This window comes from Macaca mulatta, chromosome 8 (genome assembly GCF_049350105.2).
Source record: "Macaca mulatta isolate MMU2019108-1 chromosome 8, T2T-MMU8v2.0, whole genome shotgun sequence".
In the NCBI taxonomy this organism is placed as follows: Eukaryota; Metazoa; Chordata; class Mammalia; order Primates; family Cercopithecidae; genus Macaca; species Macaca mulatta.
In genome coordinates, this window is record NC_133413.1 from 153,372,395 (window position 1) to 153,442,287 (window position 69,893).

Here is a 69,893-nt window from a genome sequence, read left to right on the forward strand (position 1 = left end):
GTCTGTCGTGCGACACACGTCAGGCTGGAAAGGGAGCCGTGTTACATAGGGTTAAATAAAACCCATTTGAGAGACTCTACGGTTTGTAGGGCACACTCCCCAGGCCTCTTAGGTAGGAATTTGGGCAAAAGAAGAAAAAAGGGCCAGAGTGTAGTCCTCAGAATGTTGACGTGGGACCCCCTGCCCTCAGCCAGCCAGCCTACCCTGCCCTGTGTGAGCACCACGGCCAGTAGTGCCTGAGGGTGGAGGCAGCTGGAGGCGGGCCCTGGAGTGGTGGGCAGCCGTCCCAGCCTCCTAACCCACGCTCAGACAGGTGACCACTAGCAGGCCCAGCTCCAGGGTAGCCCCAGGGACAGGGAGACCAGCCCCACTCAGTAGGAGTATGTAAAGAATATCACTTTCTGACAGGCTCAGGAGCCCAAAATTATCTTGGGACCTTGAGGAAGGAACATTCCACTTCCTAGATCTAGTTGAGAAAACATGTTCCCCACCTGGGGTTCTCAGGCAGGAGTATAGTAAATGACTCATTTAACAACAGACTCCTTTTTGAAAGTTGCCTTTTCTCTTCACCTTTCAGTAGATCCAGTATTTGATGAAACTCATGAAAGTGGGTGGAGCCTGTCTTGCTCCTCCTCTTTTCTAGGACACACCATATGTGACTGTGACTTTCAAGGACATTTGTTTGCCATTTGCTGATTTTTGGGGGGAGTTAATTTCTAACTTCTCTCACCAATAAATGAAGAAAAGTATTGCACCTTTGAAGTACACCAAATGAATTGAGTTTGTAATTAACATTTTTTTCCCCCATCAGCCATTGTCTTATATGCTTAGCATAGATTTGCAATTCAGTGGTATATGGTGTTCCTAGAACGCAGCTGAAGACCTGGTATGTAGAGGTAATACCAGGGGTGGCGCCAGCAGATAGACATCTATGGAATGATTGATTCACATCCTCTCATTAGGGGGGGATCCCACTTCATTAAGAAGCTGGGGGTCTTGTGGGGGTGGGGAGAACACTTAACAACATGGGGACCAGTCAGGGGAATCCCCTTATTTCTGTTTTGCATATGAGGAACCCTAAAGCAGCCAGGTGAGGCTGTCTAGTTTAATAAAAATCATGGAAAGAGTCTTTTTTTTTTTTGAGATGGAGTCTTGCTCTGTCACCCAGGCTGGAGTACAGTGGCGCAATCTTAGCTCATTGCAACCTCCACCTCCTGGGTTCATGTCATTCTCCTGCCTCAGCCTCCTGAGTAGCTGGGACTACAGGCACCTGCCACCACGCCCAGCTAATTTTTTTGGATTTTTAGTAGAGACGGGGTTTCACTGTGTTAGCTAGGATGGTTTCGATCTCCTGACCTTGTGATCCACCCACCTCGGCCTCCCAGAGTGCTAGGATTACAGGCGTGAGCCACGACGCCTGACCGGAAAGAATCTTATGAAGACTCTTCATAAGTGTTAATAGGGATTTTATCAGCTTACTTTGGTTGCAGTTTCCAATTTTTTTAAATGTTGAGGTAATCTTTTCCACCTTCCCAATCCTAATTCTTGTAGATTCATTAGTGTTGAACCAATGCCTTCTCATGTCTCAATTCTTTGTATATGCATTCTTTTCAGATGTATTAAACAAAAACCCTTCACAAGCAAAAAAAAAAAAAAAAAAAGCTGTACACAGCTCAAAAGAAAAAAAAGTTCTTCTAGACTCTGAAAAACAAAAGAATTAGCAACACTTCAAACAAAAAAGCAATGAAAAGATTACTCCAGTCTTCCATTAGTTCAGTCTATGTAATTCACTTCTGCTCCACTCAGTATTCATGAACACATTAGCTGTCTGTGAGAGTCTTGGAAGTTTTTCCTCTTTTCTAATGTCACAATTGCCAAAGTTCTCAGAAACTTGCCTTCAAGAGCACCTGTCAGAGTCCTATAGCTGATTATAAAACCACCTTGAGAATAAAGTAAAACAACTGTGGATGAGGAAATCTCAGAAGAGCCACAGTTAAAGTCTGGTCATCTCTGTGGTTCACAATAATTTCACATAACAATCCTAATTATTACTGACAATATATCCTGAGACATACCAGAATTATAGGAATCTTACACAATTTTGGAACACATACTCATAACATATTCATACAAATACAGCCCAAATAAAGCTAAATACTATTTCATACTTGATAATTCTTCCTGTATGGTTTTAATATACCAAATAAACCAAATATGCCTCTTTTGGACTTTTTATCAGAGTTTTTAAAAGGCTAACTTTAGAATTTGACTTTGGAAAGTTTATCAGATATCAAAGGTTTAACTAAATTTTTGATATTACAACATGAAAGTCCAGATCACTACAAGTAAAGGGGAACATCTTTACTCACTGACAGAGGGGAGACTCCACTTTCCAAACAGGACCCAAAAAAGATGGCATGAGGCCAACTGAATGTCCCCTCTTTCCCTCCTGTTTTTCCTGCTGTTACTCAAAAGGCAAACAAAACTCTTTCATTCTCTTTTAATATTACATGAAAATCTTGTTCAAAAAGGAAACCCAAATTTCACTTTTCCATTAATGTACTATTAATGTTAAATCCGATTCCCTTTTTTTTTTTGAGATGAAGTCTCACTCTTGTCCCCCAGGCTGGAGTGCAATGGCACGATCTTGGGTCACTGCAGACTCTGCCTCCTGGGTTCAAGCGATTCTCCTGCCTCGGTCCCCCAAGTAGCTGGGGTTACAGGCACCCACCACCACACCCAGCTAATTTTTGTATTTTTAGTAGAGACAGGGTTTCACCATGTTGGCCAGGCTGGTCTAGAACTCCCGACCTCAGGTGATCCACCCGCCTCGGCCTCCCAAAGTGCTGGTATTACAGGCATGAGCCACCGCGCCTGGCCAAATCCGATTCTTAATAAAACCTTACAAACAAGTCTATCCAATCTTACTTTGTACATAAGACAAAATTTCCATAAATGTTTTATAATTTTCTGTTAAACAGCAGATCAGCTCTCTAAGAAAGCCCTGTTATTCAAACACATGGGCCCAGATTCTGGCCCTGCATCAGTGTTGCTTTTATTTCCATGTTCAACCTATGGAAAACTAAATCATCCCCTTTAAATCCTAGCCAACTTGCTCATATCCACAGAACATCCTGAACAAGATCCACCCTTCACAAACCCTTCACAACTTGCTTAAACCTTCAGTTTCATCCCATTACTCTTGTTAGGTTAGGGCAACCCTTGAAAATCTGTGTACTAGACAAAACTACATTCTGTTTTACAAAAAACAAACAAACAAACAAACATATATTTCCAAACCTTCTTATAACCTTTTACAAAGAACACATTCTACTTTCCTTCTACACCTTCCATGTAAATCTGTTTTTCCAGTAGTCTCAAGTACGTGTTACACTGTTAACTCTTAGCAACTTTTATTTTTGGTGAAAAACCTGGTAAGCAAGCAGTTTTCACCATGTATAAGATTGGAGAGCCCAGGCAAGGAGATTGCTGCAGATAATGTATGTCTCTTCCCAGCCTCACCAGGGGACCTAGCTACCTCCATGTGCCCCCAGGCCTTCCCTAGAATCTAATGGCTACAAAACAGACCACTTATTAAAAGTCACAGAAGCAGTTTATGGCCTTAAAGCATCTAGCAAACAGTACTAAACATTCCTAATTTAGACCAAATGTGTAAACTTCTTGGCAATAATCTTTCAATTGTCTTTATTTTTCAAAGATTATCAGAGTCACATGACCTAAAAGGCATTAAAGTTTCTATTTTTCTGACAGTGTTTGATTTAAGCACTTGCTTTCCTTTTATCATTTACCTTTTATTTTAAGTTCAGTGGTACATGTGTAGGTTTATTATCTAGGTAAACTTGTGTCATGGGGGTTCGTTGTACAGATCATCTCATCACCCAGGTACTAAGCCCCACTACCCATTACTTATTTTTCCTGATCCTCTCCCTCCTCCTACCCTCCAACCTCTGATAGGCCCCAGTGTATATTATTCCCTTCTATGTGTCCATGTGTTCTCATCATTTAGTTCCCACTTATAAGTGAGAACATGCAATATTTGGTTGTCTGTTCCTGCCTAAGTTTGCTAAGGATGATGACCTCTAGCTCTATCCATGTTCCTGCAAAGGATATGATCTCATTCTTTTTTATGACTGCATAATATTCCACAGTGTATATGTACCATATTTTCTTTATCCAGTCTACCATTGATGGGCATTAGGGTTGATTCCATGTCCTTGCTATTGTAAATAGTGCTGCAGTGAACATACACATTTATGTATCTTTATGACAGAATAATTTACATTCCTTTAGGTATATACTTGGTAATGGGATTGCTGGGTCAAATACTATTTCTGTTTTTAAGTCTTTCAGGAATTGCCAAACTGTTTTCTACAGTGGTTGAACTAATTTACATTCCCACCAACAATGTATAAATATTCCTTTTTCTCTACTACCTTGTCTTATCAGCATCTGATATTTTTTTACCTTTTTTTTTTTTTTTTTTTTGAGACAGAGTTTCACTCTTGTGGCCCAGGCTGGAGTGCAGTGGCATGATCTCGGCTCACTGCAACCTCCGCCTCCCAGGTTAAGGCGATTCTCTTGCCTCACCCTCCTGAGTAGCTGGGACTACAGGCGTGCACCACCATGCCCCACTAATTTTTGTATTTTTACTACAGACAGGTTTCTCCATGCGGGCCAGGCTGGTCTTGAACTCCTGACCTCATGATCCACCCACCTTGGCCTCCCAAAGTGCTAGGATTACAGGCATGAGCCACCATGCCTGGCCGTTTTTTGACTTTTTAATAATGGCCATTCTGACGAGTGTGAGATGGCATTTCATCATGGCTTTGATTTGCATTGCTGTAATGATCAGTGATGTTGAGCTTATTTAAATATGCTTGTTGGCCGCAAGTATGCCTTATTTTGAAAAGTGTCTGTTCATGTCCTTTGCCCACTTTTTCATGGGGTTGTTTTTTTCTTGTAAAGTTGTTTAAGTTCCTTATGGCTGTTTGTCAAATGCATAGTTTGCAAAAACTTTCTCCCATTCTGTAAGTTGTCTGTTTACTCTGCTGATAGTTTCTTTTTTTTTTTTTTTTTTTTTTTTTTGAGACGGAGTCTCGCTCTGTCTCCCAGGCTGGAGTGCAGTGGCCGGATCTCAGCTCACTGCAAGCTCTGCCTCCCGGGTCCACGCCATTCTCCTGCCTCAGCCTCCCGAGTAGCTGGGACTACAGGCGCCCGCCACCTCACCCGGCTAGTTTTTTTTTTTTTTTTTTTTGTATTTTTTAGTAGAGACGGGGTTTCACTGTGTTAGCCAGGATGGTCTCGATCTCCTGACCTCATGATCCACCCGTCTCGGCCTCCCAAAGTGCTGGGATTACAGGCTTGAGCCACCACGCCCGGCCTTCTGCTGATAGTTTCTTTTGCTATGCAGAAGCTGTTTAGTTTAATTAGGTCCCATCTGTTAATTTTTGCTTTTGTTGCTATTGCTTTTGGTGTCTTCATCATGAAATCTTTGTCATTTCCTATGTCCAGGATGGTATTGCCTAGGTTGTCTTCCAGGGTTTTTATAGTTTGGGGTTTTACATTTGAGTCTTCAATCCATCTTGAGTTAATTTTTGTATGTGGTAAAAGATAGGGGGCCAATTTCATCCTTCTGCATATATGGCTAGCAAGTTATCCCAGTGCCACTGATTGAATAGGTAGTTCTTTCCCCATTGCTTGTTATTATTGACTTTGTTGAAGAGCAGATGGTTGTATGTGTGTGGCCTTATTTATGGGCTCTCTATTCTGTTCCTTTGGTCTATATGTCTGTTTTTGTGCCAATACCATGCTGTTTTGGTTACTGTAGTCCTGTAGTATAGTTTGAAGCTGGGTGGCTTCAAACAAATTCCTCCAGCTTTGTTCTTTTCTAAGGATTGCCTTGGCTATTCAGGCTCATTTTAGGTTCCATATGAATTTTAAAATATTTTTTTCTAGTTCTGTGAAAAATATTATCGGTAGTTTAATAGGAATAGTATTGAATCTACAAATTGCTTTGGGTGATATGGCCATTTTAACAATATTGATTCCTCCTATCCATGAGCATGAAATGTTGTTCCATTTGTGTCACCTCTGATTTCTTTGAGCAGTGTTTTGTAATTCTCCTTGTAGAGATCTTTCACCTCACTGATTAGTTGTAGTCCTAGGTATTTTATTCCTTTGTGGCAATTGTGAAAGGGATTGCATTCCTGGTTTGCCTCATAGCTTGACTCTTGTTGGTGTATAGGAATGCTAGTGATTTCTGTAAACTTATTTTGTATCCTGAGACCATGTTGTCTGCAAACAGGGATGGTCCGGCTTCCTCTCTTCCTATTTGGATGCATTTTTAATTGTTTTTTTTTTTTTTTTTAGACAAGGTCTCACTCTGTCACCCAGGCTGGAGTGCAGTGGTGCAATCTCAGCTCATGGCAACCTCCACTTCCTAGGCTCAAGTGATCCTCCTGGTTCAGCCTCCTGGGGAGCTGGGACTACAGATAGAAGCCACCATCCCAGGTAAATTTTTTTTTTTTTTTGTAGAAACAAAGTCTCACTGTGTTACCCAGGCTGATCTCCAGCTCCTGAGCTCAAAGCGATCCACCTGCCTCAGCCTCCCAAAGTGCTGGGATTACAGGAGTGAGCCACCGTGCCTGGACAAGATGTCTTTTATTTATTTCTCTTGCCCAATTGCTCTGGCTGGGACTTCCAATACTACATTGAACAGGAATGGTGAGTGAGACAATTCCTATCTCATGCTGGTTTTCAAGGGCAATGCTTCCAGCTTTTGGCCATTCAGTATGATGTTGACTGTGGGTTTGTCAGAGATGTCTCTTATTATTTTGAGGTATGTTCCTTCAATACCTAGTTTATTGAGAGTTTTTAACATGAAGGGGTATTGAATTTTATAAAAAGCTTTTTCTGACTCTATTGAGATAATCATATGGTTTTTGTCATTAGTTCCATTTATGTGATGAATCACATGTGTTGATTTGTGTATGTTGAACCAACCTTGCATCCCAGGGATAAAGCCTACTTGATCACGGTGGATAAGCTTGTTGATGTGCTGCTAGATTCCATTTGCCAGTATTTTGTTGAGGGTTTTTGTATCGATGTTCATCAAGGACATTGGCCTGGAGTTTTTGTTGTTGTTGCTGTGTCTCTGCCAGGTTTTGGTATCAGGATGATGCTGGCTTCATAGAATGAGTTAGAGAGGAGTCTCTCCTCCTCAATTTTTTTGGAATTGTTTCAGCAACAATGGTACCAGTTCTTCTTTGTACATCTGATATACTTCAGCTGAGAATCCATCTGGTTCTGGGCTTTTTATGACTGGTATGCTATTCATTACTGATTCAATTTCAGAGCTCATTATGGGTCTGTTCAGGGATTCACTTTCTTCCTGGCTCAGTTTTTTGTTTTTCATTTGTTTGTTTTTGAGAGAGTCTTGCTCTGTCACCCAGGCTGGAGTGCAGTGGTGCAATCTCGGCTTACTGCACCCTCTGCCTCCCAGGTTCAAGCAATTCTCCTGCCTCAGCCTCCCAAGTAGCTGGGATTACAGGCATGCACCACCATGCACGGCTAACTTTTAAATTTTAGTAGAGATGGGGTTTCACCATGTTGGCCATGCTGGTCTCAAACTCCTGATCTCAAGTGATCCACCCACCTTGGCCTCCCAAAGTGCTGGGATTACAGGCATAAGCCACCATGCCTGGCCCTGGCTCAGTCTTGAGAGGGTGTATATGTCCAGGAATTTACCCATTTTTTCTGGATGTTCTAGTTTATGTGCATATAGGTGTTCATAATGTTCTCTGATGGTTATTTATATTTCTGTGGGGTCAGTGGTAATATCTCCTTTGTCATCTCTGTGTTTATTTGGATCTTCACTTTTCTTCTGTATTAGTCTAGCTAGTAGTCTATCTATTGCATTAACTTTTTCAAAAAACCAGCTCCTGGATTTGTTGATCTTTTGAATGGTTTTCATGTCTCAGTCCCCTTCAGTTCTGCTCTGATTTTGGTTACTTCTTGTCTTCTGCTAGCTTGGGGGTTGGTTTTCTCTTGGTTCTCCAGTTCTTTTAGTTGTGATGTTCGGTTGTTAAACTGAGATATTTCTAACTTTTTGATGTGGGCCTTTAGCGCTATAAATTTCCCCTTAACACTGTCTTAGCTGTGTCCCAGAGATTCTGGTATGTTGTATCTTTGTTCTTATTAGTTTAAAAGAACTTCTTGATTTCTGACTTAATTTCATTATCTACACAAAAGTCATTCAGGAGCAGATTATTCAAATTCCATGTAATTGCATGGTTTTGAGTGAATTTCTTAGTCTTGATTTCTAATTTGGTTGTGCTGTAGTCTGAGAAATTGGTTGTTATGATTTCAGTTCTTTTGTATTTGCTGAGGAGTGTTTTTTTGTCCAATCACGTGATCTATTTTAGAGTATGTGTCATGTGGCAATGAGAAGAATGCATATTCTGTTGTTTTGGGGTGGAGAGTTCTGTAGATGTCTATCAGGTCCATTTGGTCCAGTGCTGAGTTCAGCTCCTGAATTTTTTTGTTAATTTTCTGCCTTGATGATCTGTCTAATACTGTCAGTGGGGTGTTAAAGTTTCCCACTATTAGGCCAGGTACAGTGGCTCACGCCTGTAATCCCAACACTTTGGGAGGCCAAGGCAGGTGGATCACAAGGTCAGGAAATAGAGACCATCCTGGCTAACACAGTGAAACCCCATCTCTATTAAAAAAAAAAAAAAATACAAAAAATTAGCTGGGCGTGGTGGTGGGCGCCTGTCATCCCAGCTACTCGGGAGGCTGAGGCAGCAGAATGGCGTGAACCTGGGAGGTTCTCCACTCCAGCCGGGGCAACAAAGCGAGACTCTGTCTCAAAAATAAATAAATAAATGAAAATAAAATAATAAAGTTTCCCACTATTATTGTACGTGAGTCTAAGTCTCTTTGAAGGTCTTTAAGAACTTGCTTTATAAATGTGGGTGTTCCTGTGTTGGGTGCATATATATTTAGGATACTTAGATCTTCTTGTTGAATTGAACCCTTTACCATTATATAATACCCCTCTGTCTTTTTTGATCTTTGTTGGCTTAATGTCTGTTGTGTCTGAAGTTAGGATTGCAACCCCGGATTTGCTGTTTTCCATTTGCTTGCTAGAGTTTTCTCCATCCTTTTGAGCCTACGGACACTGCATGTGAAATGGATCTCTTGAAGACAAGATACCAATGGGTCTTGGTTCTTTATCCAGCGTGCAACTTTGTGCCTTTTAATTGGGGCATTTAGCCCATTTACATGCAAGGTTAATATTGATATATGTGGATTTGCTCGGGTCATCATGTTAGCTGATTATTATGCAGATTTGTTTGTGTGGTTGCTTTATAGTGTAACTGGTCTGTGTACTTTTGTATGTTTTTGTAGTGGCTGGTAACAGTCTTTCTTTTCCATATTTAGTGCTTCCTTCAGGAGCTCTTTTGAGGCGGGTCTGGTGGCAACAAATTCCCTCCGCATTTACTTGTCTGAAAAGGATCTTATTTCTCCTTCACTTATGAAGCTTAGTTTGGCTGGATATGAAATTCTAGGATGGAATTTCTTTAGGAATGTTGAATATTGGCCCCCAATCTCTTCTGGCTTGTAGGGTTTCTACTGAGAGGCCTGCTGTTAGTCTGATAGGTGTTCCTTTGTAGGTGACCTGGCCTTTCTCTCTGGCTGCCTTTAACATTTTTTCTTTCATGTTGACCTTGAAGAATTTCATTATTATGTATCTTGGGGATGATCTCATGGAGTATCTCACTCTGTGTTCCCTGGGTTTGGACGGCAGCCTCTCTTGCTAGGTTGGGGAAGTTTTCATGGATGATATCCTGAAATCTGTCTTCCAAGTTGCTCACACTCTCCCCATCTCTATCAGGGACACCACTGAGTCATAGATTTGGATTACAGAATCCCGTATTTCCTAGAGATTTTGTTCATTCCTTTTCAAAGTTCTTTTTTCTCCATTTTTGTCTGACTGTCTTATTTCAGAAAGCTAGTCTTCAAGCACTGAGATTCTTTCCTCTACTTTGTATATTCTATTAATACTTCTGATTGCATTATGAAATGCTTATAGTGTAGCTTTTGGTTCTATCAGGTCAGTTATGTTATTTTCTGGCTATTTTGTCTGTCAGCTCCTGCATCATTTTATTGTGACTCCTGTCATCCTTGGATTGGGTTTTCACATATCCCTGCACCTCAACGATCTTGGTTCCTATCTATATTCTGAATCCTATTTCTGTCATTTCAGCCATCTCAGCCTGGTTCAGAACCCTTGCTGGAGAGGTGGGGCAGGTCACTCTGGCTTGTGTTGTCTGGGTTCTCGCACTGGTTCTTTCTTATCTTTTGGGCTGATGTTCCCGTGCTCTTTGAATTGCTAACCATTGGATGATTTTTTTTTTCTTTTATCCTGTTTGATGACCTTGAGGATCTCATTGTAGTATAAGTTGGATTCAGCTGACTGGCTTTGTTTCTGGAAGATTTTAGGGGGCCAAGGCTCAGTTCCCAACTCCTGGACTGTGTGCTCTAACTCTGGGGTACTTGTATCAGGCACCAACTTTGTTCTCTGGCTCCTGGAGAGATCAAGGTGCTCCTGGACTACTGGTCACTACACTCTGATAGGTGGTGCCAGCCAATGCATTTTGCAGTGCAGAGGCAGCAGGATCCATTCTTGTTTGTATGTGCCAGTAACCGCGGTGGCAGCAGCATAGGGTGCACGTTCATCAACTGTAGCAGGGTGCTAGCAGGTGCTGGGGTGCCTGCCTCTGTGCAGGTGTTCACTGCAGTGGCAGAAGCAAGCACCTGGGAGGCAGGGCCCCCTGCTGGCGACAGCCATGCTGGTGGTGGTGTTGGGATGGAGGTGGGGCACCGGCAGGCCCAGGCCTGTGGCATTCTTTGTGCCCCACACGCAGGGGTGGTCCCTGTTCCCGGTGCCTAGTTTCACTCCCACAACAGTGTTGGTGCAAGAGCGGGTGCAAGGGAGGTGGGGCTGGCTGGCTGTGTGTCTGCCAAGGCTCCAACTGCAATGGCAGTCAGCAGGGGGCATGGGGCAAACCATACTCCTGCCACAGCAATGGCAGGGCAGGGTGCAAACACACAGGTACACTGGTGGGCAAGGAAAGCAAAACCCACCTGCACAGAAATGCACTGGCAAAAGCAACATGGGGGGTGACGGTGGGCCCTGGAGAAGCTGCAGGGTGGGAGGCAGTGGGTAGGCTGGCACAGGGATGTGGGGGCCGCCCTGCTGGAGCTCTCCACCAGTCAGGCATGGTCCACCAGTGCAGAAGCTATGTTGCAGGCCCCCAGGGCACCCAGAGCTGCCCTGCAAGCAGGCGTGGCCAGGCTGGGTCAGACTGGCCCCATCTGATGGGCAAGACTGCCCTGCAAAGATCATATACAACAGTTCCCCTAGGGCTAAAATCTCCTGTGGGAGGAATTCGAGCCTGGGGGATGGCCCTCCACTACAGACGCTCCTGCACCAAACCCTCCGGGCTCCGCCTCAGCTGGCGGCTGCCCCTACACCTTCTCTAGGCAGCTGTCTCCGCCACCTCAAGTGTCCATGGTGGTTAATCTCCTCCTGCCAGGATTCCAGAGGCCCGTAGTGACAGCAGGCTCCTCCTTGCCAGTTCAACTCACCTATTCTCCCAGAGTCTTGGAGACCAGTAACGAGTCCCGGTGTGCAGTGGCCCCGCACAGGGTTCCCAGCTTCCTCCCGCTTCAGCCTAGCTTCTGTGTCCTCCTGCAGTCCACTCTGGGTGCCCCGCAGTCCACTCCTGGTGCCCTCCCTCTGAAGATCTATTGGAAACACACCAGTCGTCTGCGCCCCTCGATGGCAGCTGTTTCACCCGGCTACATTGGTGGCTGTCTTCCAACTTTTAGCCTATTTTTCTTTAATCCAGTTAATTAGAGTTTTTTTTTGTTTTTGTTTTTGTTTTTGTTTTTGTTTTTTTTGAGATGGAGTTTCACTCTTGTTGCCCAGGTTGGAGTGCAATGGCATGATCTTGGCTCACTGCAACCTCAGCCTACCAGGTTCAAGCGATTCTCCTGCCTCAGCCTCCTGAGTTGCTGGGATTACAGGCATGCACCACCATGCCCAGCTAATTTTGTATTTTTAGTAGAGACAGGGTTTCTCCATGTTGGTCAGGCTGGTCTTGAACTCCTGACCTCAGGTGATCCACCCACCTCAGCCTCCCAAAGTGCTGGGATTACAGGAGTGAGCCACCGAGCCCAGCAATTAGAGCTCTTTTATAGAAAGGCCACACGCGAGACATTAAATACACAGACAGACAGAAACGAAGAATGAAGACAGAATTCCATTGACTGAGAAGTGTTTAGAGGGAGAGCAGGGGCTTTAAAACAATGTCTGCCCAAATATCGGCTTTAATGAAGTCAATTTCTAACTACAGAGCTCTCAAAAGAAAAATCCTTTTAAAATCTTGCTGGGCGTGGAGGCTCACACCTGTAATCCCAGCACTTTGGGAGGACGAGGTGGGTGGATCACATGAGGCCAGGAGTTCGAGACCAGCCTGGCCAACATGGTAAAACCGCATCTCTACTAAAAATATAAAATTAGCTGGGCGTGGTGGCACGTGCCTGTAATCCCAGCTACTCGGGAGGCTGAGGCAGGAGAATCGCTTGAACGCGGGAGGCGGAGGTGCAGTGAGCTGAGATTGCACCACTGCCCTCCAGCCTGGGCAACATGAGCGAAATTCCATCTCAAAAATAATAATAATAATAATAATAAATCTTTTATTACCAGATTTCAGCCAGGACAAAGGGCCAATATTTCTGGCTTTGGAATTGTTTTACTAAAGGTAAATCAGTGAGCCTTAACTAAGAGGATGACTTAACCACAAAGATATGCAGAGTGTCTCCAAAGAGATAATAAGTGATTTTTTACAAGGTCTAGAATCTCCCCAAATGTAGTTCAAGACAGAAAATCAGAAGCTGTCCATGGAGGGGAAAATAATCAACAAGCAGCAAAAGTCTAGCAAGTATTAGACCATGAAGGACTCACTCCCACAGCCAGGAGCTGAACCCAGGCTGCTATTGTGAAGAACCACCAAAGCTTTAGCTAGCTGACCTCTAGCACAAGGTGACTGCTGGCGTCTTTCCCAGGAGTCAGTGTCAACTGCGACTCAATCCAAAAAGCTAGCTGAAGTCCAGATGGCAATTTTCCAGGTTTTTACCATATTAGCAAAAGGTATTTCCAGAAAGCGGGTAAAGCAGGCATCTCCATGATCCCCAAGAATTCACTCTGAGAAATGGGCTTAAGAAAGCGATAGATGGCCGGGCGCAGCGGCTCACGCCTGTAATCCCAGCCCTTTAGGAGGCCAAGGCGGGCGGATCACAAGGTCAGGAGATCGAGACCATCCTGGCTAACATGATGAAACCCTGTCTCTACTAAAAAAAAAAAAATGCAAAAAATTAGCCAGGCATGGTGGCGGGCGCCTGTGGTCCCAGCTACTCAGAAGGGGCTGAGGCAGGAAAATGCTATGAACCCGGGAGGCAGAGCTTGCAGTGAGCCCAGATCACGCCACTGCACTCCAGCCTGGGCGACAGAGCGAGACTCCGTCTCAAAAAAAAAAAAAAAGAAGAAAGCGATAGACAGTAAAAGCCCCGTAGGGACGAAACCTTTTAAGACAAAACTCGTGCGAGGGCTCAACACACTCAGGGGAAGAGCAAGGCAACTCATTTCTGACTCTTGGTCCTCTCGGACCGGCCGCCTGACACGAACTTGAAAATTCCTGCCCTCCGGATGGTGGAGACCCGGAGAGAATTCCTGCACACGGTCACAAAGTCACGCTTCCAAGGACATAAACCAAGACGAGAGGGAAACTTCCTTCAGTTTTGGCTCCAGGAACCCGCAGCAAAGTTTGTCACTGACCAGCCCGTGGGACCAGGTTGAGTAGTGGGCTTCCAGGGGTCCTAAGCTCAAGTTCATCCTGTGGTACCCTGTTTATGACAGAACAACAGAGAAAGACAAATCCACAGCACAAGGTACTCCAGATGTGCTACAGCCTCAGACTAGCCTCACAAATCCTTTTCCTCATTAATAAACAGTGATTTTTACCATTCACTCAGCCAGGATGCACAGAGAGAGAGGGCCCAGAAGCCTGGCTGGTAAGGAATTATTCTTATTATTTTTTTTGAGGCGGAATTTCAGTCTTGTTGCTCAGGCTGGGGTACAATGGTATGATCTCATGATCTCAGCTCACGGCAACCTCCGCCTCCCAGGTTCCAGCAGTTCTCCTGCCTCAATCTCCCAAGTAGCTGGGATTACAGCCGCCTGCCACCACACCTGGCTAATTTATTTATTTATGTATTTATTTATTTTGTATTTTAGTAGAGATGGGGTTTCATCATGTCGGCCAGGCTGGTCTCGAACTCCTGACCTCAGGTGATCCACCCGCCTCGGCCTCCCAAAGTCCTGGGATTACAGGCGTGAGCCACCGCACCCAGCCCGGTAAGACAGTCTTACCCTGTTGCTGGTATGCCAGGTTTTTGGGTTCCCTTTCCCTGGGCTGCCCTGGTGACCTTGCTCACAGCACCAACCACAGCTATGGTGGCGAAGCGGCATCACAAAGGAAAATCACCTTTTCCACTTCATGGAATCACAGGGGGAAAAAAAAACTCTCAATTTTGCAAGATGCTGCCCAGTGAGCTGCATGGGGAACCGGTAAAATTCACATTTTTCATCCCAGCTGTCGCAAAATACACACAACGAAACAGACACAGGTCACCTCGCGCAGCAGTCAACGCCGACCTCACGAGGCTCAGACTTGCCCCCTTTGGTCCCTGGTGTCTTTGATGCACTCAAGGAGGGGAGGGATGACCGGATGACCTCTGACCAGGAATTCAATGGGTGGTCTTCAGGCCAGATGGACGAGCGGACAGTCATCCCCAATCAGGCCTGTTGAGCTTCCACTAACAATTCCTTCAGGGCTCATCAAATGTGACTACACAAATAAGGAGGCTTCTCAGAGTGAGGCTTGCTGGACTTCCGTCAGCGACTCCGTCAGAGGTCCCCCTCCACGTGTTCAAACACACACACCACCACCCACAAGCATTTCCACTCAGAGGCACGCACCACGCAGAAGCCGGGTCCAGCTGCCATGGAGCCCAAAACCAAGTGGGGTGACAGAAAGGAAAATAACATCTGGGTCCCCAAACTCACTATGCCAAAGGAAAAAGTGAAGCTTGGAAACTGAGTCACACAAACACAAAAACAAGAAAAAAACCTGCCTTTCCTTTTGTTCTTAAACAGACAGCTACAAGAGAGAAGGCCACGAGTCTCCCCAGGTGGCCTTCCTCACCTGAAAATATAAATGAACAACAAATCAGCCAGGCGAGGTGGCTCACACCTGTAATCCCAGCACTTTGGGAGGCCAAGGCGGGTGGATCACCTGAGGTCAGGAATTCGAGACCAGCTTGGCCAACATGGCAAATACCCCCATAAGAATAGGCCATTAAAGCAAAAATGGACAAATGGAATTACATCAAGTTTTAAACTTTCTGCACAGCAAAGGAAACAATCAGCACTGTGAAGAAATAACTCACAGAAAGGGAGAAAACTATTTACAAACTATCCATCTGACAAAAGATTAATAGCCAAAATATGTAAGGAGCTCAAACATCTCTACAGAAAAAAAATCTAATAATCCAATTTAAAAATGAGCAAAAGATTTGAATAGAAATTTCTCAAAAGAAGACATGCAAATGGCATGCATGGCTGGGCACAGTGGCTCACACCTGTAATCCCAGCACTTTTCGAGGCTGAGGCAGAGAGATTGGTGGAGCTCAGGAGTTCAAGACCAGCCTGGGAAATGTGACAAAATCCTGTCACTACAAAAAATACAAAATTTAGCTGGGTATAGTGTGCCCGTGATCTGGCTACTTGGGAGGCTGAGGTAAGAGGATCACTTGAGCCCAGGAGGTCAAGGTTACAGCGAGATGTGATGTGATCACGTCAGCCTGGGCAACAGAGCAAGACCCTGTCAGAAGAAGAAGAAGGAGAAGGAGAGGAAGAAGGAGGAGGAGGAAGAGGGGGAGGAAAAGGGGGAGGGGAAGGGGGGATATAAATGACAAACAGGTATATGAAAAGTTGCTCAACACCACTGATGATCAGAGAAATGCAAATCAAAATTACAATGAGATCTCATCTCACTCTAGTTAAAATGGCTTTTATTCAAAAGACAGACAATAACAAATGCTGGTGAGGATGTAGAGAAAAGGGAGCCCTTGTACACTGTTGGAAGGAATGTAAATTGGTACAACCACAGTGAAGAACAGTGTGGATCACAAGGTCAAGACATCGAGTCCAGCCCAGCCAACATGGTGAAACTCCATCTCTACAAAAATACAGAAATTAGCCGGGCGTGGTGGCACACGCCTATATTCCCAGCTACTCAGGAGGCTGAGGCAGGAGAATCGCTTGAACCCGGGAGGCGGGGGTTTCAGTGAGTTGAGATCGTGCCACTGCACTCCAGCCTGGGCAACAGAGTGAGACTCCATCTCAAAAAAACAAAAATAAAAAATGAAAAACAAACACAAATCAACTGTTCCTCTGCCCCCCTCCCCCGCTCCTTTTACCTGCAACCTGGAGAGCAGTGGATACAGATCACAGCCTCACAGGAATACGACCCTCCCTTTTTTCCTTTCCTCCTTCCCCTCTGGCCACTTCTTTCTTTAAATATTGAAGCCCCAAAACCTTCTTTGGAAAAGGAGTGGGCTGCACACCCTACTGTGGCTTCTGTCTCTTTTTCCCAGGCATGGCTTCAACCTTGGCAAAGTAAACCTCTGAACTGGTTGAGACCTGTCTCAGTCACTCTGCGGGAGGGGCTCCCCTGGGGTCAGGGAAGATTTCCCAAGAGGAGAGGCCAAGCAGCGACTCAGGGAGGCCTGGAGCCAACTTCGGTGTCAGGGTTGAGCCAGGGTCAAGGTGGCAGTGCAAGTTAGAGGAAGGGCCTGAGGCCCCAGCGGTGGGAGCAGATGCTGACACACTTTGGACTGTGCCCAGGCAGGAACCAGGCCTGAGAGTACTGGCAGCTGCAGGTTGGAACGGGAAGCCTGGACTCAGGGAGGTCAGGCAGCAAGCTCATGGCAGCCCAGCCAGAGTCAGCCTGCTCTCCCCGCACTGAGCCCAGGCTGGGAGACAGCCTACCTCCCACCAGAGCCAGCAGGCAGGTCCCAGCCCAGCCTGCCCCGTCCTGCCCCAGCCTGCCCTGTCCTGCCATCTGCACTCCCCGTCAGGCCTCCTGGTCAGCTCCACAGTCCTTGTCTTCCAAGAGACACAGGCAGCAGCAGCAGGGGCTGGATGCGGGAGGCCGAGAATCAGGGGCGCTCCCCGACAGGACCCCTGAATAGTGACCAGAGAAAGGTCAGGGCAGGATGAGGCCCATGGCCACGGGCAGGTCTCAGGTGGCTGACCTGTCCTAGGAGCACACAGGGCAGGTGTGGCTCCTTCCCTCTTGAACCCAGAAGCCAGGGCAGAGCTCATCTGTGGCCTCATCTGCCGGCCCCAGTAAGTGCCGGGCTCCAGGAGGCCCCGGCTCGCTCTTCCCGGGGCAGCAGCATCTGGCTTTCTGGCTCCAGACGCCGCCTGCTGGGCCAGGCCGTCAGCCAGGTCCCTCCTGACAGCAGTCATGGCTGAATCCAGACTCGAAACAGAGCTGGGAGGCAGCCTGCAGCAAACGTGCCCCAAACTCTACATGCACCTAACTCAATCCTGCAAGAGGAAAGTTCTCTTAAGCATGTGGGAGGAAAGGGCCACGTCAAGGCTGCGCGCTCACCCTGGGGGCCAACGCTCACTCGGCCCTTCGGACCCACAGGACTTTTCCCCACAGGCCCCACCGGCCTCCTCCTGTCATCTGAGAAGCCACCAGGACAAAACTCTTCCACAGCTAGGGCCAAAGGCCTCAGTCATGGCAGCCTCCCCGACCCTATTCTGGTTCAGAGGTTGCCTAATTCAAAATTTTGAAAATTGTAAAAACAAAGGCCCTCCACATGAGAGCGGGCCCGTCCCAGTCTTATGATCTCTCCGCTCTGGCATGTGAGGAGGAGCAGGGAGTGGCGTGTGAGGAGGAGGGAGTGCCGTGTGAGGAGGAGCAGGGAGTGGCGTGTGAGGAGGAGGGAGTGGCGTGTGAGGAGGAGCAGGGAGTGGCGTGTGAGGAGGAGGGAGTGCCGTGTGAGGAGGAGGGAGTGGCGTGTGAGGAGGAGGGAGTGGCGTGTGAGGAGGAGGGAGTCCTGTGTGAGGAGCCGTGTGAGGAGGAGGGAATGCCGTGTGAGGAGGAGGGAGTGGCCTGTGAGGAGGAGGGAGTGCTGTGTGAGGAGGAGGGAGTCCTGTGTGAGGAGGAGGGAGTCCTGTGTGAGGAGGGAGTGGCGTGTGAGGAGGAGGGAGTGGCGTGTGAGGAGGGGGGAGTGGCCTGTGAGGAGGAGGGAGTGCTGTGTGAGGAGGAGGGAGTCCTGTGTGAGGAGGAGGGAGTGGCGTGTGAGGAGGAGGGAGTGGCGTGTGAGGTGGGAGTGGCGTGTGAGGAGGAGGGAGTCCTGTGTGAGGAGGAGGGAGTGGCCTGTGAGGAGGAGGGAGTGCTGTGTGAGGAGGAGGGAGTCCTGTGTGAGGAGGAGGGAGTGGCGTGTGAGGAGGAGGGAGTGGCGTGTGAGGAGGAGGGAGTGCCGTGTGAGGAGGAGGGAGTGGCCTGTGAGGAGGAGGGAGTGGCATGTGAGGAGGGAGTGCCGTGTGAGGAGGAGGGAGTGGCCTGTGAGGAGGAGGGAGTGCTGTGTGAGGAGGAGGGAGTCCTGTGTGAGGAGGAGGGAGTGGCGTGTGAGGAGGAGGGAGTGGCGTGTGAGGAGGAGGGAGTGCCGTGTGAGGAGGAGGGAGTGGCCTGTGAGGAGGAGGGAGTGCTGTGTGAGGAGGAGGGAGTCCTGTGTGAGGAGGAGGGAGTGGCGTGTGAGGAGGATGGAGTGCTGTGTGAGGAGGAGGGAGTGGCGTGTGAGGAGGAGGGAGTGGCGTGTGAGGAGGAGGGAGTCCTGTGTGAGGAGGGAGTGGCGTGTGAGGAGGAGGGAGTTGCGTGTGAGGAGGAGGGAGTTGCGTGTGAGGAGGGAGTGGCGTGTGAGGAGGAGGGAGTGCTGTGTGAGGAGGAGGGAGTGGCGTGTGAGGAGGGAGTGGCGTGTGAGGAGGAGGGAGTGCCGTGTGAGGAGGAGGGAGTGCCGTGTGAGGAGGAGGGAGTGGCATGTGAGGAGGAGGGAGTGGCGTGTGAGGAAGATGGAGTGCCGTGTGAGGAGGAGGGAGTGGCGTGTGAGGAGGAGGGAGTGGCGTGTGAGGAGGAGGGAGTGGCGTGTGAGGAGGAGGGAGTGGCGTGTGAGGAGTATGGAGTGCCGTGTGAGGAGGAGGGAGTGGCGTGTGAGGAGGATGGAGTGCCGTGTGAGCAGGAGGGAGTGCCGTGTGAGGAGGAGGGAGTGCCGTGTGAGCAGGAGGGAGTGCCGTGTGAGGAGGAGGGAGTGCCGTGTGAGGAGGAGGGAGTGGCGTGTGAGGAGGAGGGAGTGGCGTGTGAGGAGGAGGGAGTGCCGTGTGAGGAGGAGGGAGTCCTGTGTGAGGAGGAGGGAGTGCCGTGTGAGGAGGAGGGAGTGGCGTGTGAGGAGGGAGTGGCGTGTGAGGAGGAGGGAGTGGCGTGTGAGGAGGGAGTGCTGTGTGAGGAGGAGGGAGTGGCGTGTGAGGAGGAGGGAGTGCCGTGTGAGGAGGAGGGAGTGGCGTGTGAGGAGGAGGGAGTGCCGTGTGAGGAGGAGGGAGTGGCGTGTGAGGAGGGAGTGCTGTGTGAGGAGGAGGGAGTGGCGTGTGAGGAGGGAGTGCCGTGTGAGGAGGAGGGAGTGCTGTGTGAGGAGGAGGGAGTCCTGTGTGAGGAGGAGGGAGTGCCGTGTGAGGAGGAGGGAGTGGCGTGTGAGGAGGAGGGAGTCCTGTGTGAGGAGGGAGTGGCGTGTGAGGAGGAGGAAGTGCTGTGTGAGGAGGAGGGAGTGGCGTGTGAGGAGGAGGGAGTGGCGTGTGAGGAGGGAGTGCCGTGTGAGGAGGAGGGAGTGCTGTGTGAGGAGGAGGGAGTGCTGTGTGAGGAGGAGGGAGTGGCGTGTGAGGAGGGAGTGCCGTGTGAGGAGGAGGGAGTGGCGTGTGAGGAGGAGGGAGTGGCGTGTGAGGAGGAGGGAGTGGCGTGTGAGGAGGAGGGAGTGGCGTGTGAGGAGGGAGTGCCGTGTGAGGAGGAGGGAGTGCCGTGTGAGGAGGAGGGAGTGGCGTGTGAGGAGGAGGGAGTGGCGTGTGAGGAGGGAGTGGCGTGTGAGGAGGAGGGAGTGCCGTGTGAGGAGGAGGGAGTGCCGTGTGAGGAGGAGGGAGTGGCGTGTGAGGAGGAGGGAGTGCCGTGTGAGGAGGAGGGAGTGCCGTGTGAGGAGGAGGGAGTGGCGTGTGAGGAGGAGGGAGTGCCATTTGAGGAGGGGGTGGCGTGTGAGGAGGAGGGAGTGCTGTGTGAGGAGGAGGGAGTGGCGTGTGAGGAGGAGGGAGTGGCGTGTGAGGAGGAGGGAGTGCTGTGTGAGGAGGAGGGAGTGGCGTGTGAGGAGGAGGGAATGGCGTGTGAGGAGGAGGGAGTGGCGTGTGAGGAGGAGGGAGTGCCGTGTGAGGAGGAGGGAGTGCTGTGTGAGGAGGAGGGAGTGGCGTGTGAGGAGGAGGGAGTGCCATTTGAGGAGGGAGTGGCGTGTGAGGAGGAGGGAGTGCTGTGTGAGGAGGAGGGAGTGGCGTGTGAGGAGGAGGGAGTGGCGTGTGAGGAGGAGGGAGTCCTGTGTGAGGAGGGAGTGGCGTGTGAGGAGGAGGGAGTGGCGTGTGAGGAGGAGGGAGTGGCGTGTGAGGAGGAGGGAGTGGCGTGTGAGGAAGGAGTGGCGTGTGAGGAGGAGGGAGTCCTGTGTGAGGAGGGAGTGGCGTGTGAGGAGGAGGGAGTGCTGTGTGAGGAGGAGGGAGTGCTGTGTGAGGAGGAGGGAGTGCTGTGTGAGGAGGAGGGAGTGGCGTGTGAGGAGGGAGTGGCGTGTGAGGAGGGAGTGGCGTGTGAGGAGGAGGGAGTGCCGTGTGAGGAGGAGGGAGTGCTGTGTGAGGAGGAGGGAGTGGCGTGTGAGGAGGAGGGAGTGCCATTTGAGGAGGGAGTGGCGTGTGAGGAGGAGGGAGTGCTGTGTGAGGAGGAGGGAGTGGCGTGTGAGGTGGAGGGAGTGGCGTGTGAGGAGGAGGGAGTCCTGTGTGAGGAGGGAGTGGCGTGTGAGGAGGAGGGAGTGGCGTGTGAGGAGGAGGGAGTGGCGTGTGAGGAGGAGGGAGTGGCGTGTGAGGAAGGAGTGGCGTGTGAGGAGGAGGGAGTCCTGTGTGAGGAGGGAGTGGCGTGTGAGGAGGAGGGAGTGCTGTGTGAGGAGGAGGGAGTGGCGTGTGAGGAGGGAGTGGCGTGTGAGGAGGGAGTGGCGTGTGAGGAGGAGGGAGTGGCGTGTGAGGAGGATGGAGTGCTGTGTGAGGAGGAGGGAGTGGCGTGTGAGGAGGAGGGAGTGGCGTGTGAGGAGGATGGAGTGCTGTGTGAGGAGGAGGGAGTGGCGTGTGAGGAGGAGGGAGTGGCGTGTGAGGAGGGAGTGGCGTGTGAGGAGGAGGGAGTGGCGTGTGAGCAGGAGGGCTGCTCTGTAAGGAGGGAGATGCATGGGTAGAGTTGGCGTTCGGCCAGGTTCCTGACTGGGGACTCCGTGGCCCTTGTTACAGTTACGGGTGGAAATGGAATGTCTGTGATGGGTCCTGCTCCGTTTCACCTGCCCCAAGGCAGGACTCCAGTCCTCCCCCTCCTTTCTGATCATGGGCCCCAAGGGGGTCATTCAGAGAGGATTCGTCCCACGCCCTGGGGGTAGGAATGCTGGGCACACAGGGGTTCCTGGAGGGGCCACGTGGGTGGCATGGAAGCTCCCCACCCCTTCCCGGAGACCGCGCCGGTGCCTCTCATGTGTATCCCTTTATAATTAACTGCAAATGTATTTCCCTGACTTCCCGGAGCCACTCTTGCAAATCAATTAAACGCAAAATGGGGAGGGGCTACAATATTGCTGGGAAAGAGGGTCCCAATCCAGACCCCAAGAGGGGTTCTTGGATGTTGTGCAGGAAAGAATTTTGGTGAACCACAGAGCACAGTGAGAGACGCAGGTTTATTTGAAATGACTCCGTTCTAGAGTGGGGCGTGCTCAGAAAGCAGGAGAAGGAGGGCGGGTCCTCTGTTAGTGCCTCTGCTTACAAGAAACTGTAAGGAGCTGCAATCACTCCTGGAATGTGCAGATGCGCTCACTAAAGATAGGGGCTGTGGGTGCCATCAGTGACCGTTCATCCTCCAACCTCAGGCTGCTCACTGACATTATCTCTGAGTAACGTGGCCTGCACTCTCGGGTTATCTGGACAGTCTGCAGGCTTGCTGGGAAATGCCCCATATGGCCATAAATATTCTGTCATTATAATTGGTGGCCAGCTTGAGACGTGGCTATTTTTAGACCATAAGCATTAACCTTATAGGTGCCTTGTGAGTGCCTCCTACTTACTTCAAGATGGAGTCACTCTGGTCATGTTTCACTAAACCAGAGGCCTGGTGAGCAGGGGTTCCTCTGACAGTGGGAACCTCAACGTCGGGCCAGTCGGCAAGAAGTTCTAGAGGCTGGCCCTCGCAGCTGGGGTGGGGGTGTGTGTGTGTGTGTGTGTGTAGGTGTCTCGGGGCTGAGCGCTCACGCTGTGGGATCTGATGCTATCTCCAGGTACAGTGTTGGAATGGTGTTGGAGGACACCCAGCTGGGGGGTGTGTGTGTGTGTGTGTGTGTGTGTGTGTGTAGGTGTCTCAGGGCTGAGCGCTCACACTGTGGGATCTGACGCTATCTCCAGGTACAGTGTTGGAATGGTGTTGGAGGACAGCCAGCTGGTGTGTGTGTGTGTGTGTGTGTGTGTGTGTGTGTAGGTGTCTCGGGGCTGAGCGCTCACGCTGTGGGATCTGACGCTATCTCCAGGTACTGTGTTGGAATGGTGTTGGAGGACACCCAGCTGGGGTGTGTGTGTGTGTGTGTGTGTGTAGGTGTCTCGGGGCTGAGCACTCACGCTGTGGGATCTGACGCTGTCTCCAGGTACAGTGTTGGAATGGTATTGGACACCCAGCTGGTGTGTGTGTGTGTGTGTGTGTGTGTGTGTGTGTGTGTAGGTGTCTCGGGGCTGAGCGCTCACGCTGTGGGATCTGACGCTGTCTCCAGGTACAGTGTTGGAATGGTGTTGGACACCCAGCTGGGGTGTGTGTGTGTGTGTAGGTGTCTCGGGGCTGAGCGCTCACGCTGTGGGATCTGACGCTGTCTCCAGGTACAGTGTTGGAATGGTGTTGGACACCCAGCTGGTGTCCGCTGCAGAACTGACGGCTTGCTTGGTGGCGGGGAGACTTCCACCACCCACATTTGGCCCCAGCAGTCGTGGGAGTCTTCTGTGTTGATGTCTCCTGTGTGGTGTTGAGTGAGAGACAGGATTAAAGGTTTGAGAGTCTTTTCCAAACAGCCCTCTTCCTAAAGCGGCTTGTTTTCTGAATCAGACGGTACTGTCTTGAAGGGGGCAAACCCACCCACGCTCTCGTCCCACCACTCTTACTGAGCCCCTGCGGTGGCACGGATGGCCCCAGGTGCTGGCTGCGCAGAGAGAACCCCCTGCCCTCACCGCCAACATTCTAGAGGGGAAGACACCCTGCCTGTGCCCCAGTTAAGACCCAGAGGCCTGGACTCCCCCCGGGCCACAGCCTACTGGAGGCTCCAGCCCCCAGAGACAGCTGGGGCATCGCCCCCAAAGCCGTGGAAGCCCCACCCACGGTGCCATCATACCACAGCCAGGACATCTTGTGACACACACAGCCCCAGCCTCAGCCTCCATACACACGCACCACACACACTCATGCAAAACACCTACACAGTCACACTGAATGCACCCCTAGATTTGAGATGGGTGTTACAGGTGTCTCGCCGCCCCAGCCCCCTCCTGGCCACGCGGCCACCTGCCGACCCTCGCGTTTCCCCACACCCTCCCCCTACTTCCGTGTGGGGTTCAGAAGCCCCTCCCTGGCGCTCGCCCTGTCACCCAGAAAGGAAACTCACTGTCAACTGGAGAACAGGCCAGTGGCGGAGCCCCAGCGCCCACAAACCCTCGGAGAGGGCCTGGCGGGAGGAAAGGCACGCACCGATGGCAGAGCCCCAGTGCCCTGAGAGAAGCCAGAACCCACAACCTCCCACCTCCCAACCCTTGCCGGTCTCCCCACCTCCGCCTGGGGGATGGCCAAGACACAGCCCAGTCTGGAGCGGGGAGCAGGGACAAGATGACCTCAGGAAGCCCAGGCTACAAGGGTGCCTGCTTCTTCCCCTCCCCCGCTCCACTCCGCAGGCGAGACCCCCAACACTGCTCCCCGACACTCTCCGAGGCACCCCTCCTCCGTGCTCACACCCAAAACACGTCTGCTCACCCGTGGGCCTCCCACTCCGATCACAACGAGGACTGGCCACAAGTCCAGGTGTCAGTGACCTTCACCCCGACCTGGTCCCTGTCCGGCCTCGCCAGGTCAGCACCCGCCTCGCGCACAGCAGGGCCGGGTGGAAGGAGGCCGGGCCTGGCCGTGGCTCAGGCGCCACCTCGCTGGGGAAATTGGGGGGTGGTCTCAGCCCCCTTCTGGTCCTCAGCCTCCCCATCTATCCCAAGAAGCTGGGGCAGGCCTGGGCGGCGAGGGGACCCCCACCGCTGGCTCGCCGACTCCGCCCCCCGGAGGCCCCTCCCGCGCCCCGCCCCTGCCCCCGCCCCGGGGCCGCGCGGGCTGCCTGGGAGTCTGCGGTCCAGCAGCGGTCCAGAGCGCGCGAGGTTCGGGGAGCTCCGCGAGGCTACTGGTACCTGCGTCCGCCCGGCGGTGAGTCCGCGGGGCCGCGACCGGGACGCCCCCGCCACCTGCGCGCACGCGCTCAGACCCGGCGGCCTCGGCTGCGGTGCACGCGGCCCCGGCCCAGCCACGCGCGGCGGAAGGCGCCCTGCGGGGGCCGGGGCTGGAGACGGTGGGAGAGAGCAAGAGGGGCGCACGGGGAGGCGCAGGAGAGGGGTTGGGGTTGCCGGTGGGTTGGTCCCGCGAGAGCTGAGCCTCTCCTCCCATCCCCCCCCAGGCCTCCCCGAATGTTTCCAAAGATCTGGGGCGGGAGCGGGCGGAGACTGCCGCCAGGAGCCTCCCGGCCGGCCCAGGGCTGCGCAGCCACTGGAGCCCATCACCCAACTCCAGACGCTCCTGGCTCCCCAGCGTGGGCCGGGAGTGACAGCTTTGCTGACTAGGGGAGGGGGCACGGGACCTTGCAGAGCTCCTGGCCGGAAAGGGAGGATTGACCGCTCCCCCGCGTATCACCCCGGAGCACTGGAACCAGCCCCCGCTTCTTGTTCTGGCACTGGTGGTGCTTGCGGTGAGGTCCAAGGAGCCCAGCCTCCCGGAGTGGACCGCCGGGCCGCTCCCCATTCCCACAGGAGAGGCTCCCGCCTCTTGCTGGCTGGGCAGCCCCTAGATACCTGGCTCCCAGGGGCCAGCTTCCCTGAGCCTGGGGACGAGCCTGCAGCCTGGACCCCACGGGCGCCCCCTACGGCCTGCCGGCTCCCTCTGGGCTCCACAGCCCACCCGGCCTTCCTAATTGCCTTCTGCTCCCACCGGTGCCTTAGCTCAGCCTGGTGGCCCTGCGGGTTGGGTGCCAACCAGTGGGCAGATGGCGGCACCAACTGGACCTGTTTGTGGCCCTGTATGCCAGGACTTCCTCAGAGACAGGTCAGGGATCCCCACACCAGAACCTCACTTTTCGGGGGTGGGGGGATAAGGAATTGGAGATCCTTCCTCCTCGGGTTCCTCCCTGGAGGCGGGGACAGGCCCCAGCTGGACTTGGCACTGGTTTTGGCCATCTGGGGCTCCCACTCCCAACCCCAGGATGTCAGCCCAGGTCTCAGGGTCCTGGCCTGCTGCTCTCCCCTTAGGGCCTCTGCAGGCCCCTCTCCAGATCTTTTCTCTGAGGCATCCTCACCCCCAGTGCCCAGCACTAGCTCCCCAGGCCCGGGATGTCCCTCCCCCTCCTCTGCCCACGGCTGTCCCTGGCAGAAGGCAGCAGCCTCCCCCTCCAACACCATGCACTTACAAAATAGAGAATCACGACCCCAGCAGGGCGTGTTCCAGATTCTTTCTCCAACAGTGCCATGGGCCCCTGCTCAACAGAGGGTCCTGTGCAGAGGCCAAGGAGCAGTACATGGACCCATCTGGCCCCTTCCTGCTGGTGGGACCGGTGGCACGCAGCCTGGTCTCTTGGAGCCCATTTCCCAGCCACAGAATGGGGAGTAGCAGATACTTAGTGGGCTGCTGTCCTCAGAACTGAGTAACATCAGGAATGGGGAGTGCTTTCCCCTGGGCCATGTCCCACGCGGCCCCCGGTCTCCATGTCAGGAGAGATGCCTGGGCTCAAGACACTGAGCTGTCCCAAGGAAAGTTCTAGATATAGATTAGCTAATATGCACAGACAGACACACATATAAATGTGTATATAGATCTCTCTTTTTTTTGAGACGGTCTCACTCTGTTGCCCAGGCTGCAGTGCAGTGGCATGATCACGGTTCACTGCAGCCTTGAACTCCCTGGCTCAAGAGATCCTCCCACCTCAGCCTCCCAAGTAGCTGACCACAGGCACGTACCACGCCCAGCTAATTTTTGTATTTTTTATAGAAACAGGAGGTCTCACTCTGTTGCCCAGGCTGGTCTCAAACCCCTGGCCTCATGTGATCCTCTTGCCTTGGCCTCACATAGCGTGGAGATTACAGGCGTGAGCCACCGTACCCAGCCCCAGACTAGCTCATAGTATTACTGGTCACCATTCCCCCACCCCAGGACTACTGGCAGAGGCCACTGACTCTGCTTCCTTTTCTGTGGTTCTGAGAAGGCTGGTGAGTTTCCTCCTCTTGACTGCACAGCGCCCATGCCAGGTTTCAGGAGGGGTATAGCCTAGAGCATGCCTGCACTGAGTGAGGGGCAGGTCGGGAGAGAAGCAGGGAAGTTCTTGTGTGCTGGCAGGTCCCTGCCCCTCTTTGCTGTCTGTGTCCTCATCTGCAAAGTGGGGGTGCTTGGTCCTGGGGAGGAGCGAGGCACCCCCCGGCCCCCTAACCAGCGGTGTCTCTCCGGAGCAGGACGGCTGCTCTGGTTTGTGACTTCCGGACACGACGGCCATCCTCTCCAGAATGAAGATCTTCTTGCCGGTGCTGCTGGCTGCGCTTCTGGGTGTGGAGCGAGGTGAGGTGCCCTCGGGGACCCCAGAACTTTGTCCGGCTGTGCCCTGCTCGACTCCCAGGGGTCCTTCCAGGCCGCTCCCAGCAGAGGGCTCCCCCGGCCTGGCCACACTGTCCCACTGTGTGTTTGGGTGCCACTTGAGCTGCTCGACGGCCAGGGTAAAGTGTCACTGTCTTCGTTCTGCCTCCACCCCAAGGGCTGCTATACGGTAATTTCTCAGTAAATGTCCACTGGGGTCAGGCCTGGGAGGGACACTGGAGGCTTCCCTGAGACAGGTGTGTCCTCCTTCCACAGCCAGCTCGCTGATGTGCTTCTCCTGCCTGAACCAGAAGAGCAATCTGTACTGCCTGAAGCCGACCATCTGCTCCGACCAGGACAACTACTGCGTGACCGTGTCTACTAGTGCTGGCATTGGTGAGTGCCAGGCCTCAGACCACGCCCTCCTCCCCTGGCCGTCTCCCTGGCCCAGGCCGGGGCTCAGCAGAGGCCATTGCTGTCTGCCTGCAGCCGTCTGCCTCTCCCCTGACAGCCTCATTTCCCATGCAGGGAATCTCGTGACATTTGGCCACAGCCTGAGCAAGACCTGTTCCCCGGCCTGCCCCCTCCCAGAAGGCATCAATGTTGGTGTGGCTTCCATGGGCATCAGCTGCTGCCAGAGCTTCCTGTGCAATTTCAGTGCAGCCGACGGCGGGCTGCGGGCAAGCGCTACCCTGCTGGGCGCCGGGCTGCTGCTGAGCCTGCTGCCGGCCCTGCTGCGGTTCGGCCCCTGACCGCCCAGACCCTGTCCCCCGATCCCCCAGCTCAGGAAGGAAAGCCCAGCCCTTTCTGGATCCCACAGGGTATGGGAGCCCCTGACTTCTCACGTGCCTGATCTGTGCCCTTGGTCCCAGGTCAGGCCCACCCCCTGCACCTCCACCTGCCCCAGCCCCTGCCGCTGCCCCAAGTGGGGCCAGCTGCCCTTACTTCTGGGGTCGATGATGTGACCTTCCTTGGGGGACTGCGGAAGAGACGAGGGTTCCCTGGAGTCTTAGGGTCCTTCGTCAGGACCAAGTCCCATGGACACGCTGACAGCCCCCAGGGAGGCTGTGTCAGTAGGGATGTGTGCCTAGCTGTGTACGTGGGTGTGCAGTGCATGTGGGAGCACGTGGCGGCTTCTGGGGGCGGTGTTTGGGGAGGGAGGGGTGCCGGCAGCCTGGAGAGCCTCAGTCTCCTGTAGCCCCTGCCCTGGCACAGCCGCATGCCCGTCAAGGGCAGCCTTTGGGAGCTGGGATTTCTGCCGCTTCCAGGTCTAGGCCCCGCCCCAAATCCAGCCAGTCCTGCCCCAGCCCACCCCTACATTGGAGCCCTCCTGCTGCTGTGGTGCCTCAAATAAATACAGATGTCCCCCAGCTTCCTGCTCTGAGTATGGCTGCCCCATGGGGGAAAAGGCAGAGCGCCCCAGGTTTGGAGCGTTCTGGGGTCTTCTGTGGTACGGCCCGGCGGGTGGTCAGAGAGGAGGAGTCGTCCCCTGAGCCATAGCCAGCAGCTTGCCTGGCCTCCGAGGGAGCCCCTCGCCAGCACTCTGCCCTTTCTCCTGCCCCAGGCTCAGCAGGTCGAGTGAGTTCGGCCTCCCACAGCAGGAGGAGGTCGGGGGGCATGGAGGAAAGAAAGCAGGTGCCAGAAGGAGCACGCTCAGGCTGGGGCAGCACCCAGGGCTCTCTAGGACTTGGGAATGGAGGGTGTCTGTCTGGACCCGCTGCTGCAGAGGGCACAAAGCTGGGCTGGGGCAGGACAGACAGTCCGGAATTCAGTGAGTGGCCTTTGAGAGGAGCAGGGGGCTCCCACGCAAAAGCTCGGGGCAGCAACCCTGACCCATCCATGCCTGGGACTGCAGCGCTGCCCGCTTCCCCCTGGCAAGCAGGTGGCGGCCTCCTGACAGAGGAACCCGGCCCAGGCCACCATCTGCAGGCAGGTGCTGTGCACAGCCCAGAGGGCTCTTTGGGCTGGAGAGAGAAAACAAGCAGACACGCAATGGAGGTGTGTGTGTTTGTTTATCTGGAACAACGGGAGGAAACGGACCAGGGTCTCGGCCACTCGGCGCCCACCCTGGATTTCCCTGGCTGCCCAGAAACTGTGCTGTGTGTGTCAAGATTCCAGGGGCACCGTCCAGCAGGAGGGGCCGGTGGTCACCATGGAAGCCCAAGATTCCCACCCCTGGCAGCTGATATGAATAGCCGGGTCCTCCCAGGTCCCTGAGGTCAAGGCAGGTCAACGACCTGTGTCCTCCTCCTGTGTCCCTGAGGTAGTGATTCCTGTCTGAAACACACGAATCATTACTGCCACCCAAGAAGGGCCCATTGTAACTGAGCAAGAGGACCTGGAAGGGGTCACCGGGAGGAGGGTCCTGCCGCCAATCACCACTCCCTGTGGACGGACCCTGCAGAGACTGAGCTTGAGATTCTGTGGGGAGTTTGGATTTGCTGAGTGGGTTGCTCTAGCATTGAGAAATGCAAGCAGAGAACAGAGGGTGGAAACCAGATGGTCCAGAAGCCTGGGCACGGTAGCCAGGACAGAGATCCCGGCATTCGGGTCCCAGTGTGCAGTGCATTCACTGCATTGTTCACTCGGAATCACAGGTGGCTTTGCTGGAGGGACAGACCAGTTGATCATAGTGGAGCTGGTGAGAGGAAGCTGCACCCAAAAGCCATGGCCAGGAACCTGGATCTGACTCCAGGGACACAGGAACATGGTGGGCGCTGGGCGATGACAGAATTTCTAACAAATGTTTGGTTTCTGCTAAAGCTAATTTTCACTTCCATCTCTGGCATCTCCTCCACTTCCCAGGTGAGCTCACTGGTTTCTAAGTCTCGCAACCACACTGAGACGAGGGCGCAGTCATCCCCTCGTTTCCCCAGGGGAGACAGTCTCAGAGTGGAAGCTGCTTGTCCTCCTGGGATCTGGAACTCGGGGCCCAGCTCTCCCTCTGCTCTGGGTTTAGGGCTGGGGTCAGAGGCAGCCCTGACCTCCTGCGGGTAGCAGAGAGAGTGGTTCCGCCGGGTTCCTGCCGCCCTGCCCTCCGGAGGCGGGAGGCCCCCCAAAGACAGGTGGTTTCCAGGAGCCGAGGGAGGGAGTGGAGTCCGGGAGCAGAGGGAGGGAGCCCGGGTTGTGTCCTGGGGCTGGAGCAGAGAAGGGAGGAGCCCAGCGCGCTGAGTTTCAATTTCCTGAAGCTTGAGGGAGGGAGAGGAAGGGAACCTCACCTCAGGGCTCTGGACCGGAGCCTCCCGCCCAGGGCCCACCACACCCTGCTAGGAGCTGGGATTTCCCAGTCTCCACGTCGACCCGAACTGGGCCCCCTCCTCTCCACAGCCCATCCAGCCCCACTTTCCCGCTTCCCGGCATCTGCCCATGGATGAGCCTCTGGAGGATGGGGAGCCCGCCCCAGCGCTGCGCCTCATCCACCCCCCACCGCTCAGCCCCTGTGGGGACTTCCTGCAGTGAGGCCCAGGCAGAACCCTGCGCTGCAGCCTCTGCCCCCTTGACACCCCCGCCCTCTGCGGTGCCTTGCAGGAGTCACCAGCCTGTGGGCCCAGGACCGTTTCACACATCCGCAGCCACAGCTGGCCTGGGCCCTTAGTGCCTCCACCCCTCCGCCCCCTCTGTCAGCCCCCAACAAGTCTTCCTGGGTGGCCCCAGCCCTGAGTGCAAGACCCTCCGGGCTGCTTCTGGACCTCGGGCTGGGGCTGAGCCTGATCCTGGCTGGAAATGAGCACAGGGCTGGGCCACCTGGGGAAGGCCCTCCAGTCTCTGAACCCCACCTTGGGGAATTTGCTGGGACCCCCTTGAAGGCCACAGACCAGACCCCAAGGGTTAATAAGGGAACAAAGTCCTTGGGTTGAACACGTGCATTTACTATCTGGGCCAGTGGGCATCTAGGCTGCTGGGTGAGGGGGGTCTCTGGGCTGCTGGGCGGCTAGGCGAGGGCATCAGGGCAGAAGCTGAAGGCTGCACAGGGCAACCGCTCTGCGCTCCTATTTACCCACCAGGGGCAGTGCCAGGGTGGGCTGGGCTCACAGCAGGGCCCAAAGGAAGAGGCCCAGGCTGAGCAGGAGCTCCCTGACAGCCAGGCCCCAAAGGCCGCGCCGCGCTGTGGCTGCCTTGTTACAGAAGCTCTTTTCACAGCAGGTCATGTCCAGCTTCTCAGTCTTCAAGTCAATCAGTCCATCCTCAGTTTCTATGGGGTAAGACCCTCCATGGACCACAGGATGGGTGAGGTTCATAATCTGGGCACGGGGTGGGGGCACAGCTCTTGCTAGCGTAGCTGAATTTCTGCCCTGTGGGCGAGAGAGGAGGGCGGCTGGCACAGGAGGCCCCACTCGACCCCCTCGGACCTGCCCCAGGACCGCCCTCTTCAGGGAACCTTGAAGCCAGTGGTGACACGGAGACAAGCAGAAGAGAACGGGGGACGGCCCCAGGCTCCATGCCAAGTCTGTGATCCGTTAGATGGAGGTCCCTGAGCTCTGTCCCCAGATCCAAGCTTCTACCAGGCCAGGGGGCTCAAGGCAGAGCCCCTGGGATGCTGCCTGAGAGTGCCCTGCCCACCCCTTACCTGCTTACAGACACCGGTCCCACCCGGACTCACCATTGGTAGTGCCAGTGACCACAGAGGAGGGGCAGCTTTGAGCCTGCATGGGGTCGGAGACGGGTGGCACAGGCTGGGGTCCAAGACACTGTAGCACTGGAAGCACTCAAGGCCCTGACTCGGGATGGGGCGGGGAGGGTGCAGGTCAGGGTCCCAGGCTGAAGGGTGGGTTCCAGTCCCTCTCACCAGCACAGGCAGCAGGCCTGGGCAGCACACAGGTAGGCTCAGGTGCCCTTGGCTACTCAGAATTGTGGGCAGGGTCCTGCTGGCATCTGGAGCCCCCAGCATCGAGAGGGTCTCACTCCCACCTTCAGGCCTCCTTCCCATCCTCCACCCTCAGCCCCCACTTACAGGGCTTCACCCACAGCTGCGCCAGCAGCAGCAGGGGCCGGTGACCTTCATGGTCTTGGGTGTGGGTGCATTGAGGGCAGGTGTGGCACAGAGGCTCCGAGCCTGGAAAGAGCTAGGGGAGGCCTTGCACCCCCGAGCCTGGGAACCTCTGCCCCACGTCTGGTTTATGAGGAGGAACCCAGATTGCTTGTGTAATATGCACACAGCCGATGGCCTCACCCCATCATCTCGTAGTACGGGAACTGAGGGGTAGAAACCCTTCCGTCCTGACCTGGCTGCTCTAGAAGGCAGACGTTACCTCAAGCAAGACCACCCCCCCATCCCCCCACCCCTTCTCTGCCTGGGGCCTCCCAGAGCTCAGGGTGTGAGCAGAACAGACCCGGAAGGAGGAGGGGCTGCCGTGAGGAGAGAAGCAAGAGGGTGTCCCCTGGGGTGGGAGGTTGCCTTAGAAGGAGAAATTGTGACTCAATAGAGAGGAGGGTCCTGGACTAGGGCCCTGAGTTTCAGTTTCAGTTTCCTGGTGCATCAGGAGCAAGCTTCTTCCTGGTGTCAGAAGCAAGAGAGAAAAGCAGCCGTCAGACTCAGGTCATCCCACTCAGGATGAGGGTCTCTGGCTGAGCTCACCACTGGCAGGCCCCTGTGCAGACAGAGCCTGGGAGGGGCCAGCGGGGCAACAAGCTCTGACACTGAGACCCCAGGGCAGGCACCCCTTGTTTTCTGTGCAGGGAGCAGAGGCCCCTGTAATGGGGTGGGGCGACATGGGGGCTCCCTCGGTGGGGGGGGGGGGTCCTGGCCACTCCTGGAACCACCCCTGTCCCTCCCAGTCAGTGCCCCCTGCCCACCCCCATCACACCCACACCCGAACTTGTTCTTCAGGGGAATCAGAAGACACAGGAAATGGGCCAGGGGTGACTGCAGACTCCGCCCCCGCACCCCCCCCACCAGGTGCTGGGCAGAAGGAGGGAGAGGGCTTCCTGGACTGCGGGGACAGCCCTTGATGAAGACAGATAAAGGCAGCACAGCCGCATAAGAATGGGTCGCCTTTCAGGTGGGAGGTCCCCTCTAAAAATCAGAATCCACCCTGTGCCCTCAGGGGTCTCTGCTTGGAGACTCCATGGCATCTGAGAGGATGAGCCAGGTGAGGTGGGGGTGGCGGGGAGGACAGGACAGAGCTGGAGGCAGCAGGCACAAAAGACCCCAGTGGCTCCGGGCAGCTGTGGGCCCAAGAGGCCTGACTGTCCCGCCAAGCAGTGCACCAGAGCACAGGTCAGACCTGAAGGGGCAGCGCCAGCAGGGCCCATGGTCCGCGGGTCACTCTGCTGGCCCCGCAGTCACACTGCTCGGGTCCCACGGCCTGATGATGGCTGAGCCAGACATCATAACACCAAGCAATGGAGAAGTTAGAATATTGCTAGGGATACTGACTTGCTGTATTTTTGAATCTTAAAATATATGTTTTAATCTGACCGTCCATAAGCAGTGCATGTTACATGCCAGTCAGAGCACAAGCATCCCCGCGAGGTGTGCACTCTGTGTGTCTATGGATGATGAAAGCATGGCTTTCACACAGCAAATTATCCTCACTTCATGCGATGCCTTCTACTTTATTTGAAAAGTATCGATTGTGTCCCACTCAATGGATTTTATACCCTCTATGCACATGGTCCCCAGTTTATTGGCAGGGGGATTATTTGGTGTTTTGTTTGTTTTTGTTTTTGAGATGGAGTCGTGCTCTTGTCACCCAGGCTGGAGTGCAGTGGCACGATCTCGGCTCACCGCAACCTCCAGCTCCCGGGTTCCAGAGATTCTCCTGCCTCAGCCTCCCGAGTAACTGGGATTACAGGTGCGTGCCACCATGCCTGGCTAGTTTTTGTATTTCTAGTAGAGATGGGATTTCACCATGTTAGTCAGGCTGGTCTCGAACTCCTGACCTCAAGTGATTTGCCTGCCTCAGCTTCCCAAAGTGCTGGGATTACAGGCATGAGCCACCACGCCTGGCCTGTTTTGTTTTTTGAGATAGGGTCTCCCTCTGTCGCCCAGGCTAGAGTGCAGTGGTACAATCACAGCTCATTGCAGCCTCAACCTCCTTCCCAACCTCAGCCTGCAGGGGAGGGGAGGGAGAGGAAGGGAAGGGAAAGGAAGGAAGCCTCATCTCAGGGCTCTGAACCTGAGCCTCCCGCCGGGGATTTCCCAGTCTGCATGCCAGCCCGGAACTGGGCACCCTCCTCTCTGCAGCCCCATCCAGCCCCTGCTTCCCAGCATCTGCCTGCAAATGAGCCTCCGGAGGATGGGCAGCAGGTCCTGGCACTGCCCCTCACCAGCCCCCCACCACTCTGCCCCTGTGGGGACCTCGGGAGGTAAGGCCCAGGCAGGACCCTGTGCTGCCTTCCCCATCCACAGCCTCTGCCCCCTTGACGCCCTTGTTACAGAGGCTCTTTTCACAGCAGGTCATGTCCAGCTTCTCAGTCTTCAAGTCAATCAGTCCATGCTCAGTTTCTGTGGGGTAAGACCTGCCAGGGACCACAGGATGGGTGAGGTTCATAATCTGGACATAGGGCCACAGCCCTTGCTAGTATAGCTGAACTTCTGCCCTGTGGGTGAAAGAGGAGGGCGTCTGGCACAGGAAGCCCCACCCAACCCCCTCGGACCCTCCCTAGGGCCACCCCCTTCAGGGAACCTTGAAGCCAGTGTGGACACGGAGACAACCAGGAGACAAGCAGAAGAGAACGGGCCTCGGCCCCCAGACCCACGCCAAGTCTGCAGTCCTCCCAGGCTCAAGCAATCCTCCTGCCTCAGCTTCCAAGTAGCTGGGACCACAGGCACCGCCACTACACCCAGCTATTTTTTTAAAAAAATTTTTATAGATATGGGATCTCACTGTGTTGCCCAGGCTGATCTTGAACTCTTGGGCTCAAGTGATCCCCCTGCCTCAGCCTCCCAAAATGCTGGAATTATAAGTGTGAGCCACTGCACCCGGCCTGGTCCACAATTTAAAAACACAGCCACCACTGCCTCTCCAGAAAGCACCCAGGTCCCTTTGGGAGAACCAGCCTCCTCCATGGGGAAAACTTGGGACCTGCCTTCCCACCTGGGGAGCAGAGGGATCTGTGGAAAATCCTTCTGACGGACCTTCCCCTCAGTGCCCGATCCATACTCAAAAGGAGAAAAAGTAAGAAATATACAAAGATAGCAGATACACCGTGACAGTTCCCCAAATAGCTGAGCGATTAGCACAGAGGTGATATTGAAGACTTAATAGCTGAGACATTTCCAGAACTGATAAAGTGGATCCAGCCACAGATCAGGCAGCCCAGAAAATTTCAGGCAGCGTCAACAAATAACCCCACATGCACCTGTGAAAATGCAGAAGCCCAAAGAAAAAAAGTCCTGTCAACGGCCAGAGAAAAAGATCAGCCACCAGGGGGCAGTAGTGAGAAGGACAACTATGGAAGCCAGGAGAGATGATAGCCCTGAATTCACAGGCAACAAGAGCATTGGAAGAAAGACTTTGTCAGACAGACGCAAAGGTTATCACCAACATACTTCCAACATACTTGTACTAAAAGAAAATTTTATTTTATTTTATTTTATTTTATTTATTTATTTATTTTAGACAGGATCTCACTTTGTTGCCCAAGCTGGAGTGCAGTGGTGGGAACACAGCTTATTGTAGCCTTGACCCAGGCTCAAGCGATCCTCCTGCCTCTGCCCCCGAAGTAGCTGGGATAACAGGTGTACACCACCATGCCCAGCTAATTTTTGTATCTTTGTAGAGGCAGGGTTTCGCCATTTTGCCCCAGCTGGTCTCGAACTCCCGTGCTCAAGGAATACAGGTGTGAGCCACAGCACCAGCCAAGAACGTCTTTTAAAAAGCGATCTTCCTGGGAACGGTGGCTCATGCCTGTAATCCCAGCACTTTGGGAGGCCAAGGCAGGTGGATCACAAGGTCAGGAGTTCAAGACCAGCCTGGCCAAGATGGTGAAACCCATCTCTACTAAAATTACTAAAATTAGCCAGGTGTAGTGGTGGGCTCCTGTAATCCCAGCTACTCGGGAGGCTGAGGTGGGAGAATTGCTTGAACCTGCAGGCAGAGGCTGCAGTGAGCCGAGATTGCGCCAGTGCACCCCAGCCTGGCAACAGAGCAAGACCCCATCTCAAAACCAAAAAAAAAAAAAAAATTTCAATTTAAAAATTTAGAAAATAAAACAAATTTTAAAATTAATAAAAGAAAGGTAACCGACATAGAAAACTGGACACAGCGATTCCAGAGCACACATCTTTTTCAAGTACACACAAACATTCACAACTATCGATCACATAATGAGCCATGAAAAACTTTCCACAAATTAACTGAAATCATACAGAGTGGCTTCTCTAATTACACTTCAATTAGACCAGAAATTATTACCCAAAACGAGAAAATCCTCCTCTGTTTGGAAATGAACAAGTATATTTATAAATAACCCATATGTCACAGAAGAAATCAAAATGAAAATAGGATTTCCCTCTGTTGCCGAATGCAACAGGAATGCAGTGGGTACAATCAAAGCTCACTGCAGCCCTGACCTCCTGGGCTCAAGTGGTCCTCCTGCCTCAGTCTCCTAAGTAGCTGAGACCACAGGCACACACCACATCTTGCTAGTTTATTTATTTATTTATTTATTTATTTGAGACGGAGCTTTGCTCTTGTTGCTCAGGCTAGAGTGCAGTGGCACGATCTCAGCTCTGCAACCTCTACCTCTAGGTTCAAGCAATTCTCCTGTCTCAGCCTCCCAAGTAGCTGGGATGACAGGCATGCACTACCACACCTGGCTAATTTTTGTATTTTTAGTAGAGACGAGGTTCCGCTACGTTGGCCATGGTTGGGCTCGAACTCCTGACCTCAGGTGATCCGCCTTCCTCAGCCTCCCAAAGTGCTGGGATTGCAGGCATGAGCCACCACGCCCGGCCATAACTGCATGCTTTGAGAGAACTGTATCCACTGTTAGGTCTCAGAACCCAATACCTCAAATTATGGCACTTTGACATGCTGAAGAAACTTCAAGAACTTTCTGTTCTCCCCCACAACCCACAGACTCCCAAAGTCAGGATGGAGTTCTCTAAACTTCCTTTGTCTGCCTAAAGTCTGAACCACCAAGAATAATTGTATTTTCTTCCCCCTACCCCAAGACAAAGAATGTCACCATATCTGAACAGACCCTTTCAAAAGATAATAATGTCTGTCCCTCAGGCCCATCCACATTCCAAAGAGAACTGTCTACAAGTTCATCTCTGCTCCCTGCTCCACTGCCCTCAGAATTCCTCTTCTCTCCCCATGGCCTGTGTGGCCAGGGTGGTCCCTCAGCGTCTGAACCCCGCTGCAGGGTGGGGGATATCACTCTGTGTTTTTCCCTGTGAACACGTTAATAAACCTGTGTGCCTTTTCTCCAGTTACTCTGCCTTTTCTGAGCTGAGTTTTCATGGAAATGTCAGGGTTAAAAGGGAAGATTTCCCATTGGCCCTTACCTTCCTACATTAAAAAAACATTCAGGCTAGGCACAGGGACTCATGCCTGTAATGCCAGCACTTTGGGAGGCCAACGCCGGAGGTCAGGAGTTGGAAACCAGCCTCTACCATAGCGAAACCCTGTCTCTACTAAAAATACAAAAATTAGCCGAGCGTAGTGGCACACACCTGTAATCCCAGCTACTTGGGAGGCTGAGACAGGAGAATCGCTGGAACCCGGGAGGCGGAGGTTGCAGTGAGCCAAGATCGTGCCATTGCACTCCAGCCTGGGTGACAGAGCGAGACTCCATCTCAAAAAAAAAGATTCAACATCGATGAATGAAGCATTCATCACAGGAAGTTACAGAAAGAACAGCAAATGGAATCAAAAAAAAAAAAAAAAAAAAAAACAGAAGAAAGAAACTAATAAAAGTGACATCAGAAATTAATAATACATAAATTATGTATACATTAGATAGGATTCATAAGTTAGTTATTTCTTTGGGTAAACTAAAAACTTGGATAACTCTTGCTTTTTTTTTTTTTTTTTTTTTTTAGACAGGGTCTCACTCTGTTGCCTGAGCTGGAGTGCAGTAGTGCAGTCTCAGCTGACTGCAAGCTCTGCCTCCCAGGTTCAAGCAATTCTTGTGTTTCAGCCTCCCAAGTAGCTGGGATTACAGGCTTGTGCAACCATGCCCAGCTAATATTTGTATTTTTTGTGGAGATGAGGTTTCACCATGTTGGCCAGGCTGGTCTCAAACTCCTGACCTCAAATGATCCACCTGCCTCAACCTCCCAAAGTGCTGGGATTACAGGTGTGAGCCACTGTGCCCAGCCTTAAAAATGTGGATAATTCTTGTGAGAGACCCGTCAGAAAAAGAAGAGGAGAAAAACAGCCATAATAGCAACGGGAAAAAAAATCAGGATCAACAGAGGCTTCAGCCAGGCGCAGTGGCTCACGCCTGTAATCCCAACACTTTGGGAAGCCCAGGCAGGTGGATCCCTTGAGCCCAAGGGCGAAGGAGCAAAGGGGGAAGCACCACACACTTTCAAACCATCAGATCTCCTGAGAACTCACTCACTATCCCCAGAACAGCAAGGGGGAAATCTGACCCCATGATCGAATCACCTCCCACCAGGCCCCTCCACCTATTCCACATGAGATCTGGGGGGCCGGGGGGGACACAAATCCAAACCATATCAGCCTGTAACTTCTTTCTCCCTGAAGGGTGTAAAATCGAGCTGTACCCCGGCCATCTTGGGCACGTGTTCTCAGGACCTCCTGAGTCTCTGTCACAGGCCACGGTCCTCACATTTGGCTCAGAATAAACCTCTTCAAATATTTTAGAGTTTGGTTTTCTTTCATCAACACATCCCTCCTGTAAAACACAGAGTAAGCCGGAGAAAACGGCTCACACCTGTCATCTCGACACTTTGGGAGACCAAGGTGGGAGGATCATTTGAGGCCAGGAGTTCAAGAGACCAGCTTGGCCAACAAAGCAAGACCTCATCTCTAAAAAAAAAAAATAAGTAAATAAAAATAAATGCATAGTGACTTCACTCTTTTCTCTCAGAGCCTCTAATTGTCACTTTTGTGAGTTTCTTCACGGTCTCTTGAACGGTACTCAGGGTGTCAAGAGGTACAGTCGGGAAGAATGGGGCCTCTAATGGGGGGTTAAGAGCATCATTCCGGGAGGCATGAGGGAGGCAGCGGAAGAGGGGCTGTGGTGTGGCCTTCGCACACTGCAAGTCCTGGAGGTCAGCAGAGGCAGGACGTCCAGACAGTGGATGCATGAGTGGAGAAGCCTTCAGCCGCCCTGACTCCACCTAGGAGGTGCCCCAAGGCAGAACCAGCAGCTGAGCCTGGCCAGCCCCGGCAGCCATGAGAGACAGTAAGTTTTGGGGTGATCAACGGGGAGCCCCAGCAGCAGCCCAGCAGGAGAGAGAAGCTAGGTATTGATCCTGCTGCTGGCCCCTCCTGCAGTCCGCAGGACTGTCCACAGCCCTCGCTCCTCTTAAGCAGCTCACCTGCCTTGGAGGCCCCTCTCCTCCTGGCCCCTCCTTTTGGGCCTGGGTTGGGGGTGGCAGGGGTCCTGTCACTGCACCCGGAGGGGGATACGGCGCAGGATTGTTTCTGGGCAGCCCACCCCTGTAAGAGGGCCTGGGGCTGGGACCAGTAGCTCACACCTGTAATTCAGCACTTTGGGAGGCTGAGGCAGGAGGATCGATTGAGCCCCGGAGTTCGAGAGCAGCCTGGGTAACACAGAGAGACCCCACTTCTACTTGAGAGACAGAGAGAGAGAGAGGGACGGAGGGAGGGAGAGGCTCTTGGTAAACGCTCCTATTTTGTAAACTCTCTTCCTATTTTGTGATTAGGATGCCCCATCAGTTGCTGCCACCACTTGCTGGAGACGCTGCATGACCCTGACTCCTCTCAAAAGGTGAAAGGCTCAATGGCACCCCAGACGCCCCCTCAGGCAGAGGATAAACTCCCCGTCCCACCACCTTCCTGGCCTCCGTGAGAGTGGCGTGCGGGCTGACCCTGGAGGAAGAGGGACGTTCGAACGGGGTGGGCGGCCTTCTACTGCTAGGCTGGGCTCTGGGGTGGGTGGAGACTGGCCGCCACAGGCCATCAGCCTTCAGGGTTCTGGAAGCAGGGAGGGCAGAGGCTGGCCCAGCCTATGGGAGACCCCGCAGAGGCGTGGCCTCCGGGCTAATCCTGCCCCAACTCTCCCAGGGCGGATTTCTTTTCTTTTTTCCTTTAATCTCTTTATCTACAGGCTCCAAGGCTTAATGAGCTCCAGATGTCTCGGCATGCCAGGAGAGGCTTGGGATCCCCTGCCAAATACCAGGGAGATAAGAACGCACCAGATGGGCACAAACCAGAGCTGGTGACCCCAGTTCCCTTTAAGTCAGTGACATGTCATTACAAGGCGGAAGTCCCCGCCCGGGAGAACAGTCCCCAGGGCTTGCTAAGCATGCGTGGTATCAAGAGGCGCACGGAGGTGCTCCTGCAGCCTCCTCCCCGCATGGGACTCCTCACAACCCCCGGCCTCAGCCTCCCCCACAGGACAGGGGCTCACTCTCACCCACTCTGGGCCAGGAACGCAGCCTTTCGTCCAATTGGGTGCTCTTTCTTTGCGACTGATACAAAGTGGGGACAAACGCCGCTTCCAGTGATGCCCGGGCCCCAGGAGGCTGGGGGAGAAGCGCCCGCTGCCCGGCCTTCAACCTGAGCTGCCTCCAACACTTCCCAGCCCAGACCCCTGCAGCTGTGAGGCGAGGCGGAGAGGGGCTGCCTGCGGGGAGGGGGCTGCCTGCGGGGAGGGGGCTGCCTGCGGGGACGGGGCTGCCTGCGGGGAGGGGCTGCCTGCGGGGACGGGGCTGCCTGCGGGGAGGGGGCGGCGTGCGGGGACGGGGCTGCGTGCGGGGAGGGGGACTCCCTGCGGGGACTGGGCTGCCTGCGGGGACTGGGCTGCCTGCGGGGACTGGGCTGCCTGCGGGGAGGGGCTGCGTGCGGGGAGGGGGCTGCGTGCGGGGAGGGGCTGCGTGCGGGGAGGGGCTGCGTGCGGGAGGCGGCTGCCTGCGGGGAGCGAGCTGACTATGGGGAGGGAGCTGCCTGCGGGGAGGGGGCTGACTGCCGGGCAGGCCGCGTGGTTCCCCCGAGAGTGGAGGACCCGTGACGTCAGGCAACATTTCTCCAAAGCCTCCCTCACCTCGTCCTTTGGGATCTGGGGTGCTCAGAGGAAGGGGGGAGCCGGGTGGGTGTGGAGAGGGTCACTGGAGAGGGGAAAGGCCGGAGTGATCCCCTTGGGGAGGAGGCAGAGGAGAAGCTGTGGAGACCCAGAGAGAAGAGGTGGGGTGCGCCTGGGCCTCTCAAGTTTGTTTCCCAGAACCCGGGAAGATTACGGTAGAAGGGAGGACCCTGTGGGGAAGAAGCTTCCAGAGACCTTCTGGAGAGGTGAGCCAGGGCCAGCCAGGGCCAGAAGCAGAAGGCCAGCTGCAGACCCCAGGCCAGCTGCAGTGGAGAGTCAGTGCTGCAGGAGGCTTGGGAACCAGGGCTGCCCTCCTTGGGCTGAACCCTGTGCCTAGAAGACCATGGCCCTGGGCAAAAGCGCTGCTTTCTGGGCCCACTGGCGGGTAGGGCATGACACCATGGTGCTAGGGGCAGGGGGCGACATGATATGGTAGACAAGCGGCCTGAGTCACCAGGTACAACCACTGCACCCCATTGTGACTGCCCCTGGGTCCGACACAGATTTGGGGTGGTCGGGAATTTGCCTTGACCTCCTTAGGCACTCATGAGTTTCTAGGTTGAGCAAATAAAAAGTCCAAGATGCCCAGTTTATTCTGAATCTCAGATAAACAACAAATAGTCATTTTTACCAATGTTGGGGACATACTTATGCTAAAATTGTTTATCTGAAATTCAAATTTAATTGGGCATCTTACCCGGCACGGCTGGGTGGTGGCTGTCACACTGTGCAGTCGGAGGGACCAGGATGTCTCGGATGGAGGCGCCTGGCCAGTGTGGGAGACCAGGACCTGGTCATGAGATGTGGCTCCTGGCATGGCAGGGCAAAGCCTCTGCTGGTCGTCTGAGCCCAGCCCTGACCCCAGGCTGAGAACGCTGTCCGCCCAGACCGTTCTGAGCCCAGCCCTGACCCCAGGCTGAGAACGCTGTCCGCCCAGACCGTTCTGAGCCCAGCCCTGACCCCAGGCTGAGAACGCTGTCCGCCCAGACCGTTCTGAGCCCAGCCCTGACCCCAGGCTGAGAACGCTGTCCGCCCAGACCGTTCTGAGCCCAGCCCTGACCCCAGGCTGAGAACGCTGTCCGCCCAGACCGTTCTGAGCCCAGCCCTGACCCCAGGCTGAGAACGCTGTCCGCCCAGACCGTTCTGAGCCCAGCCCTGACTGCAGGCTGAGACGGCCGCGCACCCAGGCTGTTCTGAGTCTAGTGCTGACTCCAGGCTGAGACGGCCGTCCACCCAGGGCGTTCTGAGCCTAGCCCTGACTCCAGGCTGAGACAGGTGTTCATTCACCCAGACTGTTCTGAGCCCAGCCCTGACTCCAGGCTGAGACAGCTTTCCACCCAGGCTGTTCTGAATCTAGCCCTGACTGCAGGCTGAGACAGGCGTTCATTCACCCAGACCGTTCTGAGCCAGCCTGACCTCAAGTGATCTGCTCACTTTGGCCTCCCAAAGTGCTAGGATTACATGTGTGAACCACCATGCCTAGCCCAGTTTACTCTTTACACTAGAATTGGCAGTAGGTGGGCCTGGTGGCTCACATCTGTAATCTCATCACTTTGGGAGGCCAAGGCAGGAAGATAGCTTGAGGCCAGGAGTGAAACCACTTTAGCAAGATTATAACAATGAGAGGAGGCCAGGCGTGGTGGCTCATGCCTGTAATCCCAGCACTTTGGGAGGCCGAGGCGGGTGGATCACAAGGTCAGGAGATCAGGACCATCCTGACTAACGCAGTGAAACCCCGTCTCTAATAAAACTACAAAAAAAAATAGCGGGACGTGGTGGCAGGTGCCTGTAGTCTCAGCTACTCAGGAGGCTGAGGCAGGAGAATGGCGTGAACCTGGGAAGCAGAGCTTGCAGTGAGCTGAGATTGCGCCACTGCACTCCAGCTTGGGTGACAGAGTGAGACTCGTGCTCAAAAAAAAGGGAGGAATCTAACATAACTGTTTCCAGCTTGCTTCTAATCTCACAAGCTAACCTGCCTTTGCTCAGGTGGCATAGGCCAAGCTAACTATGGGAGGAATTTAGTTCATAGTTTAAAGTAAGGATGGGCCAGGCATGATGGCTCACACCTGTAATACCTTTGAAAGACCGAGGCAGGTGAATCACCTGAAGTCAGGAGTTAAAGACCAGCCTGACCAACATGACAAAACTCTGTCTCTACTAAAAAAAAAATAGCCGGGCGCGGTGGCTCAAGCCTGTAATCCCAGCACTTTGGGAGGCCGAGACGGGCGGATCACGAGGTCAGGAGATCGAGACCATCCTGGCTAACACAGTGAAACCCCGTCTCTACTAAAAAATACAAAAAACTAGCTGGGCGAGGTGGCGGGCGCCTGTAGTCCCGGCTACTCGGGAGGCTGAGGCAGGAGAATGGCGTAAAAACCCGGGAGGCAGAGCTTGCAGTGAGCTGAGATCCGGCCACTGCACTCCAGCCTGGGCGACACAGCGAGACTCCGTCTCAAAAAAATAAAATAAAATAAAATAAAATAAAATAAAAATTAGCTGACATGGTGGCGGGCACCTGTAATCCCAGCTACTCAGGAAGGTGAGGCAGGAGAATCACTTGAACCTGAGATGCGGGAGGTTGCAGTGAGCCGAGATTGTGCCATTGTACTCCAGCCTGGGTGACAAGAGCAAAACTCCATCTCAAAACAAAAATAAATAAATACAAATAAAAAATAAAGTAAGGACGATAATAGTCTCTTCCCAAAACTACTCCACTCCTTGACCAAAGCCGCCTTTGTAAAACTAATGAAAGACCACAATGTTAGCATTATGGTAGGGGCTTGAAATTTTTTTTTTTTTTTAGATGGAGTCTTGCTCGGTCACCCAGGCTGGAGTGCAATGGCGCCATCTCAGCTCACTGCAATCTCTGCCTCCCGGGTTCAAGTGATTCTCCTCCTTCAGCCTCCGGAGTAGCTGGGATTACAGGCACCTACCACCGCACCCAGTTTTTTTTTGGGGGGGGGTTTCGTATTTTTAGTAGAGACGGGGTTTCACCGTGTTGGCCAGGCTGGTCTCAAACTCTTGACCTTGTTATCTGCCTGCCTCGGCTTCCCAAAGTGCTGGGATTACAGGCGTGAGGCATGGCGCCTGGCCCAGGGGCTTGACTTCTGCTTATGAGCCAGGATAGGTAGTCAAGGAAGTGACCATATCGTTAGGATGCAGCCACCGTGGCCACTGTACAGTCAACACAGTGAGGCTTTGCATTTGCGCTGTGGTCCAGCTCATCCAAGCAAAGCTAGCTCCAGGAGAGAAATCCCCCCTCCCCAACTAGAGAGCATGCATATTTGATTTTCCCTGTCCTCAGACTGACCCTTTGCTCATTATAATAGAAAACACACCCCTGGGTGGAGATTTAAGATGCTAATGAGACACGCAACTGATGAACAAGCAGGTGCAGGTACTGCGCATGTGCACCTAGAGGACCCCCCCACCCCGCCCCGCCCCGCCCCGCCGAACATGTTTCCTAGCAACGCCTCTGCCCACCCGCGGTGAGTAATCATGGAAGACTCCCACGGAGGAGCCTCCCTGGTGCCAGTCTCTGCTGTCTCGCCCTTACCAGCAGACGGCCCTGAATCCTCTCTCTCAGGGCGTCCTGTCTCTTCTGCGTCGCACTTTCAAAATATTCTTTCTCCTTTGCAATACATTGCTCTGTGCTGCTTCTCCTTGGCTGCGTGTCTCTTGTTTAAATTCTTTTTTTTTTTTTTTTTTTTTTTTTTTTTTTTTTTTTGAGACGGAGTCTCACGCTGTTGCCCAGGCTGGAGTGCAGTGGCGCGATCTCGGCTCACTGCAAGCTCCGCCTCCCGGGTTCCCGCCATTCTCCTGCCTCAGCCTCCTGAGTAGCTGGGACTACAGGCGCCGGCCACCGCGCCCGGCTAATTTTTTGTATTTTTAGTAGAGACGGGGTTTCACTGTGGTCTCGATCTCCTGACCTTGTGATCCGCCCGCCTCGGCCTCCCAAAGTGCTGGGATTACAGGCTTGAGCCACCGCGCCCGGCCTTAAATTCTTTTAAACTAGCCGGGCGAGGTGGCGGGCGCCTGTAGTCCCAGCTACTCGGGAGGCTGAGGCAGGAGAATGGCGGGAACCCGGGAGCGGAGCTTGCAGTGAGCTGAGATCCGGCTACTGCACTCCAGCCTGGGCGACAGAGCGAGACTCCGTCTCAAATAAATAAATAAATAAATAAATAAATAAATAAATAAATAAATAAATAAATTCTTTTAAACGAAGAAGACAAGAATGGAGGCCTCCCAGCAGCCGTCACCGTTTCTGGTGCCGTGACTCGGATGGAGGTTTGTCCGCGTCGTTCACTCCGGTTTCCCTTCCCCGCGGCGGGTACCGTGGCAGTGCCAGGCTGCCTGGTTGGCTGCTGCTGCTTTTCCCAGGGCTGTTTCAGTCAAGCTCTGGGAAAGGTTTCTAAGTTGCCTGTACCCTTTCTGTGGATGTATGTGCTGCTGTCCTCTGGCTGCCTCTGCACCGCTCATCATTATTCTAACCACATGGGTTGCTCTCAACGTTCAGTATTTGGGCTGTTTTGCTGCTTAATTTCACACCTTTCTGGACTCGTTTCAGACGCAGCTGTTTGCTGTCCCTCTGGTAGCACTCGGCCGCCACCTCGTGGCCATTGTGATGTATTGTCTGATCGCGTTTTCTGTTTTACAAAATTTTCTTTTTTTCTTTTTTCTTTCTTTTCTTTTCTTTCTTTCTTTCTTTCTTTTTTTTTTTTTTTTTTTTGACGGAATCTCTTTTGCCCAGGCTGGAGTGCAATGACACCACCTCGGCTCACAGCAACCTCTGCCTCCTGGGTTAAAGCAACTCTCCTGCCTCAGCCTCCCGGGTTGCTGGGACTACAGGGGTCTGCCACCACGCCCAGCTGATTTTTTATACTTTTAGTAGAGATGGGGTTTCACCATGTTGGCCAGGCTGGTCTTGAACTGCTGACCTCAAGTGATCCATCCACCTTGGCCTCCCAAAGTGTTGGGATTACAGGCATGAGCCACCGCGCCTGGCTAAAGTCTGTTTTGAGGGACACATTAAGAGTGCCCTGTCCCTCCAGACCTTATGCATTTTCCAGCTCCTTCAGATGGTCCTTCGACTGGCTTTCTTTGCTGAACAAAAGATGCTTAGTCATGTAGATGCCAGGCCGTGGGGATTGCATCAGGCATTCCAGGCATTGTAATTGGGCATCACCAATGGCCAACCAGTGAGGCAGGGAAAGGCTTGCTGGTGAGATGTCAGGCCTCCCAGCCAGCAGGGGGGGCCACCTCAGTCGGGCCTGGAGACTTCCAGCACCCAGGAGACCCAGGACGGTGCATGCCAAATGCCCGTGACCTCCTAGGGCCCTGGTTTCATGAGGATTCAAGGAGATGTCCCAGACCCTGTCATGGTCCAGCTCTTCATGAGGAGAAATGTGTGTAACTATGAATAGTAAGATGGGCAAACCTCCTAGTCCCTGCATTTAGAAGTGCTTTTCCTAAGACTTCCAGTATGTATGAATTCTTTGAAAACTATATGACTTTTATTTCTACTGATTTTATTCTGGATACTAAGGATGTGCCAAATGAGTCAGATACTAAGATTCATCCTTTGAAATCACGTAGTGTGTTTTATGCAGCTATCCTCAGAAACATCAGTGATGCCTGAACTTTTAAAACATCTGCTAGAGCAAAATTAAACGAGCATTTGGTAGTAATCTCACTTTGTGTTCAGTTAATAAGTGGTTGATAAAGTTTCTATATTTGTCTGGAAAAGTTAAAAAAAGTTACATGTCATTTGAGGAAAATATGTAATCAGAAATTTTTGCATAGATTGATTCCAAAAAAGGCATTTCTAGCATTGTGGAACATGGTGAGACATTATATAAATTCCAGAAAGAAAGCAACTGGATTTAGAGATTTATTGTAAGACACAAATTCACTGCTGCCTTTACAGTAAGAAATGTATGTGCTAACCATATATGCTGTATTTATTTTGTTGTTAAGCATACTTTCAGTTTGCTCCGCGTTCATGAGAATACAAACGGTCCCCGAAGGGAAGAGGAAACTTAGTCTTTTTTAAATGACTTATGGGAGACCCTCCCTCACCGTAGACCCATTAATCAAACCTGAAACTCAGTCTATTATAACATATATTCAAAATCTAGGCCAGGTGCGGCTGGCCATCCAGGAATATGGAAACACGGTGCTGCCCTCGCCTGGGCAAGTGAAACAGAAGCCCAAAGTGCTGCCTGGAGGCTGGGTCCTGTTGAAAACCTAGAAGGAAGGCTCCCCAGCAGATCAACTTCTTCCTAAATGGAACGGACCTTACCAAGTGCTGCGAACCACCCCCAGTGGCTATAAAGCTGCAGGGAATCGCCAGTTGGGCCTGCATGACCAGAATTAAACTTTGCAATAAACCTTTACAGAAACCAGAGGAAGCCGCTCATTACACCCAAGAGCTCAAAGAGGCTCTGAAGTTTCTATTCAAGAAAACAACCCCAGATGGGGCTGATCCAGAAGACAAGTAACATCTTCCTTTTCTGGTGCTCGCCTGCTGTGCTCTAAGCGCTTTTAGAGATGCTGGTCCGTGTGCTAGGGAAGCAATTAACATAACATAATTATGTTAGTCTATTAAACATAACTCAGCCTGGCTGGCTTTCCATGATTACCAAACGCGGGGAATATGCCAGACCTGTGCCCGTGGAAGACTCTGGCCTCCCAGCACACCTCCAGGAGCAAACTCACTGGCCAGCAGGATGGGGATAGCAGCCCCAACAGTCAATACAAAGGGATTTTATTGGATGGGGTCATGGGTTCCCTAAGTTCCCTCTCTTAACGATCAACAGTAGTTCAAATGTCCCAAAAGGAGAAATGCTTTCTTAGCGTATCTTTTATCTGGAGTATTTCCCCTTCTGCCTTTACAGCCATCATGCCAGTTCCAACACTTTTGCAGGAAAACTCCAAGAGAGTCCGTGTAGATGAACCTTTGTCACTGGGTCACTATCTAGTCCACACATCTGCAGGAACTATACTGATAAATGGACAACTCGCCCATGCAATCAATTTCCTGCTCTATGCTGTTCCCTGACTGGCAGGGTCTCTACTTCCTGTCAACAAAACTAGGACGGGGTTTCTGCTGGGGCTGCCTTCACATGGGAAGCCTTTAATCACTCTATCTCAATATATCCTCTGGGGACCATCAACATTTCCTGTTAAAGATAACTACACTTGGCCGGCTGCTGTGGCTCACACCTGTAATCCCAGCACTTTGGGAGGCCGAGGCGGGTGGATCACAAGGTCAGGAGATCGAGACCATGCTGGCTAACACGGTGAAACCCTGTCTCTACTAAAAAAATTACAAAAAATTAGCCGGGCGTGGTGGCGGGCACCTGTAATCCCAGCTACTTGGGAAGCTGAGGCAGGAGAATGGCGTGAACCCACGAGGCAGAGCTTAAAGTGAGCTGAGATCGTGCCACTGCACTCCAGCCTGGACAACAGAGCAAGACTCTGTCTCAAAAAAAAATAATAATAAAAAAATAAACTAAATGTGGTGGGACCCTAAGAGGGGAACCCTATTTAAAGAACTTGTTAACACCACCATCCAACTCTACCATCCCCTAATGGACCCAGTGAGCACTGTTTAAAGAACTTGTTAACACCACCATCCAACTCTACCATCCCCTGATGGACCCAGTGAGCACTGCCAACATAGCTGCACAAAACCTTTCACTCGTAGGCCAGAAAATAGAAAACCCTCTTTTATAGAACCTCCACTGCTTTCACCACTTTAATGAAAAATACTTTTGTAGCACACGGAGTTTTGGGGGTTGTGGATCTCCAGTGTATCTACGACTCCCTGCACTCTGGAAGGGACAGCGTTCCATCGCTTACAGCTCGCCCCATCTAACCCCCCATGGGCTACTGTGTCTCTCCCTTTTCCCATGTACCAACATCGCGCGAGCCACCGCTGAGCAGGACCCCTTATTCCCTTGGGTTTAGTGTCATCCTCTCTATTGGGATTAGCAGGGACAGCTGTGGGAGACAGAGCCTTGGGAATCCAGCATAAACTGTCTTGGGAGACCGAATGGCCCTCCAGCAAACGGCAGAGGGCCTCACGAGTCTTCAACAGCAGCTGGACTCCCTGGCTGCTGTAGTCCTGCAAAACTGAGAGACCTTAAATCTTCTCATGCCAGACAAGGAGGAACATGTCTGTATCTAAAAGGAGAATGCTGTGGCTACATCAGTCAGCCCAGTTTGGTCCTAGAACATATTAAAAACATCATTACCCAGGCAGACAAAATTGAATCTTTAGGACTTCCATGGGAACTTGGAAGCAATGGCTGTTGTCTGCCCTACTCCCTTTAATAGTGCTGATTATTGTCATACTTTTAGCCTTAACTTTTAGTCCAACTTTGTTTTGTTATTGTTGTTGTTGCTGCTTTTCTGTTTTAAGATCTTTTATTAGAACACAGTCATTCAGAAGCCATTGAGCCATCAGGCAGCAGGAAGGAAGGTGGGGTGGAGCAGGCCCTGTGAAGGACCAAGGACAAAGTAATAGCCACAGTTATTTAATTTCATTTTATTCTGATAAAGACTAATGTATGCCTGATAGCCTAGCAATAATCCATAAGTTTAGTGGTTCACAACATTTTAGAAAGCACATACGATTAACGTTCAAACAAGGCATTATAGAAGGTTTTACGAAGAGTGAAGTGTTTGCTATAATTAGTTTACGAAGAATGAAGTGTTTGCTATAATTAGTTTACGAAGAATGAAGTGTTTGCTATAATTAGTTTACGAAGAATGAAGTGTTTGCTATAATTAGTTTACGAAGAATGAAGTGTTTGCTATAATTAGTTTACGAAGAATGAAGTGTTTGCTATAATTAGTTTACGAAGAAGGAAGTGTTTGCTATAATTAGTTTAAGAGACTTTGGTTCATCTTGAAAGATAGATGAATTTTTTAAATATCAGAAGAAAAGGAAAATGAAATTTTCCCCCCAAAATACATAAGAACTACTTACTGGCACTGGTATTTTAAGTACCTGGAAAACAACGGAACAGATTTTTAAAGGCAATTAATAACGGCTTGTACGAGGGCTTGTTTCATTTGACTTGGCACCAAGTAAAGGAAGAGTAAACACGCCATGGAAGACGCCATCGGGCATTTCCTCCACCTCTCATGCTGCCCCCCTTCTATCAGACCACACAGCACGTCAGCAGCCGTCCTTGCTGCCCCACTGAGGAATCACTTTAGATTCCGATTTGTAAATGGCTGCTCAGATGACGCCAGTAGAGTTCTTTCCCCTTACAATAAGGCGGCGATGAGTGCTAACAGCATCAAGTTCTCTGATCAGGAACCAAGAACTCCTTCAGGAAACTCACTCAGCTTCCTGGTCCTTGTTAACCCGTCACGTAAATTCTCTTTATTGGCACACCTGTTTACTAATTACAATTGATTGCTATTTATGCCAGGCATGCCTCATCTATTTACTCACGACAACGTGTGCTTACTTTATTTACACAGTGCCGCAGTTTTCTCTTTTTTCTTTTCTTTTTTGGCCAGCGGGGTGGCACTGTGACTTGTTATTTATCAGGGCAGATCATACGTTTGGATCAAAAAGAGAAACCGTCAAGTAGATCCTAAAACACATTTCTTCACCTGAGTCATATCTGAAAACATACAGATTTTAATTACATTTTGTTGAAAATTCATTCAACTTTGGTGCTTGTCCAAGGACTTATAATGCCAGTTTCTGACATAAATCATAGCCCTGAGTATATATGTACTTTCAAAGGAAACAAGTCATCTTAAAGTAATATTTTTCTACATGCTAATTGATACATGTTTATAGCAAATTGAAAATTCTGAGCAAACTGAAAGTATGCTTAACAACGAAATAAATACAGCATATATGGTTAGCACATACATTTCTTACTGTAAAGGCAGCAGTGAATTTGTGTCTTACAATAAATCTCTAAATCCAGTTGCTTTCTTTCTGGAATTTATATAATGTCTCACCATGTTCCACAATGCTAGAAATGCCTTTTTTGGAATCAATCTATGCAAAAATTTCTGATTACATATTTTCCTCAAATGACATGTAACTTTTTTTAATTTTTCCAGAAAAATATGGACTTTATCAACCACTAATTAACTGAACACAAAGTGAGATTACTACCAAATGCTCGTTTAATTTTGCTCTAGCAGATGTTTTAAAAGTTCAGGCATCACTGATGTTTCTGAGGATAGCTGCATAAAACACACTATGTGATTTCAAAGGATGAATCTTAGTATCTGACTCATTTGGCACATCCTTAGTATCCAGAATAAAATCAGTAGAAATAAAAGTCATATAGTTTTCAAAGAATTCATACATACTGGAAGTCTTAGGAAAAGCGCTTCTAAATGCAGGGACTAGGAGGTTTGCCCATCTTACTATTCATAGTTACACACATTTCTCCTCATGAAGTAACTGAAGCTTTCTGGCTTGTTTGTGGCACTTTAGTTTGTAGGAAAATATATATAGAGGGCCAAATCTTATTGGTTTCTGTTCCGGAGAATGTTTCCAACACCCCCTTTTCTCTGGTGATATTTCAGGACTGGCTTTGTTTGGCTTCATAAGCCTTTAGTCTCTTTATTTATTTATTTATTTATTTATTTATTTAGAGCCAGTGTCTCGCTCTGTTGCGCAGGCTGGAGTGTGGTGGCGCCATCTCGGCTCACTGCAATCTCCACCTCCCAGGGTCAAGCGATTCTCCTGCTCAGCCTCCTGAGTAGCTGGGACTACAGGTGCCCGCCACCACACCCAGCTAATTTTTGTATTTTTAGTAGAGATGGGGTTTCACCATATTGGCCAGCCTGGTTTAGAACTCCTGACGTTGTGATCCGCCTGCCTCGGCCTCCCCAAATGCTGGGATTACAGGTGTGAGCCACTGTGCCTGGCTGCCTTTAGTCTCTTGATAACCATCTCTGGTTTATCATCCTCATGCTGAATGAGAGGGTCCCCAGGCAGAGCATCAGTGCCCACAGTGTTGGGAGGGTTGATTCAATGTTGTAGACTCGGCCGCTGGCGGGATGAATCCAGCGAGCAGTAAGGCGTTTGTTTAATGACCTCAAAGGGCACATTCAGGCTAATCACTGCGTCGATCTGATGAGCCCTATCTAGGGCTTCTGCCTGTCGAAATGTCCTTGAAAAACCATCCAACAGCCAGTTAGACTGGGTGAGATTTTCCAGCTCTTGCAGCCGGCTTGATTGGTGGCCTGTGTCGGGTGCCATATGAGAGATTTCAACCAGCCCACGCGCAACCAGAGGGATGCGGCCCACGGTGTGGGTGGTCTCAGCAGCTCTGGAGGGTTGCGGCCCATGGCATGGGTGGTCTCAGCAGCTCTGGAGGGTTGCGGCCCATGGTGTGGGTGGTCTCAGCAGCTCTGGAGGGTTGCAGCCCACGGCGCGGGTGGTCTCAGCAGCTCTAGAGGGATACAGCCCATGGTGAGGGTGGTCTCAGCGTCGCCTCTGTCTGACCCTCCCTCCCTCTGCATCTCTCTCAAATCTTGGCAGCCCACAGACTGAGTCAAATTGAGAAGAAAGAAAGTGGAGGCAAGTTCATTAATGTCAGTGCAATTAATTTAACTGTATTCAATTACAAACAAATAGAGCATTTCAGATAGTGATGATGGTTCTCAGGATGCACAAACAAGGGGCTGGGATGAGGAGTGACCAGGTTAAGGCCACCTCAGAAAGGACAGGCAGTGAGGTGGCAGGTGAATGATTAAACATGCATATCCACCATATTTGTAATATATTTTAAAAAATAAAATAGAGATGATTGGCCAGGCTGGCCTTGAACTCCTGGGCTCAAGTGATCTGCCTGCCTCAGCCTCCCAGAGTGCGGGGATTACAGTCATGAGCCACCACGTGCGGCCACATCTTCTTATGAACAGAAATTCTCAATGTTAATGAGGTCAAATTCATGTACGTTTACTCTGATAGTTAGTGCTTTTGTGGAGTAGACAAGGATTTCTTAAAATATTCCCATGTGTTGACTTCTAAATGTTTTATTGTTTTTAAGTCCTACATTCAGGGTTAGGATGGTTTTGGGTAGACTGTGAGGCTTGGGGTCATGATTTACTGAAGAGTTTTTTTTTTTTTAGACAAATATTCAATTGTTCCAGCACCGTTCTTCAAGCTAACTTATAACGATCCCAAATGGGAGTATGGAACTCTAAGAAGGCAAGAGAAGCAGAAATAATAACTACTTGGATAAATATAAAATAATATTGGTGTAATTATTGGTGTAAAATAAGAATAACATCTTGTAGGTTTATAACATACATACAAGTAAATATACATGGGACTATAGGCACACATGACCACACCCAGCTAATTTTTAAAATTTGTTTGTAGAAATGGAATCATGATATGTTGCCTGGTGTTGCAGGAAGTCAGGGACCCCAAATGGAGGGACCGACTGGAGCCATAGCAGAGGAACATAAATTGTGAAGATTTCATGGATATTTATCAGTTCCCAAATAATACTTTTATAATTTCTTATGCCTGTGTTTAATCTCTTAATCCTGTTATCTTTGTAAGTTGAGGATGTATGTCACCTCAGGATCACTGTGGTAATTGTGTTAACTGTACAAATTGATTATAAAACATGTATGTTTGAACAATATGAAATCAGTGCACCTTGAAAAAGAACAGAATAACAGCGATTTTTAGGGAACAAGGGAAGACAACTGTAAGATCTGACTGCCTGCGGGGTCGGGCAGAAAGAGCCATATTTTTCTTCTTGCAGAGAGCCTATAAATGGACGTGCAAGTAGGAGAGATATCGCTAAATTCTTTCCCCAGCAAGGAATATTAATATTAATACCCTGGGAAATGAATGCATTCCTGGGGAGAGGTCTATAAACGGCCACTCTGGGAGTGTCTATCTTACATGGTTGAGATAAGGACTGAGATACGCCCTGGTCTCCTGCAGTGCCCTCAGGCTTACTAGGGTGGGGAAAAAACTCCGCCCTGGTAAATTTGTGATCAGACCGGTTCTCTGTTCTTGAACCCTGTTTTCTGTTGTTTAAGATGTTTATCAAGACAATATGTGCACCCTGAACATAGACCCTTTTCAGTAGTTCTGCTTTTGCCATTTGTCCTGTTCCCTCAGAAGCATGTGATCTTTGTTCTGCTTTTTGCTCTTTGAAGCATGTGATCTTTGTACCTACTCTCTGTTATTACACCCCCTCCTCTTTTGAAATCCTTAATAAAAAACTTGCTGGTTTGAGGCTCAGGTGGGCATCATGGTCCTACCGATATGTGATGTCACCCCTGGTGGCCCAGCTGTAAAATTCCTCTCTTTGTACTCTTTCTCTTTATTTCTCAGCCAGCTGACACGGAAAATAGAAAGAGCCTGTGTTGAAACATTGGGGGGGTTTCCCCGATATCTGGCTTGTCTTGAACTCCTGAGCTCAAGTGATCCTCCCACCTCAGCCTCTCAAAGTACTGGGATTACAGGCATGAACCACTGTGTCTGGCACAAGCAAATATTAAAACAACGAAAGTACAATGGAATAGAGGTAGGTAAATGAAGTTATGCTGTGTAATGTTCTTGAATTGTTCATGAGTGTGGGCGGCAAGCCACCCAGGGGCCGAGGCAAGAGACCGAGGGCACAAGCTGTTCCAGTCTAATAAAGAAAATATATAGAATGAGAATAGTTATACTAGAAATGGATTATAGATATGACTCTATATGAATATTATCAATCATTAGTTTGTAGCATTACTCTTTTTTCCAGTATTACAATAATCCTTGCTCTACAATTATAACCTAGGAAAAACCAGGCCATACAGAGATAGGAGCTGAAGGGACACGGTGAGAAGTGACCAGAAGACTAGTGTGAGCCTCTGTCATGCCCGGACAGGGCCACTAGAGGGCTCCTTGGTCTAGCGGTAATGCCAGTGCCTGGGAAGGCGCCCGTTACTTAGCAGACTGGGAAAGGGAGTCTCCCTTTCCTTGGGGAGTTAGAGAAGATTCCGCCCCACCACTTCTTGTGGAAGGCCTGACATCAGTCAAGCCTGTCTGCAGCCATCCGGACGCCTAAACGTCTCCCCGTGATGCTGTGCTTCAGCGGTCATGCTCCTGGTCCACTTTCATGTTCCGCCCTGTCCACCTGGCTCTGCCTTCTAGATAGCAGTAGCAGAATTAGTGAAAGTATTAAAGTCTTTGATCTCTCCAGAAATACATAGAAGAAATAATGACACAAACTCTCCCCTCTCTCTCTCCGCCTTGACTACCAAAGAGGGAAGGGCCCCCTGTCCAGTGGACACGTGACCCATGTGACCTTACCTATCATTGGAGACAACTCACACTCCTTATCCTGCCCTCTTGCCTTGTATACAATAAATGACAGCACAGCCGGGCATTCGGGGCCACTACTGGTCTCCGAACCTTGGTGGTAGTGGTCCCCAGGGCCCAGATGTCTTTTCTTCTGTCTCTTTGTCTTGTGTCTTTATTTCTACGATCTCTCATCTCCACACATGAGGAGAAAAACCCACAGGCCCTGTAGGGCTGGACCCTATGATGAGACAGTAACCAACTTAAGATGGACTATAGGTCAAAGATGCATATCGTAATGTCTAAAATAACCACTGACGAATCATGTAAAATATATGTCAGAATATAACAAAACAAAATACGAGAAATATTTAACAAATCCAGAAGAATACAGTAAAGGAAAACAAAGAAAAAAAAAGCTGGGAAAAAATAAAAGCAAACAGTGAAATGGAATATTTTAACCCAACTATGTTAGTTCTCACATTAAATGTAAATGAACTTATTCTAATTTAAAGACAGAAAGTTTTAGGCTGAATAAAGATAACAATAAACTGGTCACAGCACTTATTTTAAAAGGAAGGACACAGGCCAGACATGGTGGCTCGTGTCTGTAATCCCAGCACTTTGAGGGGCTGAGGTCAGAGGATCTCTTGAGCCCAAGAGTTCAAGACAATCCTGGGCAACATAGCAAGACCCTGTCTACAAAAAAAAAAAAAGGTCACTGAAAGAAGACAATGGGAAAAGATACATCATACTGATAGTATTAGGCAGGAAATGCAACTGAAATAAAAGGATATTTATAGTGATATAAGGGTCAACACAATAGGACAATATTTTAATCCTACATTTGTACATATCTAATAACAGCTTCCAAACATTTAAGCACAATATGACAAAGCTGAAAATCAAGGCAAATCCACAATCACACTTAGGTTTTTGTTTGTTTGTTTGTTCGTTTGGTGTTTGTTTTGTTTTGTTTTGTTTTTGAGATGGAGTTTTGCTCTTGTTGCCCAGACTAGAGTGCAATGGCACGATCTTGGCTCAATGCAACCTCCACCTCCCAGGTTCAAGTGATTCTCCTGCCTCAGCCTCCTGAGTAGCTGGGATCACAGGCATGTGCCACCATGCCCAGCTAATTTTGTATATCTAGTAGAGATGGGGTTTCTCCATGTTGGTTAGGCTGGTCTTGAATTCCCGACTTCAGGTGATCTGCCCGCCTCGGCCTCCCAAAGTGCTGGGATTACAGGCACGAGCCACCGTGCCTGGCCAGGTATTTTAATATGAATCTTTAAGTAACTGATAGAACAAGCAGACCAAAAAATAGAATACATGAATTTATACAGGATTATAAATATTCACATACTGAACATATATGGAATGCTGTACCAAACACCTGGAGAATCCACATTTCTTTAAGTGAATGTAGAACATTTATCACATGTGTCCCATGCTCAGCCATGCAATTAATCTAGAATTAGAAATAAAACATATAAAGGTTGGAAAGAAATAAATGCAATATGGCAAGAAAAAGGTATGACTAGAAAGGAAATGAAAATGTCATTATTTGCAAATGATATACTTGCATATGGGGAGAAACCAAAAGAATTTGCAAACAAAATATACATAAATTTAACAGGGTTCTGAAGGTCAAGGTACAAAAATCAAATATATTCTATAGACTGACAAGGTAAAGTGAAATGTAAAAGACAATATCATTTATATTATCATCAAAACCAATATAATGTTTAAAATGAAACCCAACAAGAGATGCAGAAGATCTCTACCCTGAAAAACCAAGAAAATACACATGAGGCCGGGCATGGTGGCTCACGCCTGTAATCCCAGCACTCTGGGAGGCCGAGGTGGGTGGATCATGAGGTCAGGAGTTCAAGACCAGCCTGGTCAACGTGGTGAAATCCTGTCTCTACTAAATATACAAAAACTTAGCCGGGTATGGTGGTGGGTGCCTGTAATCCCAGCTACTTGGGAAGCTGAGGCACGAAAATCACTTGAGCCCAGGAGGTGGAGGTTGCAGTGAGCCAAGATCGCACCATTGCACTCCAGCCTTGGCGACAGAGTGAGACTCCATTTCAAAGAAATAAAAATAAAAATACACATGAGAAAAAAATGGAGATCTACATAAGGAAGGACATACAAAGGCATCTGTTGGAAGAGTTAATACTTTTAAACTGATGTATAGACTTGATGCAATCCTGATCAAAAGGGTATCAGGAATGATGATAATGATGAAGATGTCAAAATTCGCCTGCTGAGTCTATAATTTACCTGGAAATACTAAAATTTTAGAATAACCAGGGCAACCTTGGAGAAGAACAAGGGCTTATGAATCACGTGTCAAGATTTTCTGAAACTTTCTGTTGTTGTGACAGCTAGGTATTGGCAAAGGGGACAGACAGCTGCTGAGTTGGGCCCATGTTTTAGCAGCACTTGATCACCAGGCTGGAACGAGCGGACTGGTTCTGCCGAGTTCACAGGGCTCCTGTTCAGAGCAAGCTTATGCAAAACATGAAGAATTTGTCCCACCTGAGTATGTTTAATAGTTGGCTTTCTACCAAGGGGCACCCCAGTAACCTGAGACAGATTAGCAGCCAAGGGTCTCCCCTATATAATTTCTTAGGGACTTAACCTGATCCCACTTCTGGGGGTCACTCTTACCCGGAGCAGTGCAAGGCCAAAGCCCTAAATCCATTTCAGTTGAGTTTCCTGACACGGTTTGGTAAGAACTGTTTTTAGGGTTTGATTTTTCCTTTCCATCGGTCCAGAGGATTGTGGTCTCCATGCTGAGTGCGACTCCCAATTTATTCCGAGTGCCCTGTGTACTTGGGACAACCACAGGGCTCTCATAAGGGCAATCAGTTCTGCCTCCTGTGCAGAGATTCCCATTAGTAAAGTCCCCGCTTCTGTTACCTTGGAAACAGTTACCAAGGCATATGCAACATTTCTTTTTCTGTTGGTTACCAGGCTGCTCCCTTCCACGAACAATGTCCAGTCTGAATGTGGCAGGGCTGTGTCCTTTAAATCAGGGCAACTGGGCTGGGCGCGGTGGCTCACGCCTGTAATCCCAGCACTTTGGGAGGCCGAGGAAGGTGGATCACGAGGTCAGGAGATCGAGACCATCCTGGCTAACACGGTGAAACCCCGTCTCTACTAAAAATACAAAAAATTAGCCGGGCGTGGTGGCGGGCACCTGTAGTCCCAGCTACTGGGAGGCTGAGGCAGGAGAATGGCGTGAACCCGGGAGGCGGAGCTTGCAGTGAGCCGAGATCACGCCACCGCACTCCAGCCTGGGCAACAAAGCGAGACTCCGTCTCAAAAATAAAATAAAATAAATAAATAAATAAACAAGCAAACAAATAAATTAGGGCAACTGGAAGACACCTGGTAGATAATTTCTAAATGATTGTGCATAGGTTCTTTGTGCTCTTCAGTAGCAGGAAGTACAGTTTCTGGGTTTAAGGCTCCAGCAGTCTGCACTTTTCCTGCAGGGTCATCTGGAGGTGTAGCCTGGCATTTGCTCAGCCTGCCTGCTGTCAGTCCTTCTGTTCTAGTAACACCAGCACCTGGTGAGGTTCGTGGATCATGATGGGCTGTCCCCAAACCAACTTTTCAGCTTCCTTTAACAGCAGGCAGGTGGCAGCGACCACCCTTACACAAGGGGCCAGTCTTTGGCCACAGTGTCCAGTAAGCCACTGGCTGCAATATTCTTCCTAATTTCTGTGTAAGGACCCCTAGTGTTAGACCCAGTCTCTCAGGCTCGTGAAAGGGCTTGTGAGAATTTGGGAGCCCGAGGACTAGGGCAGAGGTTAACTTAGGTTTCAGTTATTCACATGCGTGCTGGTGTTTTGTTCACAGGAGAAGGGGCCACGGTTAGCTCCTTCAACAGTTTGTCTAGTGGCTTCACCGTAGTTCATAGTTAGGAATCCGGATTAACAAAACCCTGTTATGCCTAGAAATCCTCTTAGCTGCCTTCGGGTAGCTGTGGCTGAGATGGAAGAGGTTGCATTTCGCCCTTCCTTTGTTAGAGCTCTGTTTCCCTTCTGTAAGAGAAAACCTAAATATTCCACAGTTTGTTGGCATATTTGAGCCTTTTTACTTGAAACCTTAGATCCACAGGTTGCTAGATGGTTTAGCGTTTTAATGGTGTTATTCTGATAGTCCCATTCAGAGGGGCTAGATCTTAGTAAATCATCCACATATTGTAACTATACCCAGTTTTTCAATTGTAAGCTCCTCAAATCTTGAGCCAAGGCTACTCCAAATATAGTTGGAGAGCTTTGAAATCCTGGTGGGAGCACAGTCCAATGATACTGAAATTGTGTGTGGCTTTAGGACCTATCTATTCAAAGGTGAACAACAGTTAGCTTTCTGTGTCTGTGGGTATGCAACAGAAAGCTTCTTTTAAATCCAATACTGCAAACCATTTATGATCTCCAGGAAGAGAAACAGACATAGTATACAGGTTAGCTACAGTGGGATGTATGTCCTCTACAACATCCCAGTTTGGGTCCGTGCAGGGAATTGCTCTGGTCAGGATCTAGAGTGTTGTCTGGATTTTCATCATGAAGCTGCTGTGCCTCTTCCTTTACTTCATTTAAAACCAGTTGTGGCTCATCTGCAGTGAGCATATTGTCCCAGAGAGCCTGCACGTCTGCCCAGGTGAGATGGTGTGCAGCAAATAGTGGTCAATAATTCAGCCATCTTTCGGGGATCCTCCCTGTCTGTAGGGAGGGTTAGAGTTCTTCCAATTTAACAAGTCTGAGGTGGAGCAGGGATTACAGGCCCAATCATTTCGGGCTGGAGTTGCTTGCTGATGGATGTTGTCATCGTGGGAACATTATGCAGTGCCCTGCTCTGGACTCCGTGACTTCTCGGCCAAAATTAGTACCTAGCCTAGTCTGAGAGGAAGACAGTAGCCCTGGTGCTTCCCTGTACTCTGGGAGTCACATTCCCTCTCTTTTCTGAGCTGGGGCAGGAGACACTATGGGGTTTAGGGTACTCACTGTCAGGTTTGGAGGTTTTCTCCTCCTCCCCTGGGGAGCAGGACAGACCTTAGCAGTGCCTCACTCCATGAGCTCATTTCCCTTTGCTTCAGCATCCTCATTACGCAGCCACATACATGTCAAGGTGTCCTGCCCCCTTTACCTGACCTCTGGCAGAACAGTTTTAATGGATAAATGGTATGAAATTGCAAAGATCCAAAAACTGGCCCCCGTTTCTCAGACCCCCAAACAAACATTGGCCAAGCTGTGTTGCAATAAAATATTTTTTTTTTTTTTTTTTTTTTTTTTTGGTCATGGATGGATAACCAAAGTTCTTCCAATGTGACAGAATTCTCCCTAAATGACTGTGTAGGGAGAGACAGAGCATTGCCTGTACTGGAGCCGGAAGACATAATGACTCCTGTGCTGGGCACAGGACTTGCATGTGGCCCCTTGTCTCTTTCTTTCTTTCCTTCCTTCCTTCTTCCCTTCCTTCCTTCCTTCCTTCCTTCCTTCTTTCCTTCCTTCCTTCCTTCCTTTCTCTCTCTCTCTCTCTCTCTCTCTTTCTCTCTCTCTTCCTTTCTTCCTTTCTTTCAGTAAATATCCATTTTATTTTTCTCCTGAGAATAGTCCGTCTTCAGTCTTTAAGGACTCAGTTCCTCATGTGGGCTTTGGTGGGGGTCACAGGGCAGCACTCACAGGTCTAAATCAAGGTGGGGGTGTTCAGTCCTTGTGGGCTTCACGAGATCCATTCCTGACTCCCTTGTTGTGAATTGCACAACCCGCACAAGAATGTAGCTTCACATACAGCTGGGGAAGCTCACAGGCATTGAAGACGCTTGCTTCAGAAAAGTCCCTGACTGCTGTGGCCTCATGATGTTTCCAATGATGCATTTCTTTTCTTTTCTTTTTTCTTTTTCTTTTGAGATGGAGTCTCACTCTGTCGCTCAGGCTGGAGTGCAGTGGCGCGATCTCAGCTCACTACAACCTCCGCCTCCCAGGTTCAAGAGATTCTCATGCCTCCTGAGTAGCTGGGATTACAGGCACCCACCATCACACCCAGCTATTTTTTGTATTTTTAGTAGAGACGGGGTTTTGTCATGTTGGCCAGGCTGGTCTGGAACTCCTGATCTCAGGTGATCCACCCACCTTGGCCTCGCTGGGATTACAGGTGTGAGCCACCATGCCCGGCCTCAGATGATGAATTTCTTAATGGCCTTGTCCTTGGCCACACATCAGGCACCATTCGCGCAGCAAATCGGCTGCACATGGCTGCAGCCCTTCTTGGCATGACCATTGTTCCTTCTTTTCTTTGTCATCTTGGAGGCACAGACCAGAGAGAGGACAATTGTCCCTTTCTTTTGGCCAATTTCTCCCTTTTGGAATGGGAATGTTTACCCAATGCCTGCATCCCCATTGATCTTGGAAATAAATAACTTGTCTTTGAGTTTGTAGGCTCATAGGTGGAAGGAACTCATTTCCAGATGAGACTGAACCTGGGACTGGAGGCTTTTGGTTATGTTGATGCTGGGACGAGTTAAGACTTTGGGGAGCTACTGAGAAGGGATGATCTTACTTTGCAATATGAGAAGGACATGAGATTCGGGAAGCCCAGGGTGGAATGATATGGTTTAGATGTCTGTCTCTTCTAAATCTCATGGGGAAAAGGCCTCAAAGGCATTTCAGAAATCTCCGGAAGCGTAGTCCCTGGTGGTGGAGGTGGGCCTGGTGGGATTTCAGAAGTCTCCGGAAGTGTAGTCCCTGGTGGTGGAGGTGGGCCTGGTGGGTGGTGTTTGGATTGTGGGGGTAGGTCCCTCATGAACATGTTGGTGCCATCCTCATGACAGTGAGTGAGTTCTCACTCTGAGTTCATGTGAGATGTAATTGTTTAAAAGAGTGAGGTGCCTCCTACCCCCAACTCCACTCTTGTTATGTGAGATACCTGCTGTGGGGAAAAGAAAGAGAGATCAGATTGTTACTGTGTCTATGTAGAAAAGGAAGACATAAGAAACTCCATTTTGATCTGTACTAAGAAAAATTGTTCTGCTTTGAGATGCTGTTAACCTGTAACTTGAGCCCCAGCCCTGTGCTCACAGACACATGTGCTGTATTGAATTAAGGTTTAATGGATTTAGGGCTGTGCAGGATGTGCCTTGTTAACAATATGTTTGCAGGCAGTACGCTTGGTAAAAGTCGTCGCCATTCTCCGTTCTCTGTTAACCAGGGACACAATGCACTGCGGAAAGCCACAGGGACCCCTGCCCCTCCACACCTGTGGGTATTTCTTGTCAGGTGGAGACCAGAGACTGAGAAAACAAATAAAACACAGAGACAAAGAATCAAGAAACAATAGTAGGCCCAGGAGACTGGCGCTTAACGTGTGAGGACCTGCACCAGCACTGGTCTCTGAGTTCCCTCAGTATTTATTGATCACTGTTTTTACTATCTTGGTGAAGGGGGTGTGGCCGGGCAACAGGGTGATGGCGGGGAGAAGGTCAGCAGGGAAACATGTGAGCAAAGGAATGTGTATCATGAATAATTTCAAGGGAAGGTACTGTGCCTGGATGTGCACATAGGCCAGATTTATGCTTCATTTTACACAAACATCTCAGTGTAGCAAAGAGTAACAGAGCAGTATTGCTGCCAGCGTATCTCGCCTCCAGCCACAGGGCGGTTTTCTCCTATCTCAGAATAGAATGAATGGTCGGCTTTACACTGAGACATGCCATTCCCAGGGAAGAGCAGGAGACAGAGGCCTTCCTCTTATCTCAACTGCAAACAGGCCTCCCTCTTTCACTCCTCCTCCTCAGCACAGACCCTTCACGGGTGTCAGACTAGGGGATGTAAGGTCTTTCCATTCCCATGAGACCATATCTCAGGCTGTCTCAGTGCGGGCAAACCTTGGACAATACCCAGGCTTTCTCAGGCAGAGATCCCTGCAGCTTTCCGCAGTGCATTGTGTCCCTGGTTAATAGAGAATGGAGAATGGCGATGACTTTTACCGAGCATACTGCCTGCAAACATATTGTTAACAAGGCACATCCCGCACAGCCCTAAATCCCTTAAACCTTGATTCAATACAGCACATGTCTCTGTGAGCACAGGGCTGGGGCTCAAGTTACAGGTTAATAGCATCTCAAAGCAGAACAATTTTTCTTAGTACAGATCAAAATGGAGTTTCTTACGTCTTCCTTTTCTACTTAGACACAGTAACAATCTGATCTCTCTTTCTTTTCCCCGCAACCTACTTCCCCTTTGCCTTCTGCCATGATTGGAAACTTCTTGAGGCCTCCTGAGAAGCCAAGCAGATGCCGGCGCCATGCTTCCTGTACAGCCTGCAATACCAACAGCCAATTAAACCTCTTTTCTTTGTAAGTTGCCCAGTCTTAGGTATTTCTTTACAACAACAAAGGAATAGACTAATACAACAGGAAAGAGTCAAAATTTTCTTGTCTCAGTTTCCCTGGAGAACAGTAATTTTATATTTATAGTGGTTGTTATGGTGATTTATGCCAACAAAAGGGCACTTGACTAATAATTTCTTTTTTTTTCCTGAGAATCTTGCTCCAGATTGACTAATAATTTCCTAGAAAACTACCATGCTTAGGATAAAAATCCAAGCTCTTCTGCTGTGCCACTCCCAGAATTGTTTGTCCTGTCACTGTGGGAGTGAGCTGGGCTGGGTCTGAGATCTTATGTCCCAGGGAGAAATGCTCCCCGCACCACCCCAGGAGGACCCCAGGGGCCCTGGAAGTTGGAAGCGGAGGTTGACCCATGGTGGTTCTGAGCTCCTATCTCTGAGTCAATAGGCAAAGCAAGTGGCTGTGCCATCCTAGCTGGGGCTGTTTTCAACTCAACCAAGGAAGCGAGCTGGCACCGCACCACGGCGTGGGGGGAAATGTCTGTGGGCTCGAGGCTCTCTGTCATCTCTTACGTCTCCTACATCCAAGAGAAAAAGTTAATGGGAACCAGAGCCCCTAGAAAGAGACAAGGCTGTGGAAAGTCCAAAGACTTCTGCAGTGAGGGCTTGGTCACCCTGTAACTGAGTGGCTGGTCTTCAAAATGCATTTTTAGACCTGTTTCCTTTCTCTTCGGTTTCAAGATATAACCTCGAAGCAAACTGCAGAAGCCTTTTCCCTTAGCCTTGAAATAGACTCCTCATCCCTCCCTTTCTCACCGTAAATAACCCCTCCCATTTCTCTAACGGTCCATTCGTATCTAATTATGTGCCTTCTTAGAAGTGCCGCAGGCTAATCTTGAGACAGACAGGCCAAGCCTGGAGACCCAGCTGCAAAATTCCGGAGATGACTTCAAAGCGGGTAATTAACAGCCCGGCCATAGTTGCGATGATGCCAGCCCACGTTCTAGGTGGACTGAGACCCAAGACTGCCACCAGGACAGGACACACAGGCGCTGTGCTCAGCATGATTCCTGCATGCCTTCCATATCGAGCTTTCCATTTGTGAACGCTTGCCTTTCCCCCCACGTTTGAAGTGGTTGCTCTGGGTCAGAATCCAGCTACTTCCTTTCACTAGTCTTGGCTAATGAAGCCTCTTCCTTTCTACCGGCCCCTGCTGTTGTTAATCAGACTCTGCCAGCAGAGAACCCCTGAACCTGTGGCGGCTCCAAGCCCACCAGTAAAGAGCCCTTTCCTGAGGACAAAATACACGTGAATGAACAGGGGACAGGGGATGTTACAGCGGCCGCACCCAGCGTCGTAGGAAGCCCCAGGCATTAGGGTCCAGCAGTGCACTAGTCAGCTCTGGCCACCATAACAAACACCACAACTGGGGGCTTAAGCTACAGGAATGGATTCTCTCGTCCTGGAGGCTGGAGGTCCAAGATCAAGGTGTCAGCAGGGCTGGCTCCCCGTGAGGCCCCTCTCCTTGGCGTGCAGATGGCATCTGCACCCTGCATTCTCACAGTTGCCCTCTGTGTGTGTCTGTGTCCTCATCTCCTCTTATAAGGACACCAGGCATGCTGGACGAGGGCCCACCCTAATGACCCCATTCTACCGTAATCACCTTAAGGACCCTATTTTCAAATGCGATCACATTCTGAGATAGTGGGGGTGAGGGCTCAACTTATGAACTTGAGGGGGGCACGGTTCAGCCATAACAAGTGCCCTTGGGCTTTCTCCAGCTGCTATATATATATATTTTTTTTTCTTTTTTTTGAGATGGAATCTCACCCTATCACCCAGGCTGGAGTGCAGTGATGCTATCTCAGCTCACTGCAACTTCCACTTCCTGGGTTCAAGCTATTCTCCTGCCCCAGCCTCCGGAGTAGCTGAGATTACAGGCATGCACCACCACAACCAGCTAATTATTTTATCTTTAGTAGAGACGGGGTTTCACCATGTTGGCCAGGCTGGTCTCAAACTCCAGACCTCGTGATCCACCCGCCTCGGCCTCCCAAAGTGCTGAGATTACAGGTGTGAGCCACCACGCCTGGCCGCAGTTGCCCTGTGTTTTTATGTATTATTTTATTTCTTCTCCTCTCACTCCTCCTCTACCTTATTATTTTATACAAATTACTAAATCTGTTGTAAATTAACAGACTTAGTATTTATGTTACAAAGTATTCTTTTTTTTTTTTTTTTTTTGAGACGGAGTCTGGCTCTGTCGCCCAGGCTGGAGTGCAGTGGCTGGATCTCAGCTCACTGCAAGCTCCGCCTCCCGGGTTTGCGCCATTCTCCTGCCTCAGCCTCCCGAGTAGCTGGGACTACAGGCGCCCGCCACCTCGCCCGGCTATTTTTTTGTATTTTTTTTTTTAGTAGAGACGGGGTTTCACTGTGTTAGCCAGGATGGTCTCGATCTCCTGACCTCGTGATCCGCCCGTCTCGGCCTCCCAAAGTGCTGGGATTACAGGCTTGAGCCACCGCGCCCGGCCTGTTACAAAGTATTCTAACAGGATTGGCTGGCTTCCCAGAGCACACACTTTCACCCAGAGAGAGATGTGTATTGATCAGAGTGTGGTGGGGAAAGGAAGGTCGCTTGTTTTCACACGGGATGGAATAAAGGGTGGAATATAGACTCAGGAGGCGGCACGACTGGTGGAAGACCCAGCAGCATGGATGTCAGGGAAGCTGTCCCCACACTGAGGACAAAATACACGTGAATGAACAGGGGACAGGGGATGTTACAGCGGCCACACCAAAGTCAACACAGTGAGAAGACTTGATGGTGGACATGTCAGCTTGAAGCACCCAAGAAGAGGTCTCAAACATTCTCCTGGCAGCAGTGGTCAGAGGGCTATGGGTTAGAGGGGAGGGATGAGTGGGTGGAGCAAGGGGATTTTTAGGGCCCTGAAACGATTCTGCAACATTGTAATGGTGGACACATGATGTTATGGATTTGTCAAAACCCACAGAATATACAACACAAAGAGTGAGCCCTGATGTAAGCTATAAACTTGTGTTAGTAACCACGTGTCAATATTGGTTTTTCCATTGTACCACGTGAATGCAGGGTGTTAGTAACAGGAGAAATGTGAGAGACAGGAGGATGCATGGGCACCCTCTGTACTATCTTCTCAATTTTCTATAAAGCTAAAACTGCTCAAAGAAATAGAGTCTATTGATAAATAAATAAGTTTTCCTGGAAGCTGCTGCAATCCCCAAGGTCCCCAAACAGCTTCCACCTACTGTCACTCTCTACAGCAACGAGCATCTCCACGAGCTCGCAGGAGGATCTCTGTGCCGTCTACACACGCGCCCGGCTTCAGCCATCACTGGAAAGGAGGGCCTCTGCTTAATCTTCCAAGTTCTACGTGAGTTTCCCTTGGAAAACTCTAATTCAGAGCCACACGGGAGGGAGTCTGGTGGTTCTTCAGAAGAGGGTGTGCTGGGTTCAAGGCTACAACAGAAAATCCAGCACCATCCACCCCAAAGTCAACACAGCATCTAACACAACCTCCCCTCACATTTACCTTCTGAAAAGGATGTGACATCCCCACGCTTCCTCCTGACATCACAGTTGGCAGCAATTCCTCTCAGCTTTTATTTATCTGAAAAATGCCTTTATTTTGCCCTAATTTGTGAGGGAAATTGTGCATAGTGTCAGAGTCCAAGCTGGCAATTTGATTTCTTACCAGTGTCTGCTTCTGGCTTCCAAAGTTCCTGTTTGAGAAGACAGCCGTCATTCTGGGGGTTCCTGTTTGAGAAGACAGTCATCATCCTCGGGGTTCCTGTTTGAGAAGACAGCTGTCATCCTCGGGGTTCCTGTTTGAGGAGACAGCCATCATTCTGGGGGTTCCTGTTTGAGGAGACAGCCGTCATCCTCAGGGTTCCTGTTTGAGGAGACAGCCATCATTCTGGGGGTGCCTATTTGAGAAGACAGCCGTCATTCTCATGGTTCCTATTTGAGGAGACAGCCGTCATCCTTGGGGTTCCTGTTTGAGGAGACAGCTGTCATTCTCTTGGTTCCTATTAGAGGAGACAGCTGTCATTCTCGTGGTTCCTGTTTGAGGAGACAGCCGTCATCCTTGGGGTTCCTGTTTAAGGAGACAGCCGTCGTTCTCGGGGTTCCTGTTTGAGGAGACAGCCGTCGTTCTCAGGGTTCCTGTTTGAGGAGACAGCCGTCATTCTCTTGGTTCCTATTAGAGGAGACAGCTGTCATTCTCGTGGTTCCTGTTTGAGGAGACAGCCGTCGTTCTCAGGGTTCCTGTTTGAGAAGACAGCCGTCATCCTTGGGGTTCCTGTTTGAGGAGACAGCCGTCATCCCTGGGGTTCCTGTTTAAGGAGACAGCCGTCGTTCTCAGGGTTCCTGTTTAAGGAGACAGCCGTCGTTCTCGGGGTTCCCTAGTGCTAAGGTGTTTTTTTCTCCTGGCTACATCTAACAGTTTTCTCTTTTCCTTTAGTTTCAGCAGTTTGACTACGATGTGACTAAGTATGGCTTTCTTCAGCTTTATACTTCATGGAGTTCAATAAGCCTATTGAATCTGTGGGTTAATGCCTCTTATCAGTTTTGGAAAATTGGCTACTATACATAAAAATAATATTGCTCCTATCCCATTCTCACCCTTCTCCTGGGATTCCAATATACATGTTAGACAGTTGGATCAGTACCATATGGCCCTCTCCTCTGTGTGTGTGTGTGTGTGTGTGTGTGTGTGTGTGTGTGTATGTGTACTTTTAATTCTATTTTGTCTCTGTGCTTTATTTTGGATAATTTCTATGGACCTGTCTGAAATTTTATTAATCCTTTTTGCTACTGTATGTTTGGTCTGCTCTTAAGCCCATCCAATGAGTTCTTAATTTCAGGTATTATATTAATTGGTTAATATAATAATAAAAACTTATTTTTATTATTTATTTTTAATAACAGATAAGCACTTATTTTCATAGTTTCCATCTCTCTGTTGAAATTCTCCATCTTTTCATCCATTTTGTTCATCCTTTCCTCCATCTTATTTCATGTATTTACAACAGTATTGTAAAGCACTTGTCTGCTAATTCTTTCATCTGGGTTATCTGTGTGTCTGCTTCTATCGCATAGCTTATCTCTTGGTTGAAAATCACACTCTCGGCCGGGCGCGGTGGCTCAAGCCTGTAATCCCAGCACTTTGGGAGGCCGAGATGGGCGGATCACAAGGTCAGGAGATCGAGACCATCCTGGCTAACATGGTGAAACCCCGTCTCTACTAAAAAAAATACAAAAAACTAGCCGGGCAAGGTGGCGGGCGCCTGTAGTCCCAGCTACTCGGGAGGTTGAGGCAGGAGAATGGCGTGAACCTGGGAGGCAGAGCTTGCAGTGAGCTGAGATCCGGCCACTGCATTCCAGCCTGGGCGACAGAGCGAGACTCTGTCTCAAATAAAAAAAAAAAAGAAAGAAAATCACACTCTCCTGTAATTCTTATAATTTTTGGTAGTGTACTAGAAATTATATGCAAAAGAACCAAGAAACATCAGTCTCTCCCTGCAGATAGAGCTCTGCCAATGACTAACCCGCCCTCAGCACCATTCAGCTCCACTGCGAGGAAGGGCCTCCCGAGACTGGCAGTTCCTTCAGA

General features: G+C 50.7%; 1 protein-coding gene, 3 long non-coding RNA genes and 3 pseudogenes across 5 annotated transcripts; 3 read left to right on the forward strand and 4 right to left on the reverse strand.

Moving 5' to 3' along the window:
* The first annotated feature begins 22,228 nt into the window (after nt 1–22,228).
* On the forward strand, nt 22,229–24,840 carry LOC144330893 (uncharacterized). Its single transcript, XR_013397513.1, has 2 exons — nt 22,229–23,258; nt 23,362–24,840. It is a non-coding gene; the product is annotated as an uncharacterized LOC144330893 (long non-coding RNA).
* LOC144330887 (uncharacterized) lies at nt 23,100–24,836 on the reverse strand. The gene is made up of 3 exons (XR_013397507.1): nt 24,549–24,836; nt 23,385–23,543; nt 23,100–23,282 (listed from the first exon to the last, which is right to left on the reverse strand). It is a non-coding gene; the product is annotated as an uncharacterized LOC144330887 (long non-coding RNA).
* Nucleotides 24,841–24,901: 61 nt separating the features above from the next.
* LOC696037 (lymphocyte antigen 6 family member E) lies at nt 24,902–28,756 on the forward strand. Of its 2 annotated transcripts, XM_015146113.3 has the most exons (4): nt 24,902–24,983; nt 27,269–27,371; nt 27,663–27,782; nt 27,915–28,756. In XM_015146113.3, the coding sequence occupies exons 2-4, from the start codon at nt 27,320–27,322 to the stop codon at nt 28,136–28,138; spliced, it is 396 nt and encodes a 131-aa protein (XP_015001599.1). In that variant the 5' UTR covers nt 24,902–24,983; nt 27,269–27,319; the 3' UTR covers nt 28,139–28,756.
* A 12,890-nt stretch (nt 28,757–41,646) lies between these two features.
* On the forward strand, nt 41,647–56,038 carry LOC114675444 (uncharacterized). Its single transcript, XR_013397505.1, has 5 exons — nt 41,647–41,782; nt 44,380–44,501; nt 44,906–45,064; nt 54,931–55,123; nt 55,379–56,038. It is a non-coding gene; the product is annotated as an uncharacterized LOC114675444 (long non-coding RNA).
* Nucleotides 52,013–52,960, reverse strand: LOC144330654 (GTP:AMP phosphotransferase AK3, mitochondrial pseudogene; annotated as a pseudogene).
* Nucleotides 56,039–61,541: 5,503 nt separating the features above from the next.
* LOC144330586 (small ribosomal subunit protein eS26 pseudogene) lies at nt 61,542–62,291 on the reverse strand (annotated as a pseudogene).
* A 5,515-nt stretch (nt 62,292–67,806) lies between these two features.
* The window catches only part of LOC106999977 (uncharacterized), a 4,755-nt pseudogene continuing 2,668 nt past the window's right edge, over nt 67,807–69,893 (reverse strand).

Coding starts and splice junctions, on each gene's coding strand:
- LOC696037 (XM_015146113.3), top strand. CDS start 27,320: ATGAAGATCTTCTTGCCGGTGCTGCTGGCTGCGCTTCTGGGTGTGGAG. Junction 27,372..27,662: donor GCTTCTGGGTGTGGAGCGAG/GTGAGGTGCCCT, acceptor CTCCTTCCACAG/CCAGCTCGCTGATGTGCTTC. Junction 27,783..27,914: donor GTCTACTAGTGCTGGCATTG/GTGAGTGCCAGG, acceptor TTTCCCATGCAG/GGAATCTCGTGACATTTGGC.